Source organism: Chiloscyllium punctatum, chromosome 6, assembly GCF_047496795.1.
Source record: "Chiloscyllium punctatum isolate Juve2018m chromosome 6, sChiPun1.3, whole genome shotgun sequence".
In the NCBI taxonomy this organism is placed as follows: Eukaryota; Metazoa; Chordata; class Chondrichthyes; order Orectolobiformes; family Hemiscylliidae; genus Chiloscyllium; species Chiloscyllium punctatum.
The window spans coordinates 21,042,344-21,114,432 of record NC_092744.1 but is presented as its reverse complement, the minus strand read 5'-3'; the positions used below and the strand labels follow the sequence as shown (position 1 = coordinate 21,114,432).

The following is a 72,089-nucleotide window of genomic DNA, read 5'->3' as shown; positions in this document are numbered from 1 at the left end:
GAGACACCACCCACACCCTCCACGTCCTCCAAGACTTTCGTTTCCCCGGCCCCCAAAGCCTCATCTTGACCATGGACATCCAATCTCTCTACACCTCCATCCACCAAGACCAGGGCCTCCAAGCCCTCCATTTCTTCGTCTCCCAATGTCCCCAACAGTATCTTTCCACTGATACTGTCATTCATTTGGCTGAACTGATCCCCACCTTTAACAATTTCTCCATCGAATCCTCCCACTTCTTCCAGACCAAAGGGGTAGCCATGGGCACCCATATGGGCCCCAGCACTGCCTGTCTCTTTGTCGGCTACATAGAACAGTCCATCTTCCATAGTTACACCTGCACCATTCTCCACTTCGTCCTCCGCAACATTGATGACTGCATTGGCGCCACCTCATGCTCCTGCGAGGAGGTTAAGCAGTTCATCACTTTCACCAACACATTCCACCCCGACCTTCAATTCACATGGACAATCTCTGTCACCTCCCTCCCCTTCCTAGACCTTTCCATCTCCATCAATGACAACCGACTTGACACTGACATTTTTTACAAACCCACCGATTCCCACAGCTATCTGGATTACACATCTTCCCACCCTACCTCCTGCAAAAATGCTATCCCATATTCCCATCTCCTCCACTTCCGATGTACCTGCTCCCAGGAGGACCAGTTCCATCACAGAATACACCAGAAGGCCTCCTTCTTTAAAGACCACAATTTATCTTCCCACATGTTTGAAGGTGCCCTCCAACGCATCTCATCCACATCCCGCATCTCTGCCCTCAAACCCACCCCTTCAACCATAACAAGGGCAGAACCCCCCCTGGTGCTCACCTTCCACCCTACCAACCTTTGCATAAATCGCATCATCCGCCAACATTTCCACTACCTCCAAACAGACCCCACCACCAGGGATATATTTCCCTCCCCACTCCTTTCCACTTTCTGCAAAGACCGTTCCCTCCGTGACTACCTGGTCAGGCCCACACCGCCAACAACCCACCCTCCCCTCCTGGCATCTTCCCCTGCCACGGCCGGAATTGCAAAACCTGCGCCCACACCTCCACCTTCACTTCCATCCAAGACCCAAAAGGAGCCTTCCACATCCCTCAAGGTTTCACCTGCCCCTCAAGGTTTCACCTGCATACCCACCAACGCTATTTATTGTATCCTTTGCTCCCGATGTGGTCTCCTCTATATTGGGGAGACTGGACGCCTTCTCACAGAGTGCTTTAGGGAACATCTCCTGGACACCAGCACCAATCAACCCCACCGTCCTGTGGCCAAACATTTCAACTCCCCTCCCACTCGGCCAAGGACATGCATGTCCCGGGCCTCCTCCACCGCTGTTCCCTCAACACCCGACGCCTGGAGGAAGATTGCCTCATCTTCCGCCTTGGAGCACTTCAACACGGTGGCATCAATCTGGACTTCACCAGTTTCCTCATTTCCGCTCCCCCACCTTACTCCAGTTCCAAACTTCTAGCTCAGCACCATCCTCATGACCTGTCATACCTGCCAAGCTTCCTTCCCACCTATCCGTCCACCCTCCTGTCTGACCTATCACCGTCATCCCCACCCCCATCCACCCATTGTACTCTTTGCTACCTTCCCTCACCCTCCTCTCTGACCTATCACCTTCATCCCCACCCCCATCCACCCATTGTACACTTTGCTACCTTCTCCCCACCCCCAACCCCCTCCCATTTATCTCTCCACCCTGAAGGGTCCCTGCCTTCAGTCTTGATGAAGTGCTTTTGCCCGATTTTCCTACTCATCGGACTCTGCCTGACCTGCTGTGCTTTGCCAGCACCACTCTTATCTATGTTCTGCCTGAAACGTTGAGTCTCCTGCCCCAGTGATATTGCTTGACCCGCTGTGTTTTTTTAGCTCCACTTTTTACAGACTCTTTACAAAAGTAGGCCATTTATCCCAACATATCTGCCTCGCCTTTCCATTAGAGCATTACTAATCTGATAACCCACAACGACAATTTCCTGTTCTCCCCACAAAATAACCTTTGATTCCCTTATTAATTTATAATCTGTTTTTGTCGTTTAGTTGAATATCCTTAAACGACCAACTTTATAACATTCTCACCACCTCCCGTGGTAAAGAATTCCATAGATTCAACAACCTCCTCGTGCACACATTTATGGACCCGTAGAGATCCACGGCACAGAAAATACCCCTCTGCTCATTATATCTTACCGTTCAAAAACAAGGATCTCACTGCTCTAACCCTTTTATCCAACACCCTATTCTAATTCCTTTATTAGGTGTTCTGCCTCTAGCACCTTTGCAGGCAGTGAGTTCAAAATTCCCACCACCTCCCGAGTAAAGACGTTTTTCCTCACATCTCCTCTGAACCTCCTGGCCCTTTACCTTAAATCTTTTCCCTTGTTCATTGATTTCTTAATCAAAAAGAAAAGTGTCTTCCTGCCTACCATATTTATGGTATCCATTAGAGAAGGAGCAAAACCTGACCTGCCCTTAGGAAATATAGCAGGTCAAGTGACTGAAGTGCTAATGGGGGAGAACTTTGGGTCCAGTGATCTTAATTTGAACAGTTTTCAAATAGTTATGGAAATGGACAGACCTTGTATAATATATAAAATTCTTAATTGGCGTAAAGCAAATTTTGATTATGTGAGACAGGAAATTTGAATAGTTAATTGGAACAGACTGTTCACAGACAAAGAGATGACTGGCAAGTGAGAGTCATTCAAAATTGAGATAATGAGAATTCAGAGGCATTATGTTCCTATTAGAGTGAAGAATAATGTTCACAAAAGTGGAGCACAAGGGATGAACATTGAGGCTTGCGTCAAGAATAAGAAGAAGTCATATATTAGGTGTAGACAACTGGGGTCAAGTGAATCGCTTGTAGAGTATAAGGACTTGATCAAGTATATCGCAGGATCTTGTGGGATGTTAGGGAAGAAGGTGCAGGATCTTAACAGAGATATTTGAATCATCTACACGCGTGAGGTGCCAGAGAACTGAAGGATGACTAATGTTGTGTTTTTACTTAAGAAAGACTATCAGAAGAAGCCTGGGAACTCTAATCCTGTGACTTTGACATCAGTGGTGGGTAAGTGGTTGGAGCAGATTCTCAGAGATTCCATTTACATACAGTTGGAGAGGCAAGGACTGATTAGGGACAGTCGGCATGGCTTTGTGCATGAGAATCCGTCTGTCACAAACTTAATTGAGCTTTTTAAGGATGCAACTGAAACGATTGATGAGGGCAGCGGTAGACATTGTCTACATGGACTTTAGTAAAACCTTTGACAAGGTTCTGTATAGTAGATAATTAATAAAGTTAGATTACATGAGATTCTGTGAATTTGATACAAAATTAGCCCGACAATATGAGATGTGCAGGTGGTGGTAGAAGGCTGTTTTTTTTTACTGGACGCCTGTGACCAGCGATCTTCCACAAGGACTGGTGCTGGGTCCACTTTTATTTGTAATTTATGTAAACATTTTGGATAAGAATATAGCAGGCATGTTAGCTGAGTTTGTGGGTGAAATCAAAATTGGTGGTATAATCGACAGTGATAAAGGTTACTAAGATTACGAAGGGATCTTCATGAGCTGGGTCAAAGGCTGAGGATTAGCAAGTGAAATTTAACTTAGATAAATGCAAGGTATCGCATTTTGGGAAAGCAAACGGGGCGGGACGAATATGGTTAATGTCATGACTCTAGGTATTGTTCTTGAGCAAAATGATCTAGGGGCTTGGGTGCAAAGTTTCTTGAAGTTGCATTGAACGTTCACCAATAATTGCACAATGTTTAGCACCATTCGGCACCTCTTCAGATACTAAAGCAGTCCATATTTAAATGCAACAAGATCTGGATAGTGTCCAGGCTTGGCCTGAAAAGTGGCAAGTAACATTTGCCCCACACAAATGCCAAGCGATGAGCATTAACAATAAGGGACAACCTAACCACTTCTCCTTGATATTTAATAGTGTTGCCATCACTGTATCCTCCACTCTTAATACCCTAGGGTTATAACTGACCAGAATCTCAACTGGATTCACCACATAAATGCAGTGGCTACAAGAGCAGATCAAAGGCCAGGAACACTGCGGTGAGTAACTCAAGTCCTGACTCTCAAAAACCTATCAATTATCTCCAAGACACAAGTCAGGAGTATGACACAACTCACTTGCCTGTATGAGTGCAGCACCTAACACTCAAGATGCTTGACACCATCCAGAATCCAACAAGCTACTTAATTAGCATTGCATCCACAAGCATCCACTGACGCTCAGTAGCAGCACTGTGTACAATGTAAAAGATGCACTGTAGAAATTCACTGAAGGTCCTCAGATAACACCTTCCAAACACACGACCACTTCCATGGAGAAGGACCAGGTCAGCAGTTGGATGGAAAGACCACTACTATCAAGTTCCCCTCTAAACTACACCATCCTGACTTGGGAATATATTGTTCCCTCACTGTCAGTGAGTCAAAATCTTGGAATTCCCTCCCTAATGGCATTAGGGATAACTCAGAGCAGCTGAACAGCAGCGGTCTAACAAGGCAGCTCATCACCACCTTCTCAGGGGCAACTAGGGACTGACAATAAATTCTGGTCATCCATCAAACCCACATCACCCAAATGAATAAAAACAAAATCACAGGTCGACAGGGTGGTTACAAAGGCAATGGGCGCCTTGCTTTCATTGCTCATACCACTGGGCATAGGAGTCGGGATCATTTTGAGGTTGTATAGGACAATGGTGAGGCCACTTTTGGAGTATTGTGTATTGTTCTGATCGCCTGGCTGTAGGAATGATATGATAAAATTGGAGACGTTTAGAAAAGATTTACTGGGATGTTGCCAGGATGCGTATGTGAGAAACCTGAGAATGACGAGAACGAGGGTAGGTCCGATCAAGGACAGTGGTGGGAGATTGTGTATTGAGTCGGAAGAGATAGGAGAGGTCTTGAACAAGTACTTCTCTTCAGTATTTACGAACGAGAGGGACCGTATTGTTGAAGAGGAGAGTGTGAAACGGACTGATAAGCTAGAAGAGATACCTGTTAGGAAGGAAGATGTGTTGGACATTTTGAACAACTTGAGGATAGACAAGTCCCCCGGGCCTGACGGGATATATCCTAGGATTATGTGGGAAGCAAGAGAGGAAATTGCAGTACCGTTGGCAATGATCTTCTCGTCTTCACTGGCAACTGGGGTGGTACCAGGGGGCTGGAGAGTAGCGAATGTTGTGCCCCTGTTCAAAAAAGGGAATAGGGATAACCCCGGGAATTACAGGCCAGTTAGTCTTACTTCTGTGGTAGGCAAAGTAATGGAGAGGGTACTGAGGGATAGGATTTACGAGTATCTTGAAAAACACTGCTTGATTAGGGACAGCCAGCACGGATTTGTGAAGGGCAGGTCTTGCCTTACAAGTCTTATTGAATTCTTCGAGGAGGTGACCAAGCATGTGGATGAGGGTAGAGCAGTGGATGTAGTGTACATGGATTTTAGTAAGGCATTTGATAAGGTTCCCCATGGTAGGCTTATGCGGAAAGTCAGGAGGCATGGGATAGAGGGAAATTTGGCCAATTGGATAGAAAACTGGCTAACCGGTCGAAGTCAGAGAGTGGTGGTAGATGGTAAATATTCAGCATGGAGTCCAGTTACAAGTGGAGTTCCGCAGGGATCAGTTCTGGGTCCTCTGCTGTTTGTAATTTTTATTAATGACTTAGATGAGGGAGTCGAAGGGTGGGTCAGTAAATTTGCAGATGATACGAAGATAGGTGGAGTTGTGGACAGTGAGGAGGGCTGTTGTCGGCTGCAGAGGGACTTAGATATGATGCAGAGCTGGGCTGAGGAGTGGCAGATGGAGTTCAACCCTGCCAAGTGTGAGGTTGTCCATTTTGGAAGAACAAATAAGAATGCGGAATACAGGGTTAATGGTAGGGTTCTTGGACAGGTGGAGGAACAGAGGGATCTTGGGGTCTATGTACATAGATCTTTGAAGGTTGCCACTCAGGTGGATAGAGTTTGTAAGAAGGCCTATGGAGTATTATCATTCATTAGCAGAGGGATTGAATTCAAGAGTCGTGAGGTGATGTTGCAGCTGTACAGGACTTTGGTTAGGCCACATTTGGAGTACTGTGTGCAGTTCTGGTCGCCTCACTTTAGGAAAGATGTGGAAGCTTTGGAGAGGGTGCAGAGAAGATTTACCAGGATGTTGCCTGGAATGGAGAGTAGGTCGTACGAGGATAGGTTGAGAGTTCTCGGCCTTTTCTCGTTGGAACGGCGAAGGATGAGGGGTGACTTGATAGAGGTTTATAAGATGATCAGAGGAATAGATAGAGTAGACAGTCAGAAACTTTTTCCCCGGGTACAACAGAGTGTTACAAGGGGACATAAATTTAAGGTGAAGGGTGGAAGGTATAGGGGAGATGTCAGGGGTGGGTTCTTGACCCAGAGAGTGGTGGGGGCATGGAATGCGCTGCCCGAGGGAGTGGTAGAGTCAGATTCATTGGCGACCTTTAAGCGGCATTTGGATTGGTACATGGATGGGTGCTTAATCTAGGATAGAAGTTCGGCACAACATCGTGGGCCGAAGGGCCTGTTCTGTGCTGTATTGTTCTATGTTCTATGTTCTATGTTCTATGTTCTATGTCTCCATTACCTGCCATATATGGCATGTCCATCAAAATTTGACCATGGCTTTATATAATTCTGGCCAATGAAAATGTTTTAGTATTTCGGTTCACATTTACCTAATACTGAAGTGATGTGACAATGGGATGTTCTAAACCATGAAAAAAATATTATTATTGTACTGAGATGAGCTTGCATGTCCCTCATAAGCTCGTATTTGAAGCCATTTCCATTTTTTCATGTACGTTTTGTCTTTCAATTAATAAAAGGAGTGGTTCTGACTGAATTTCTGAGTAGGCTGCTTGATATAACTTTCTCAGTTCAAAGTCCAGTTATTCTATTTCTATTACAGAAGAAGCACTAAGCATGTCAGCCACATTCTCTTTTCTGACACCCTTTTGATTTAAGTCATGGGAACTGGTATCCAAAAATGCACTTGCACATCATCTTTGTTTCCCTAGATGACACATTTTCCTGTCTAATTCTGTGATATCTCATCACAGCGCAGTTGGGAAACAATGAAGGCAGATCCTCATGTAGCATCTCAATTTTGTTTTGGACCACTAGTTATTTCACGCTCTTTAATAATGGCAAACCTTTTGGAACCAGCAAGTCATTTCCCAAGAAAAAAACAAATTATTTGCCTAGATATTTGCCTGACACTTCCATTTACAATTTAGATATATTTGTCATTCTTCATTTAAAATCTACATCATGATCGTTTTTGTAATCGCCATGTATGCATCCAAAGGAATATTTTCTTCTTCATTAATCCCTCTGGTAGGCAAACGGTATCGTCAGCCCTGTAAGTGACAGACTTGCTCCAATATATTCAATGCAAATTGAATTGCCAATTTAGTGTGAAGCATAAAGAAATGTCTCTCCTTCTATTACTAAATATTCAGAACCACGTGTGGTCTGATTCTCTTTACCAATATTGAAATAAGATTTCTTCAACTATCTCAACGATTAAGAAGACTTTAGGAAACATATTACCGATTTTTGCCTCTTCAGTTTTAATACCTATCTCCTTGCCAGATACTCTCCTTTTCTATTGCCTGTCAGCATTTTCATTACTTCAACCAGTCTCTTATTTAGCATCCAACAACTAGTTTCATAGAATTATGACAATGGAAGGTTATTATTTTCTCCTAATCAGCTTTAAGTTCCAAAATTCCTCCATTACTATTTAGGTGTTCTGTCTATTCTGTAAAACTAATTCCTCAAATATCTGTGGATTTTCTATTCCTCCAATTCCTTATAGGTAATCATGTGACCATATTCTAGGCACCTATCAGAACAACTGCTTCTTAGAACTTTTGACACTTGATAATAATGTAAATAAATATCCCACTCTCATTTCGGGAACTCCGACCACAATGCCATGTTTCTTCTCCCGGCTTACAAGCAAAAGCTCAAGCAGGTGACCCCCTCGCGGATACAGGTCCAGTGCTGGTCAGAGAAGGCAGAGGATCAACTCCGGTGCTGTTTGGAATCGGCTGATTGGGCCATGTTCAAATAGTCCGCAGGTATCTTGGACAAGGACGCCACCACCGTCACAGACTTTATCAGCCAGTGCATGGACGACTGCATACCGAGGAAGTCAAGCCGGGTGTTTCGTAACAGGAAACCCTGGATGAATCAGGACATGCAAAACCGGCCAAAAACCAGGCATAAGGCCTTCAGAACAGGAGACCCACTCAAATATAAGGAATCCAAATACTGTATGACCTACGCAGAGCCATTAAGACAGCCAAGGACCAATATCAATCCAAACTAGACACCCAGGTTAGACACCCAGTGAATATGGAAAGGACTGAATGACATCATAGGTTCGAAAAAGCGACAGTGCAAAATAGCAGGTGATGATATATCCCTCCTTCATTGGTCAGAGTATTGAGTACAGGAGTTGGGAGGTCATGTTGCAGCTGTACAGGACATTCGTTAGGCCACTGTTGGAATATTGTGTACAATTCTGGTCTCCTTCCTATCGGAACGATGCTGTGAAACTTGAAAGGGTTCAGAAAAGATTTACAAGAATGTTGCCAGGGTTGGAGGATTTAAGCTATAGGGAGAGGCTGAACAGGTTGGGGCTGTTTTCCCTAGAGTGTTGGAGGCTGAGGGGTGACCTTATAGAGGTTTACAAAATTATGAGGGGTATGGATAAGGTAAATAGGCAAAGTCTTTTCCTTGGGGTTGGGGAGTCCATAACTAGGGGGCATAGATTTAGCGTGAGAGGGGAAAGATATAAAAGAGACCTAAGGGGCAACGTTTTCATACAGAGGGTGGTACATGTATGGAATGAGCTGCCAAAGGAAGTTGTGGAGGCTGGTACAATTGCAACATTTAAGAGGCATTTGGATGGGTATATGAATAGGAAGGGTTTGAATGGATATGGGCCAGGTGCTGGTAGGTGGGACTAGATTGGGTTGGGATATCTGGTCAGCATGGATAAGTTGGACTGAAGGGTCTGTTTCCATGCTGTACATCTCTATGACTCTCTGACTCCCAGATCATCTCAATGCCTTCTATGCTCGCTTTAAGCAGAATTTCAGTGGAGAGGTAACACCTATTCCCACAAGTCCTGACGAACCTGTCCCAACAGTCACTGCATCAAAGGTCAGATCATTTTCCTTCGTGTGAATCCAAGGAAAGCAATGGGCCCAGATGGAGTACCAGTCATGCACTCAGATCATGCACAGATCAACTAGTACCGGTCTTCCCGGGCATCTTCAACCTCTCCCTGCAGCAGGCCACTCTCCCTGCCTCTTTCACGAGGGCCAACATCATCCTTGTGCCTGAAAATCTTCATGCAGCATGTTTCAATTGTTACTGACCAGTGTCCCTAACTTTGGTGGTCATGAAGTGCTTTGAAAGGCTGGTCATTGCATTAATCAACTCCAGCCTCCCCACTACTCTTGACCCACTCCAATTTGCCAATGGACTAACAGATCCATGTCAGATGCCATATCACTTGCCCTCCACTCCTTGCTAGAACATCTTGACACCAAGAACAGCTATGTAAGAATGCTATTCATTGACTACAGTTCAGCCTTCAACACTATTATCCCATCAATACTAATTACTAAACTTAGTGATCGCAGACTAAGCCCCGCTCTCTGCAACTGGATCCTCAGTTTCCTGATCCACAGGCCACAATCAGTGAAAACTGGGGACAATATTTCATCCTCACTAACACTCAACACTGGAGCCCTCCCCCCGCCCCCCCCCCGCCCCCGGGATATTTACTCAGCCCCATACTGTACGCACTGTATACCCATGACTGCATCTTTAGAAATGGTATAACGGCTGCAGAAAGGAAGTTTGAGGGAGATCTGCCTCTGGAGGTAGTATGGGCTGAAGTCAGAAATAGGAAAGGTGCAGTCACCTTGTTGGGTGTTTATTATAGGCCCCCCAATAGCAGCAAAGATGTGGAGAAACAGATTGGGAAACAGATTTTGGAAAGGTGCAGAAGCCACAGGGTCGTAGTCATGGGCGACTTCAACTTCCCAAATATTGATTGGAAGCTCTTTAGATCAAGTAGATTGGATGGGGCGGTGTTTGTGCAGTGTGTCCAGGAAGCTTTTCTAACGCAGTATGTAGATTGTCCAACCAGAGGGGAGGCCATATTGGATTTGGTACTCGGTAACGAACCGGGACAAGTGGTGGGCTTGTTAGTGGGTGAACATTTTGGTGATGGCGACCACAATTCTGTCACTTTCACCTTGGTTATGGAGAGGGATAGGTGCACACAACAAGGAAGTTTTTACAATTGGGGGAAGGGAAATTACGATGCTGTAAGACAGGATTTGAGGAGCATACGTTGGGAGCATAGGCTGCCAGGGAAGGATGTGGTGGAAATGTGGGACTTTTTCAAGGAGCAGATACGACGTGTCCTTGATATGTATGTACCGATCAGGCAGGAAAGAAATGGTCGTGTGAGGGAGCCTTGGTTGACGAGGGAGGTTGAATGTCTAGTAAAGAGGAAGAAGGAGGCTTACATAAGGTTGAGGAAACAAGGTTCAGACAGAGCAGTGGAGGGATACAGGATAGCCAGAAGGGACCTGAAGAAAGGGATTAGGAGAGCTAAGAGAGGGCATGAAAAATCCCTGGCGGATAGGATCAAGGATAACCCCAAGGCATTCTATGCGTATGTGAGAAACCTGAGAATGACGAGAACGAGGGTAGGTCCGATCAAGGACAGTGGTGGGAGACTGTGTATTGAGTCGGAAGAGATAGGAGAGGTCTTGAACAAGTACTTCTCTTCAGTATTTACGAACGAGAGGGACTGTATTGTTGAAGAGGAGAGTGTGAAACGGACTGATAAGCTAGAAGAGATATCTGTTAGGAAGGAAGATGTGTTGGACATTTTGAACAACTTGAGGATAGACAAGTCCCCCGGGCCTGACGGGATATATCCTAGGATTATGTGGGAAGCAAGAGAGGAAATTGCAGTACCGTTGGCAATGATCTTCTCGTCTTCACTGGCAACGGGGGTGGTACCAGGGGACTGGAGAGTAGCGAATGTTGTGCCCCTGTTCAAAAAAGGGAATAGGGATAACCCCGGGAATTACAGGCCAGTTAGTCTTACTTCTGTGGTAGGCAAAGTAATGGAAAGGGTACTGAGGGATAGGATTTACGAGTATCTGGAACGGCACTGCTTGATTAGGGACAGCCAGCACGGATTTGTGAAGGGTAGGTCTTGCCTTACAAGTCTTATTGAATTCTTCGAGGAGGTGACCAAGCATGTGGATGAGGGTAGAGCAGTGGATGTAGTGTACATGGATTTTAGTAAGGCATTTGATAAGGTTCCCCATGGTAGGCTTATGCGGAAAGTCAGGAGGCATGGGATAGAGGGAAATTTGGCCAATTGGATAGAAAACTGGCTAACCGGTCGAAGTCAGAGAGTGGTGGTAGATGGTAAATATTCAGCATGGAGTCCAGTTACAAGTGGAGTTCCGCAGGGATCAGTTCTGGGCCCTCTGCTGTTTGTAATTTTTATTAATGACTTAGATGAGGGAGTCGAAGGGTGGGTCAGTAAATTTGCAGATGATACAAAGATAGGTGGAGTTGTGGACAGTGAGGAGGGCTGTTGTCGGCTGCAGAGGGACTTAGATATGATGCAGAGCTGGGCTGAGGAGTGGCAGATGGAGTTCAACCCTGCCAAGTGTGAAGTTGTCCATTTTGGAAGAACAAATAAGAATGCGGAATACAGGGTTAATGGTAGGGTTCTTGGTCAGGTGGAGGAACAGAGGGATCTTGGGGTCTATGTACATAGATCTTTGAAGGTTGCCACTCAGGTGGATAGAGTTTGTAAGAAGGCCTATGGAGTATTATCGTTCATTAGCAGAGGGATTGAATTCAAGAGTCGTGAGGTGATGTTGCAGCTGTACAGGACTTTGGTTAGGCCACATTTGGAGTACTGTGTGCAGTTCTGGTCGCCTCACTTTAGGAAAGATGTGGAAGCTTTGGAGAGGGTGCAGAGAAGATTTACCAGGATGTTGCCTGGAATGGAGAGTAGGTCATACGAGGATAGGTTGAGAGTTCTCGGCCTTTTCTCGTTGGAACGGCGAAGGATGAGGGGTGACTTGATAGAGGTTTATAAGATGATCAGAGGAATAGATAGAGTAGACAGTCAGAAACTTTTTCCACGGGTACAACAGAGTGTTACAAGGGGACATAAATTTAAGGTGAAGGGTGGAAGGTATAGGGGAGATGTCAGGGGTGGGTTCTTCACCCAGAGAGTGGTGGGGGCATGGAATGCGCTGCCCGTGGGAGTGGTAGAGTCAGATTCATTGGCGACCTTTAAGCGGCATTTGGATAGGTACATGGATGGGTGCTTAATCTAGGATAGAAGTTCGGCACAACATCGTGGGCCGAAGGGCCTGTTCTGTGCTGTATTGTTCTATGTTCTATGTTCTATGTTTAAATACCAGACTAATGCCATTTACAAGTTCGCTGATGACACCACCATAGTTGGTCTAATTTCAGATGATGATGAAATAGATTACAGAAAGGAGGTAGAAGACCTGGAGAAATGATCCACTGAGAACAACCTAGCTCTCAATGCCAGCAAAACCAAGGAACTCAGTATTGACTTTCGGTGGGATGTTACTCATGACCCCCTACACATTAACAGAACAGGGATGGAGAGTGTCAAGCTCCTGGGAGTGGTCATCCACAACAAGCTTTGTTGGACTGATCATGTGGACGTACTGGTTGCAAAGGCCCAACAACATCCCTTCTTCCTCAGGAAGCTGAGAAAATTTGGCATGATGGTGAATACACTTGTCAACTTTTTTCGGTGTGCCATCAAGTGCATTCTGCCTGGATGCATCATTACCTGGTTTAGCAACTGTACCATTCGACATTGGATGCAGTTACAGAGAGTGGTGAACTCAGCCCAGACAATCACAAAGGCCAACCTCCTATCTATAGAAACATCTACCAGGCCCGCTGTCAAGAAAAGGCCGCCAGCATTTTCAAAGATCCATCCCACCCTGGCAATGCTTTACTACAACCTCTGCCATCGGGGAGAAGGCACAGAAGCCTGAACACACACCCCAGCTGGTTTCATAACAGTTTCTACCCTTCTGTTGTTAGAATATTGAATGGACTCACAAACTCTTAACATTCATCTGGTTTTTGCTGCTGCTTACCTATTATTTAATTATCTATGCTACTTAACTCTGTGATCTGCCTGTACTGCTCACAAGACAAAGCTTTTCACTGTGCCTCGGTACACGTGACAATATATTCAATTCAATTCAATTCCATTTTAAGGTTTTCTGGAATATTGCACCAAAATTTGTCCAGAATATTTTTTTATTTACTTTTCTTCAATTTTGTGATTGAAACCACTAATTGTACAGCATTCTTTTCTCTTGTAAATTCCATAAATGCCCTTCTTAAAGTTCAAATTTGACCTGATAAACTTCAGAAGTAAGTATTTTTTTTAAAAAAAGCTTCATAATTTGCAGACTGCTCTGTTCACAAATTGGCAAACACATTCATGTCTGTTCCCATCAAACTTCTAAAACCAAATATTCTCAGCCACTTCATCTGCCCAGCTATCTTCCCAAATGAGGTGAAATATCTTTCAACTCCAACTGCTATACATTTAAGACACTAAATAGAATGTCTAGTTCAATTGAATCCCTCATTGGAATTATAATCATCCTCTGAGCAATGACTTTGTCTTGTTATACTCTCTTATAGTTATTCTCAAGTATTATTCTTAACACAACTTACATTGTGTTAGTTCTTGCTCTCTCCTTGAAATCCAAGCTTTTTATATTAAGTTTTGAGTGCCGCTTCCTTTTTCATTCCTTTATCTGTCTAGGTCCTTTTTTTTCGTTTCTATCTGAATTCCAGGTAATTCTAACTGTGATATTTTGATTTCTGCTTTTATTTAATTCTGAATTATGAGTTATTACTTGAAGCATATCATCCTTACAAGATTATGTTTTTTTGATTTTACCTTCAATGAATTTGTTAACTCTTTCACTTTAACTTTAAGTGACTACTTCTTGTCCCAGAAAAGTATTGGCAGCATTGAAAGCTTCAAGTGCCAATTTCTTGACAAGATACACAAGATACAAAAACCCGATAAAACATAATATCCCACAGAGCCACCACTTGTTTTGATCGCAGGTGAAGGCATTACTAATCAAGGAAGATCTCAAATAAAATCGGATTGATAAATTATATTTGTATCCCTTAGTTAATGTGATAGTTGCTGAAACATATTGTCATGAGGCCAGAGAACATAGGTTTAATGCACAACAGAAAGAAATCAAACAAAACATACAGTTGGAATAATCTTAATACATATATGAAAACTACGTTAGAACTTCTTTCAAAAGCCAAATGTTATATACACTCAAATCCACATAATTCATTCTCCTATCTCAGCCCTTTAAGTAACCATTTAGCTGACTTGGTCCAATTTCTCTTTCTTGAGTTGTCTATGATGTGAGGGTGCCAGTGTTGAACTGGGGTGGACAAAGTTAAAAAGCACACAACACCAGGTTATAGTCCAACAGGTATATTTGGAAGTACAACCTTTAGAGCGCTTTATTCATAAATAACTGGAATTAAGCATTTAATGATGACAATGAAACAATTGTGTGTGGGGGGATTCCAACTGATTTATTAATGTCCTTTTGGAGAAGGAACTGCCATCCTTTCCTGGTCTGGACTACTTATGACTCCAGACCAACAGCAATGTGGATAACTCTTAACTGCCATCTGGGCAATTAAGGATGGGCAAGAAGTTCTGACAGGTCAGCAACACCCTCATCCCGTGAATGAATAAAGGGGGAAAAAAACTATCGAAAACGTTGTGGTTGCAGAGACTTCTCGCATCTGAATTGAATTGTACAAGCTCCTTATAGCAGATAAACTAAAATTGCTTCTGAAATTAACTTTTAATTCCTCTCAGCTGAAAATATGGTATTTTCTGAATTTAACTGAAAACGAAACCAATGTGTTTACACTGATTGTCAATAACCAAAAAGCAAACACATCATATTCCATGAATACTTCAGGGGATGTCCAAGTCCTTTAACTGGGGCATTTATATTAATGTTTAAGAATGACTATCTGGTATTTTTCTTAAATCTTGCCAGGGAGCTAAGTTTCATCCACAACGCACTCTCTTAAAAAACAATAAAAATTCTGAAGATTGCTAATATATTTTAGATACCTTTAACTGCAAATATTAGCTAACATAAAGCTTGATATTTTAATGTATAAAATCTTTATGATTGATGAACAGGGTTGCAGATCGTTTTTGAATCCTGAGCATTAGAGCTTCAAGGGTTCACCTAAACTCCTGTTGTGTTTTATTTAGCATGGTTGACTAATTCAAGATATCTATAAGTTGATCATTATAAGTTGAACTTCATAGGTATACCTAATATTAGTTGTTTTTGTTTGACGTTGCGTTCTATTCTTATCAAGGCATCTACATAACCAAGGCATTTAAGAAATTGTTGTGTTAAATGTCATAGCTGGTTATTTCTCAGTTGAAAATGTGTTGCTGGAAAAGCGCAGCAGGTCGGGCAGCATCCAAGGAGCAGGAGAATCGACGTTTCGGTCTTGAGCCCTTCTTCAGGAATGCTCCTACGCTTTCAGACTCATGCCCGAAACGTCGATTCTCCTGCTCCTTGGATGCTGCCTGACCTGCTGCGCTTTTCCAGCAACACATTTTTCAGCTCTGATGTCCAGCATCTGCAGTCCTCACTTTCTCCTATTTCTAAGTTGCACCATTTAAGTAATCACTTCTTGGTCAAGCAATCGTCTTCACATTTATTAAAGGCTACAGTAGCATTCTTTTACATTGACGTTTTATGCTTTGATTTTAATCTTAAAGGCAGAATTACGGACAGATGCATTCCCCATGTTGTTCCATATTAAAAACTATTGCCCCTTCATACAAACCCACTCTCTCCTTTAATTCTATCATCATAAGTTCACACTTTAAATCTCCCAACTTGCCACAATTGTCCTTGAAAACGTAAGTCCCCCTCTCCAATCTCACTTTTCTTTCTAAAGCCTTTAATATTTTGGGCTCCCCAGTGTCACATCGATCTTGCTTGCATTCCTTCATCTGTTTTTCAACTCCGCCATAGTATTTAATCAACCATGAACAGAGTTTCAAATTACATATTATGTGACGATGGCAATGATAAATTAATTTATCCTTCTCAGCTCGACTACAGCTTTTGACATGTTTGGCCATACCTACCATCCTCTGTGTGAAAAAAGCTGTCCCTAAGGTCCCTTTTGAAATCTTTCCCCTCACCTTAAACATATTACCTCTAGTTTAGGATTCCTCTACCCAGAAGTAAAGATCTTGGCTATTCCCCTTATCTATGTCCCTTTTACAAACCTCTATAAGGTCACCCCTCAACCTCCTACGCTACAGGGGATAAAGTTCCAACGTATCCAGCTTCCCCTTTTAGTTCAAAGCGTCCAGTCTTGGTTGCAATCTTGTAAATCCGTTTTGCATCTTTTCCAGTTTAATAACATCCTTCCCATAGCAGATCAACCTCGGTTTAATATTCTATTAAAGGATGACGGCAGCGTTACGCCACAGCAATGGTTAAATTTTAATCTGAGAATCAATCATTTGGGATCAGAATTGGTTCTCTGCCATCAGAGAACAGCAACAATATCGCTTGGGTTGGCGAATAATTGTTTTTCCTCAGGCAGATAGCGTTTACTTTTCCTTTGGGACTTTAAACGCAAGAGTAAATATCTTTGCTGCTCGTTTGAAATGTATTGAGCCTGATCTTACCCGTCAACCCTCTTGGCGAACCTATATATAATATGCACATATGAAAGAATATTCCAATGTGTGACGCAGGAACAGTTGAACCTCACAGTCACAATGAAGGTTTTGTTTTGGGCTTTAGTGTTTGCCTTTCCTCTTTTGTGTACTCACCAACAAATATGTAAACTTCGAGGAAAATTCAGCCTAAATCACTCAGTTGAGGAGGGTGAAGTCATTATAGGAGGAATGTTTAATGTACACTCCGATAGAATTGAAATACTACATTCCTTTAAAGACGTGCCACAGGAGACACAATGCAGAAGGTTGGTTCAGGTCGTATGAACAAATATCACTTCAAGCACCCATTAGCTAGTCGGTATCCTAAAGATTGCAGGGTACGCGGTAAATGGAAGGCATTCTTCCAACTGAATCAAGGGTAGAGCTATTCAACTTTAAAGCAAGGTTGCTTACTCATTTTTGGTTGAGTATCATCTGTCTCATAGTTGGCACTGCAAAGGTATCTATTTTCTAGAGATATATTATTTGCTTGTATATATAGATGTTGTGGTATTGCAAGTGAATTTTATGAGGACTTTTTTTTTCCAATCTGAAGTGTATTACTTATCGCAGGTTTGATTTCAGAGCGTTTCGCCTCGTGCAAACTATGATTTTTGCCATCGAAGAAATAAATAAGAATCCTGCCCTGCTTCCCAATGTTTCGCTAGGCTACCGAATTTATGATGATTGTTCCTCGCCAATCATTGCAACGAAAGCAGCCTTGGCCCTTATCAATGGGAAGGGCCAAGTCGTGGATGAAAAATGCAATCAACGTCCGCTGGTTTCAGCTCTAATTGGTGGCGGCTCATCTTCAGAGTCAATAGCGATAACAAGATTGATTAGTCCTTTCAGAATCCCATTGGTAAGGATGTTTATTAGGACAACGTAATATTTTAGGTATATTTTCTAAGTACAGCAAGGCGTACGCATGATTCATATCAATACTGAACAAACATCCATGTACAATATCGACATGTTACTGCATGGCATTTACAGAATATAAACTATACGATCTATGGCGGTTTCTAAGTCCATACGAGGCCTGCCTAAATAATTAAACTTACTGCATTATACTAAACTGAAGAAGAGTCATACCAGACTCAAAACATTAACCCTGTTTCTCTTTCTATAAATACTACTAGGCCAGTTGAGCTTCGACAGCATTCGCTCTGTTTCCGATTTCAACCATCCGCAGTATTTTGCTTTGATGCAATCCTATGTTTTCTCATGTACTGATCAAGCCTCTCCGGAAATTGACTTGACATTATCCCCCTTGATTAAGTAACAACGTTTGTCATGTTCCATTCTGTTTACCTTTGATTTCGTGTTCGCCAATGTGTGAAATCAAAGGGACACTAACTTAGTAGGTCGCCGCTAGCCAGGCGTTGAACTCAACCGAAGGAACCTTCAACCAGTTTGTGTCTGATGAGACAAAACTCCAAATTCCTGTGGCAAGCATCCTGAGCATGACAATACTGACGTCAGCTGACCGAACCAGACCTTCAGTCAGGCAAATTTCTACAACAGCCGTGAATTAAACTGAATTGTTCAATTGAGACGTGCCATTCAGTATAATCTGAAATTGTATTTTCTGTTCTTTTTAATGCACATTTGATTAAGCGTAGAAAAACAAACCGTGAGGTGATAATAATCTAATTCGTAGAACCAGTTCTAACAAGGAGCAAATAAATGTTGACAGTGCGTGATATTAACTCGCCACTTGACAGAGTAAGATGTGGTATATACTTTGGTCCTGGCTGTTAGCATGAACACCTATGGAATTACTCTCCTCTTCTGTTAACTATTGCCGAAACATTTACTGGAGCACAGCGCTTGCAGAAGATGGTGAAGGTCTGAACAGCATTTAGACTTCTAATATTTGGCTAGATAGTAATTAAAAGGGCATGAGTGATGCAGCTGTGTACCTTTAAACAATTTTTGAACCGATCCAAAAGGTGTGAAAACATTTTCGTTGTCCCAGATATTCTATATTCCGTTTTCAAAACAGCTTCCAGCTGGGAAGTGTGAAGCTCTGAAGCCAAGGCAGTTCTAACCCCTATAATGTGGTTTGGTGCACAGTCAACAGAGTTGGATGTTTGACAAGGGGCGTTCGTGAACACATTGATGAGTTGCCAAATGTATAAGATCAGATGAGACATTTGGTAAGGAGTGCTCATAAGCATCGATTTATAAAATAAAAGCAAAAGTGCTGATGCTGGAGATCTGATATAAAAACAGAAAATGCCAGACAAATCCATCAGGTCTGTCAGCATTAATAGAGGGAGAAAGAGGCAGTTCTGAAGAAGTCATGCCTGACTCGAAATGTTAATTCTGTTTCTCTCTCCGTAGATGCTGCCAGATCTTGTTGAGTCTCCAGCATTTCCTGCTCTTGAGGGAGAAATAGAGTTAACGTTTCGAATCTATTGTGATTCTTAATAACTACAGAGGCTTCAGTTCTGTTTTCGCAAATCTATATTTCTATCCGTAAAATATTGCCTAGAATCATTATAGTTCTGTAATGCAATTTTTCTTTCACTGTTCCTCAGGTTAGCTACTTTTCTACCTGCGCATGCCTTAGCAACAAAGACAACTTCCCAACGTTTTATAGAACGATACCAAGTGACTATCATCAATCCAAATTTTTAGCCCACATTGTCAAGAATTTTGGATGGACTTGGATTGGAACAATTAGAGTCAACAACGATTACGGAAATTTTGGAATGCAAGCGTTCATAGAAACAGTCGAGAAGTTGGGAGTCTGCATTGCCTTCTCTGAATCCTTTTACAGGACTGACCCCAGGGAGAGGATGATGGAAATAGTAGAGGTTATTAAGAAAGCCAGCACAAAAGTTGTAGTTGCATTTTCTTCCACGCAAGAAATGCGTATTTTGTTGAAAGAACTTTTACGTCAGAATGTCACTGATATTCAGTGGATAGGAAGCGAAGCCTGGGTTACCGCAGATCTCCTTGCTCCGGAAGAGAATGTTAAAATCCTGGTTGGAACTATAGGGTCAGCAATCCGTCGCTCAGAAATCCCGGGACTGCGGGAGTTTCTACTTCAAGTGAAGCCCTTTATGGTTTCTGGGGACGTTTTGGTGAAAGAGTTCTGGGAAACGGCGTTCCAATGCAGTTTGAATCCAGCGGACGCTATAAATCCAGCAAATAGTTCGGTGGAAATGCGCCGATGTACAGGAAACGAACGCTTAGAAGAGCTACAAAACGCATATTCTGACCTTGAGATGGACGGCTCAACCTACAATGTGTACAAAGCAGTGTATGCCTTAGCTCACGCGTTTCACAATATGTTTGCTTGCAAAAATGGTGAAGGGCCATTTGTAAATAGTACCTGTATAATCGTTTCTAATTTCGAACCGTGGCAGGTAAGAGCAATGAAATACTCCGAAATGATGCTTTTACATGAGTGTAAAGGCGGTGTTAGCGAAAATAAAATTATTCACAGTTCATGCGCAATTACGTTTGATTTCTTAATTTACGAAATTGCTTACACTATCCGTGTGATATATTGTTCGGATCCCATACACCAATGTTGCCCGCAGTCAAATTGTCTTTAATTTTTCCAATTGTTTCACATCTCCAAAGGTACTACGTTATATGCAAACAGTAAACTTCAGAACAAAGAACGGTGACAACGTTTATTTTGATGAAAAGGGAGACCCAGTCGCTGCATACGATTTAGTCAACTGGCAAACTAATTCCAAAGGAGTTGCACACGTTCAGACCATTGGCTATTATGACGGATCCGCGCCTCCCGGGCAGCAAGTTGTGTTAAATGAAAGATCAATCGTATGGCGCGGAGGCCAAAGGACGGTATGCTTACCAAGACAATGACAAAGTTTTGAAATTCTGCACCGCTGGCGGTGTATATCAGATATATCGCATTACTCCCTCCAAAATTATTAACATTCAATGCATTCTTGTATTCCAACTTCCTAAACAAGGCCGTTTGCAATATACGTGCATAACACCAAACGGAACATCTAAGCGCTTAATTAAGATTAGTTTGCGGATCATTATATTTAAATAATACGTACGAAATTATATTTCCCAGACTCTTCCTGTCCTGTTATCATTCTCCTTTCGAACCCCAGCGTCATAGCTGTTTAAATGTTGCCATACTCTGAGTTGAATAGCTATATGAAGCAGTGTCTCTATTATAACAACTACTCATGTAAAAATTAAAGGCTTCAACATTTTCCCTGTCCAGGGCCAAAATTAATCTCCAACAATTCTCCTGTGTTATCTATTCGTGACTGATGCCTCTCGTTCTTAGTTCTTTTTACAAGCAGAAAGAACTTCGCCCGATTTGCTCAATCCAACTTGCTCATGCTTCTGAAAACTTCATTCAGATCTCCTCTCAGCCTGCTTATCTCCAGGGAGAATATTTCAAACTTGTTCAGTCTATCGTCATGGCTGAAGTAGTATTTCGCTTTGGCCCTCTGTCCAATGTATTTGCATCTTTACTATGATGTAGCACGTATAACTGTACACAATCTGTCAGACAGCAAGCTCCTAAAAATAACAACAGGATAACAACCATGTGACTTTTTTGTTGATGTAGTTTAATATATATATATATTGCCCAGGACATAGTTTTACTTATTGACTTTACTCAGTGGAGTGCACTGGAACTGTGACTTTGATTTGGTATCTCATCTTGAAATCATCTGGGCGGCACGGTGGCACGGTGGCACTGCTGCCTCATAGTGCCAGAGACCCGGGTTCCATTCCCGACTCAGGCGACTGACTGTGTGGAGTTTGCACATTCTCCCCGTGTGTCTGCATTTCCTCCCACAGTCCAAAGATGTGCAGGTCAGGTGAATTGGCCAAGCTAAATTGCCCGTAGTGTTAGGTAAAAAGGGGTACATGTAGGGGTATGGGTGGGTTGTGCTTCAGGGGGTTGGACTTGTTGGGCCAAAGGGCCTGTTTCCACACTGTAAGTAATCTAAATATTTCCAAGCACATTACATTCCTCAGGAGTGGATGTTTCTTTCCAATTCTTGGAGTAAGGCTTGAACCCATTTACTATCATTTTATCAATGACTGATAATCTTCATAGTGGTTACGGTTTCACGAAGCAGTGATGTCTCAAATTTTAAGTATGATTTATCAATAAGTTATAACATTACATCGATTTCAGGAAGTTTAATTTCCATCTTCCATGTCCATCAGTCACAGGGCGACGGATGGTGTGTGGTGTTGGTAAATGTTGTGCATGAGATGAGCATAAATACTTTCATAGCAATCTTGTCTGGTAGTTACTTTGATATTGTAAATTCCCTTGGCATGAATTTTTGATGGGAAGACAGGATTCACACTTTTTGGAGCTATTGTCTCCAATCATAAATTGTAATTTATCTACTAAAATGCTTGCATCTTCCAGTCACATACTACATAATCAATGTGAAAAAAATGTACACTTTACTAACCAGTACAATGAAAACACATTAGTTGCTGCTGATTTGGAATTCAATTTGAGAACAATTAGTCCGTTTCCACAGAATGGAATCATTGCTGATAATATTCACCGTTATTGCCAATTGTTATTTACCCCTGAGAAGGTGATATGTATTGCCATCTTGAATCAATACAGACCATTTTGTGAATGCAACAGTTCATTCGTGTATGGAAGGAGTTTCAAAATTGTGATGTAGTAATCAAGAAGAAACAGCAATATTTCCAAGTCTGGGTTGCTTTTTACTTGGAATGGTGAATGGTGTTTCCATTCATCTGCCAGCCTTGTGTTTGAAGGTTTGGAAGTCATGGTTCAGGAGATGTTGTTGAATGGGCTTTGGGGAATTGTTACTGCACATCTTGCAAATAGTAACATTGCTTCTCCACACTGGTGCAGGAGGCAGAGAACATGTAAGCTTAGGGGTGGGATGCCAATCAAGCAGGTTGATTTGACCCAGGTAACATTGAGCTTCAATTGTATTGATGGAGCTGCACTTGTAAGGTGGATTTTTTTTAACAATCCTGACTTGTGCCTTGCAGATGGTGGAAATGCTTTGTGATTCAAGAGGTGAGTCATTGACACCAAAATTCTGATGTTGTTTTGTAAGCATAACGCTTATAGGATCATTGAAAGGAAGCTTTCAGGAATTTTTTTGAGGACAGAAGTGAGACTTCATGACAGGGGAAGGTGAAAGATTTGCATTAGAGATGGTGATTTCATGGAACTTGCATGCTGTAAATGTTACTAGTCACTTATCAGCTCAAGCCCAAATGCTGTTCTGTTCTCACTCCATGTGGACATGGACTGTTTCATTCTTTCAAGGGCTGCAAATGGTGCTGATCTCTGTGCAAATAGCAGAGAACACGCCTTCTTCTGGCCTTTTGATAGGAGGAAAGGTATTGATGGTACAGCTGAAGTGAAGTGGCATGATGGCTTAGTGGTTAGCTCATCTACCTCACAACCTCTGGAGCCTGGGTTTGATTCCACCTTCAGGTGACTGTGTGGAGTTTGTATATTGTCTGCGTGGCTTTCCTTTTGGGTGCTCTGGTTTCCTATGATATTCCAATGGTGTGCATGTAAGGTAGCCATGCTAAGTTACCCAAGGCATCCAGGAGTGTTCAGACTCGGGGAATTAGCCATGGGGTATGCACAGTTACAGAGATAGGGTGGGAAGCTCTTCAAAGGGCCAGTGTGGACTTGATGAGCTGAATGGGTTGATTCCATCCTCTATGGATTCTATTTTTGGATGATCCAAGTGCCCTGATGATCAACTGTAGGAAGCTATCAGCCCAGTTTTGATCGTCTAATTTACAAGTGAATCTAATGGGTGATTGATTTTTATTTTTGTTTTGCCTGTTTCATTCTATTGAAATGGAGGAACGTGTATTAAAGAGAATTTAAACTAATCACAATTTCATAGTTTTCCATCATGTTGGATAACAAATGGAAATATTGGCTTTTGTCAGCTTCCTATTTCATGTAAAGAATATCTGCCCAGACATGAGTTACAGAGTTCATAAAAGTCTATTTTCAAGCAAAATATTCAGACCATTGAGGAAGATTTTGTGTCGAACTTGTGTAAGAGACTACTTACACCCCAACTGGGGGTTGTTTATATTTTTTGGGCGCCACACTTCAGGAAGGATGTGACTGTATTGGAGATAGTACAAAGGCTGTTTGCAAGAATTACTGCAGAAATGAGAAACTTCGATTATCACGATTGATTGCAGATATTGAGGCCGTTTCCGTCGAGAGGAGATTTGTTGGAAGTTTTCAAAATCATGAGGATCTGGGCAGAGAACATAGAGAGAAACTGTTTTCTCTTATACAAGGATCAGGGGGACACAGGTTGAAGTCATGTTTGAGATCATATTTGTTTGGGATATTTGGTCGGCTTGGACGGGTTGGACCGAAGGGTCTGTTTCCATGCTGTACATCTCTATGACTCTATGCTTCCAAAACAACATATGTCCAGATCTATTTGATTATGCCCCAACTGCTAAAATGCTGTTTCTTCCATTAATATCTGTTGATTATTCCGGTGCTGACATGGCTGACTCCTAATTTTCTGTACTTCAAAACTTACGTCATCCAGATATGTGCTGCCAACACCAGAGCTTGTACTTAGTCCTGTTCTGTTTGAAACAGTCCCGCTTAGCTCCTCTGCATGCCTCTTCCATGAACTTTGCACCCTTCCTCCCTTCCCTATTTTAAGGTGCTTGTTGAATTTTACCACTAACCGAGCTTCTTGTCATCTGTCCTAATAATCTCTTATGTGACTTGCTTTCAATTTCTGAATAATAATAACAGTGGAGGACGGACTTGAGGTAATTAACTCTGTTAAAGGCCCTATATAAAAATATATTGCTGTAGTTTTTTGTGGTTTACTCCCCGATCTCCTCCTTCCACCTTGCTGAGAGGTAGCTTGTCAAAAGTCGACCAGACCTTCAGTCATAGTGTAAAACTAAGATCACGGGTCAACGATTGCACACACATTGGCCTGTTTTCCCTTTTATTTGATCAATATAAAATTTGTGGTAAGTCTGCTATCACTCATTTTTTGGTCCAGCTCTGTAGCTTCAACATACCCACATTCATATGTAACAATATGTTCAGTTTATATACACTTTCCATCTGTACAATTAGTTGCAATAACAGATTGCGTTTCATTTTTATATTTCAACACAATACCTTGTTGTTTTTACTCTTTTTAATCTCCAGGTTCCTCGTGCAGTTTGTGCCGAAAATTGTCCACTTGGTACAAGAAAGCTTATTAGGAAAGGACGACCCATTTGTTGCTTTGATTGTACGCCATGTTCTGAAGGGGAAGTTAGTAACACCACAGGTTTGTTAAAGAGCATACTTCACTGTACATATTGCAAAGAGATTAATAAATTTAGTTTCAAACTTACATATAAATTGCTTTCTTTTAGATTCAACTGACTGTGTCAAGTGCCCAACAGAGTACTGGCCCAATATATCGAGAGATAAATGCGTACCAAAAGAAATTGAGTTTCTGTCTTATACTGAAATCTTGGGAATTGTATTAGCAACGCTTGCACTGGTTGGAGTCTGCCTAGCTATAGCAACATTAATAGTTTTCATAAAGTATAAAGACACTCCTATTGTCAAAGCAAACAACTCTGAGTTAAGCTTCCTTCTGCTTTTTGCAATAGCGCATTGTTTTTTGTGTTCCCTTACATTCATAGGGAAACCTTCACCGTGGTCATGTATTTTACGCTGCACTGCAATTGGAGTTTCCTTCGTTCTATCTATCTCTTGTATTTTGGTTAAAACAATGATTGTACTGTTTGTGTTTAAGGCAAGAGTTCCAAATAATACCATGTTAAAATACTTTGGTGTCACACAGCAACGTTTAAGCATTTTTGTTCTCACGTTCATTCAAGGTATAATAAGTGCATTGTGGTTGGCTATGGCACCCCCATTTCCCATGAAAAATACCAGATACTATAACGACATTATCATTTTAGAATGCAATGTGGGCTCTGTAACTGCCTTTTATTTAGTTTCAGTTTACATTGGCACTCTTTCTTGTGTCTGCTTTGTCCTTGCATTTTTAGCACGAAAACTGCCTGATAATTTTAATGAAGCTAAATTTATAACTTTTAGCATGCTTACATTTTGTGCGGTTTGGATAGCTTTCATCCCAGCTTATGTAAGCTCTCCTGGAAAATACACCACTGCTTCAGAGGTTTTTGCTATTTTGACTTCTAACTTTGGACTTCTGCTTTGTATCTTTGTTCCAAAATGTTATGTCGTATTGCTGAAACCAGAAAATAACACCAAGAAGTTTTTGATGGGGAAAGAGCTTTCAAAGGGATCGTAGCCAAAACAAAAAGAGATTGTAACAATAGTCACTGTTCACAGTGATGTAGTTTTAATTATGATCAAATTATAAATGTTTAATTGTTTAAGTAAAGTAATGAATATATAACTAGATATTATTAGCGAAGAAGGTGAGGACATATTTTAAATCAATTGCATTTTGGCGTATTACATGAAGTGTCGTTTGTTAAGTATCATCAACATTGCACTGACGATGTAACATCAATAACTGCACACCACATAGTTTGACAATGTTTTATAGTACTGTTGTGACTGACTCTGGAGGAGCACATGGCCTCTTTCCCTCGTCTCACCATTCCATTGACCACAGCATCAACTTAAATGCTTTAATGCATTATTAATACGGGCACTTGTATAACATAATTATATTAGGTTTAGAGTAAAAAGATCCATCGACCAGACGTGTATAATAAACAATGAATCTATCATTTTATTGTGAAAAAATTTCAGCAAACTAATAAAGTTGATTAACATACAGTTGGAATTATACTTCTAAATAAGCACCCACTACATGCACAACAATTCAGGGAAGAATAAGAAACATTTTGTGCAGAAATTAATTTGAAAGTGAAGCACTTGTTGGTTGTTGAAGGATCATTTATGAAATGTTCAAAATGATTTTTGGTCAATATCCAAGCTAAATAAACACAGACAATTGTCACTGAGACTTTTACAGGTGCAGTTCGTTCAGGAATTAGAGAGAATTTAGAGACTTTTCTGAAAAAAAAGGTGGATCAGTACGTCAGATCTCATAGTGGACCCTCAAAAAGGGTATCCCGCAGACAGGGAGAAGATGAACTTGATAGCTTCTTTTTCTCAGATGGCTGTACCCACATAAATTCTAAATGATATCCAAAGACAGTATCATCAACATGGACATGTCAACATATGCAAAATTAAGCTTTTTAATTTCCTGGAAGTATCTTGAAGTAAAAATCCAATAGCCTTTTAGTGACATTTCTTTGGAAGAAACAGTCCAGGTATCTCTTCAGTACTCCAAACGAACTACTGTCCACAGTTCTTCAAGCATGAATCCTCAAAACAAAATACTGTATTCTTAACGGTATTTACTCAGTTTCCTTCAATGACAGAAATAAATGGTGAAAGGAATAATCAAAACATAATGATCAACGAATAACATTCGATGACATGTTCACTTCAGAAGCAGTAGTGTTAATTATAACAAATTGGTCAAAACAACTCACATTCTGATTCTTTTGTAAATTTAATCAACTTATTTATATAGTAACGGTGATAGATCATGTGGGACTGGTAGTGCACACTCTTTTCAGATCTGTATTTTTCAATTCCACTATGTCCAACAGATACTTTCTTTAGTAGCAACTATCTGAAGAATAACTAGCACCCTTATAAATTAGTATCATAATTCATCTAATTCTTCACTATGCCGACTCTTCTGATCACAGATGAAGTCAGGCAAGTGATATTTCGATTTACAACTTTTTCTGAACATTGTGTTATTTATGCGTGGGCTGATGCATTTAGCTTGTTATTGACAGAGTCTAGACTTGGAAGCAAAATAAGAGTGGGCAGTAAAACTTAGAAATTACAAATAACACTCTGTGGCATGAAATTATTTTAAATAAAAGTTACCGGTGCCATTTAAAATCATGCCAAACAATCACTTTCAGTTATTCTACTTAAATGTAATTGCTTTTTTTTCTAAGAATAGTTGTTTACAGGAAACTCCACTAATATTGCAAAGGTTTTAATAATTTAGACGGGACTTTTTTATATGTGTGCCAAACTGCTCTTAATAAATTATGCACAATGATAGGATTAAAGAAGGCAATATATTGAATTGAAGGTGTATCTTCAATTAAAAATTGCTTTTGTTTTATCACACACACCTTCGCACTGGCTCTATTTTTAAAACAACTTCCACTATTTTTTCTGCCAATTCCTGAGCCAAGTCCCAACTCCTGCACATACCATAGTGTCAGCCCACATATTCTCTGGAACTGCCCAAAGCGCAACAAAGCCAAGTGGTATTGTTACACTCTTCTCTTCTGCTGACGAAGCAATACTTCCCCATGCAGCACTTGGAGGAAGCAAGGAGACTGGCAAGGGCACAAAATATATTCTGCACAATGGAATTCCATGTCTACCACCATAATTGGTTCAGCAACATTACTGCTGGCCAAACTGATCAAGTGCTAAAGGCTACATCTCCTACATTCAGTTCACAGCAGATGGTGAGAGAACAAACAAGAACGAAAAATGCACTTGACCCCATTTTCATCCATCCACCAGCCCACAGATGAATCTGCCCTAGATATTATCAGTAAGAATGACCACTGCACAGTCGATGTAGAGACAGAGTAGTTACATTGAGATTATCCTACATCATGTGTGTGACATCATCGCTGTATTAACTTGGATAGTCTTCAAACAAATCTAGCATCTCTAGACTGCCTTTGCATGAGGCATTGTGAGTCATCAACTGCAACTGAATTGTGCTTGTACTTGAAGGTTAGAATCCAACATTCACCTCTTGAACTCCAATAGCATCAGCTTCATTGAATTCCTGGTTATCAATATCCTGGGGATTGCCATTGACTAGAAACTGAACAGGACTAGTCATTTCAATAATGTGGCTACAAGATCAGGTCACAGGCTAAGCATACTACAATGAGTAACTTACCTCCTGACTCCAGAAATCCTGTCTACCAGCCACTCCCTATTTGCGTGATGGGAACAATTCCAATAGAACTCGAGAAGCTTGATGCCATCCAAGACAAAGCAACCAGCTTGATGGGCATAACACACACAAATATTCACTCCATCCACCACTGATACTCAGTGTCAACAGTGTATATTATCTACAAGATGCACTGCAGAAAGTCACTCAGGGTCCATAGACAGCACCTTCCAAACCCACAGCCTCCACCGTCGTCAAGGAGAAGGGAAACAGATACATGGAAACGCCACTACCTGCAAGATCCCTTCCAAGCCACTCAACATCCACAATTGGAAATCAGTAACCATTTATTCAGTGTCACTGGTCAAAACCTGGATATTCCTCCACCTCAGCTAAGAGAGTGTATCTACGAAATGGACTGCAATAGTTCACGAAGATAGCCACTATCACCTTCTCAATGTCAAAACGGGATGGACAAATAATGCTAGCCGAACCACTGACGTCCACATCCACTGAGTGAATAAAAAAATACATTGCACAAACACACACGCATTCACATACACTCACAGATATACGTAGCTCTCTGAAATGACCTCGGAAACTATTCAGTTCAAAGGCAGTTAGGGATGGGCAACAAATATTGGCCTCGTCAGTGATACGCACACTCTAAGAAAAAAAGGATGGTAGATAGCATTCAAAATGGTGGAACCATCACTTCTCAGATTACAACATATTATGAAATATTTACCACTCATAAATAGATTAACAGTCCTTCAGTGTCCACAGGAATTCAATTCATTTCATCATCATATTTTCATTTCCTTAAACCTCACGGGTATTTCTCTTTGAATGTAGCAAGAGTGCACGGAGGTATTGGAATTGAAATATTAGCAGTGTTATTTCTCCACAGATGTTGTTAATCCTGCTGAGTCTCTGCAGAGCTTGTTTTTGTTTCAGATTTCCAACGTCTGCAGTTCTTTATTTTACAATTTAGGTAAGGATTGATAGTTCAGTGGCATGAATGAATGAGTCTCTGGTTTGTTGCAGAAGATCTGCAAGAAAGATCAAAACAATGATGGCCAAATAGCAACAGGGCCATTCCACCACATTGTAAAACAAAAGATCAAAGAAACCGTTAACCATGATGCAACAGTGCCAGGGAGGATGATATAGATTGCAGTTAATAAAGCAGTTGGCAAAACAGTATAGGTCTTCCAGCAGTTCCATACTGTGAAAGCATCCAATCATCAACATGAACTAGCTGTGAAGCTGTGACTCCATCCATACAAAGTAGTACAAAGTCCCATCAATATCGAGGAGGCATGGAAGAGAGCACCATGCGCATCATGTAGGTTGGGCATCTTTCACCGACATTGCTTACTTGGCTTCATTTGAAGAGACAAAATCACAAATGAAGAACTGCTATATAGGAATGGTCCGAGGTACCTTCAGGAAAATATGATGGAGATTTGGATGTGACTGGTACGACACATATTTCTCTTCCTGGATGCAGATCTCATTAGTTAGGGGTTGGTTAGTTCAGTTGGCTAAATGGCTGATTTGCAATGTGGACTAATACCGTACAGTGTGGGATCAATATTCTACACCAGCTGAGGTTACCAGGAAGGAATCACATCTTGACTTCTGCCCTTGTCTGAGGTGCGGTGATGCTCAAGTTCAAACTGTCATCAGTCATTTTGTTCTGACAAGAGAGTAGCCTTATGGCCCGGTAAGACTATGCCAGCTTTACCTTTATTTCCCACCACAATAGCAGTAGAAAAGACACCACCAAATGGAATTTTAAAAAAGGACACAGCAATCCAAAGAAGACCTGCTGAAGTACATGTACGAGGAGAACCTTTATAAGCAGGACTCTACCCGAGCTGAAGTGAAAAGATTGCAATAGATTGTGGCCAGTGGTGGAGTCCTGCTGCCGATTGTCGCACAGGGAGACAGAGTAACTAAGTCTAGGCTTAAATAAAAACCAAAACGAACTGCGGATGGTGTAAATCAGAGATAAAAAGATAGAATTTGCTGGAAAAGCTCAGCAAGTCTGGCAACATCTGTGCAGAAAAGTCAGAGTAACCAATTCTGAGGAAGGGTCATTTGACCTGAATGTTAACTCTGATTTCTCTCCACAGATGCTGCCAGACCTGCTGAAGCTTTTCAAACAATATGTGTGGTCATAATGCAATGCATAATTAATGCATATTTCAATTCAGTTCAGTTCAGTTCAGTTCAAAGCTATTTCAGTTCAGAATCTCAGTCTTAATTAGAGTGAAGCTGACACGTCAAATTTCGCTTCAGCATGTGACTGAGACCACAACGAAGGCTCAGCTGTTGCAACTTCGCTGTCGTCCTGAATGTGGTGACCCTCAGGTTAACCTCAACGCCAGTCGTTTCTCTCTCCAATGAGAAAGCAGCCACTTTTGGGGACCGTGACGATATTCCCTTCACAAACACGTCAACAAGAACTGCATAAATCCCGTACAATGGTAACTTGTCGAGGTCTACATACACTATCACTGGAGCGAGATTAACTTAAAATGAACATAAAAAAGACTTGGCAATGGTTACATTGTTTGGCAGGGCAAAGGGAAGGAACATGATTTTAATTGAGAAAGTGACGCAACTATCAGCGTAAATATTTGATAAATTTGGAACATTTAATTTGAGTTTAACTTTAAAAATTGTATTTGCTTCTCAATGTTCGACCAACCTGAGAAGTTATTGTTATTTGGTTTGGTCTAAAACATCTAAGTTAAAACAAACTAGAGATTCAAACTAACTTACTTTCGGCCTTCTGACTCAGGCGGAGCGATGGTGAACGAAGGAAGGTTCTGAATCTCTTCTAAGTGCAACTAAGTATTCCCCCCAGAATGATATCTCCATCCTCCGAAAGTGGGGGTACACTGTGCTTTCCTCGACGTTTACACAATGTTCCCTGGGTTCTCCGCAGCAAGTAGCAACAGGAAAATCAGAAACAGAGCCATTGATTTCGTTCAAAGGACCTGCTGCCGGGTTATTTCTAATTATGACCCGAGGCTCTATATGGCAATAAATATATTGGTGACAATGTGTAGTAATCATTGGTTAGGCAATTAGACTGCGAATAAACTCATGGCGAATCATTCATCATTCCCAACAGACAAAACATTTTTCTGATGAAACTTGCGCAGTTCCCATGACAACGCAAAGAACCTGATGTTGCAAGTGTTATCACCAGGTAAGACCACAACAGCACATCCCGCGCGATCTCTTGAGGAACAGAAGTTAATTCGAAGGTAAGCTGTGAATCAAAAACAATACAGTCATATATTTCAGAGAATGAGAGTTTAAAGATTTCCGCTCATCATAGTCGCGTTTCTTTTCAGACGTGGTAGAAAACTGTCATGCCCCTAAATGTGCTTGGCTGCAAGAAATGCCCAAAGATCCAGAAGATTTTATTTTTCTAATCTCTTCTATATTCTTGTTCAGAATCCAGTTGAACGCAGATCGTATTCATTCGATCCTGTTATTCGGCATTTTCTGTTGGGGGATGTCACATCATTATTGTTACCATGTGTTTGGTCCGTCGAGTCCACACCGGTTCTTTTCTACTTTTGGTTTGTTTCTGTTTCTGGAACTAAAGCAGTTGGTCATTGCCCATAGCTTGGCCTTGAGGGGAACTCTGTGACTGCTTTATGAAGAAATGATGTGGAGGTGCCCGCTTTGTCTGGGGTGGACCAAGACAGAAATCTGAACACGCCACCTTACGAAGGAGCAGCGCTCCGAAAGCTTGTGATTTTAAATAAACCTCTTGCATTATAACCTGGTGTCGTGCGACTTCTGGCTTTATAAAGATATTGCGACAGTAATTGCTTAGGGGCCAAGCGATTTCACAGCTATAGATGAAAAAGAAAGGTAAGCAGTTCTATGCAGCGTGAGCAAAACTAGCTTAAGTTCTTTTTTTGAGACGGGGACGTCACAGGATAGGCAGCATTTATTGCCCATTCCTAATCGTCCAAGGTCAGTTAAGAGTCAACCCCGTTGCTGTGAGTTTGAAGTCATATGTGGGCCAGATTAGGTAAGGATGGCAGGTTTTTCTGACATTCGGTAATGGATACATGGTCATCAAAAGGTTCCTAACTCCATAATTTCATTAGGTTCTAATTCCAGCATTTGTAGTGGGATTTAAAATGCAGATGTGGATTCCCAGAACATTACCTGGGTCTCTGGATTAACAGTCTAACGATAATACCATTAAGTAGAGGGAAGTGACTTGAAAGTGGAGTCGCAGGTAGATAGGATAGTGAAGAAGGCGTTTGGTATGCATGTCTTTATTGGCCAGAGCATTGAGTACAAGAGTTGGCAGGTCATGCTGCGGCTGTACAGGACATTGGTTAGGCCACTTTTGTAATATTGCGTGCGATTCTGGTCTCCTTCCTTTCGGAAGGATGTTGTGAAACTTGAAAGGGTTCAGAAAAGATTTATAAGGGTGTTGCCAGGGTTGGAGGATTTGAGCCACAGGGAGAGGTTAAATAGGCTGGGGCTATCTCCACTTCTCAAGCGAAGAACGTGTCTGAATTAACTGGTGAAAATGAACTGCTCTATGGAGATGAACAGGGAGTAAGTGAACTGAAATTACAAATACAGCGGATACCGCAAACCTCAAAAACAGCAGATAATGCTGTTCATATTCAACAGGTTGGGCAGCATCTGTGGAAAGACAAAGTTACAATTCAGATCATTAGTTTTTTCACGACAAAACTAATAGCAGTTCTGATGCAAAGTCACGGCCTGAAACTCTGTTGTTTCATCTGAGTACTTTTTATTCCATCCCTAGCCCAATCCAAAACTAAGAGGGTAAGATGTAATAGGATCTGATGAGGTGTCTCACCGGACTCGAAACGTTAACTTTCGTTTCTCTCTTCAGAGAAACTATCCGATTCACCGAGTTTCTCTTACGTTCTCTGTGTTTGTTCCAGATTTCCAGCATCCGCAGTATGTGGCTTTCTAACGTAGAAACAATAATATAACAACGTAATCAAAAACTTTCAGGTCATATTATGAATACAGCTTGGATTTTGTTCCTCACCATCTCCATTCCCCTGTCTGGAAGATGCTGTGATTCCCGGTGAAACTGTACATCGATGGTTCCGGCCAATTGCTTTTGTCCAGCCTGTTCAGTTCGAGTGAAGTTAAAAATCACACAACCACAGGTTATAGTCCAACAGGTGTAATTGGAAGCGTCGCTCCGAAAGCTAGTGTGCTTCCAGTTAAACCTGTTGGACTATAACCTGGTGTTGTGTGATTTTTAACTTTGTAGACCCCAGTCCAACACCGGCATCTCCGAATCATGACAGTTAGAGCGAGAAAGCGATGCTGGTGCGTTGGCGGGTTTTAAGGAGTACAGTGTACGGACTGACTCATTTCCCTCTCTGACTGGAGACGCTCAAACCAACGGTCAAGACCTCACCCTCGATATTAGAGAAGGTATAGGAGATTTTTTGTGACTATGATACAGATAACCGTGTGGATTTCGACCTTGTGTGACGGTATAAGATGTGAATTGGAAGATAATAAAAATAAAACCGGGCTGAGATATAAAGAGGACTGCCGACTCGCTAGGGCTTGCTTTATATTGTTGAATAACATTAAAATAATATCCAGTAGCAGGTTGGAAGTTCGGAGGCAATCTTCTCCTCACGTATGTCTGGCCGATTGCTACTCAGAACCGAAAAAATTCCCACCAGGTTTCATCATTAACAATCCAACAATTCTTTTTATGGTAACAAATTCATTCGTAAGTAAGTGGCAAAAAGAAAATTACAGTTTACTATTATGCAGGTCGATAAATTGACTCAGAAAGCATATGGAATTCCTTCTTTTATTTTCTCAGGCATTGTATACAAGAGCAGGGAGGTTATGCTAGAAAGGTATACATAATTAGTCAGGCCACAACTTGAGTATTGTGAACAATTCTCCTCTGCTCTTTGAAGGAGTGATGTGTTTGCACGAGAGATTATGCAAAAGACGTTTGCGAGGAAATTGCTCGACAAGAAAATAATGTTTTGAGGAAAGATTGGATCGACTGAAGTTGTTCTCTTTGGAACAGAGGAGGTCGAGGAAAAAAATCGTGTAAGATGCACAGTTAGGTGAGGGGCCTTGATAGAATGGATAGGAAGAGCCTATACACCATAAAAGAGAGGTCAGTAGTTAGTGACCACAGATATAAAATGATTGAAGAAAGATTGGAGAGGATATGAAGATGACGTGTTTTGTCCAGAGTGCGGTAGGGGTCTAAAAGTCACTGCCTGGAGGTTCGGACAGGCAAAAAACTCAACCTCATTTTAAATGTGTCTGGTTATGTACCTCCAGTGTCGTGAAAGACTATGGATCAACTGTAGGCAAATGGGATGAGGCTGGGTTGTTCGTTTCTCTTTTGTCTGGTACAGCTATCATGGGCCAAGTGACATCTTTCTTCCTGTATCATTTCTATGATTTGATCAACATGGAAAATTGATTTAGCACGTTCAGTCAAAATAAAACAATCTAATCTCTCCAATTAGCACCCTGTCTGTCTACTCTCAGTCATCAGGGAAGAGGTGAAATTCGTCATTGTAGGTCCTGTGAAGCGACACTTTCTCAGAAATAATCCTTTCACTTATTCTCAGGTAGTTTTCTACCAAAGGTACCATACGTCATTACATCCTTAGTCTAAACAGAACACTGGAGCTGAATTCCAATGGTGTTCCAATGGAGGTCAGTCCGAGCAACAACATGGCGAAGGAGAGCAAACCTGGGGGTGACCAGCGGCAACGGGATTAATGCTTGAACAGGAGGTCAGTCAGGCTGAACCTTCGGGTGAACAACGGCATCAGGATAAACATCTGAGGAGCGCAATTCCGGAGGTGAAATCATGACTCATTAAGTGAACTAGTCATGATTTGGAGATGCCGGTGTTGAACTGGGGTGTACAAGGTTAAAAATCACACAACACCAGGTTATAGTCCAACAGGTTTAATTGGAAGCACTAGCTTTCGTAGCACCACTCCTTCATCCACAACCACCTGATGAAGGAGCGGCGCTCCGAAAGCTAGTGCTTCCAATTAAACCTGTTGGAATATAACCTGGTGCTGTGTGATTTTTAACTAAGTGAACTAGGTTTGGCTGCTCAAGAACCAGATTTGTCGACTGAGTAATATCTGGAGAAAGAGAGATAAAGTCCTTTTTGTACTTGTAGTCTGCTCGGAATAGAGAGCGGGAGTGAGAGATCTGAGTTTGATGATGAGTGGGTAAGGTTGTGTAATCAGTTCTTGGATTATTGTATGTAGTTGATAAAGTTAACTTAGTCAATAAGGTTCACAAAGGCAGGAGAATTCAGCCCCCGTGGAATGCTGGTCCTGCAACATATGGAATATCAGGAAGTTGAAAATCAGGGCATCCATGGTTGTAATCTCAGAACTACTTCCTGTGCCACTTGGCAGTGAAGCTAGGGATAGAAAGATAGTGCAGTTAAATATGTGAATCATTGGGATGTCTTCCAGAGCTGATGGGACCTGTACAAGAAGGACAGGTTCCACCTAAACTGGAGGGGCACTAATATCCTGACAGGAAGGTTTACTGGTGCCACTTGCAACGGATTAATCTAGTGTGGCCAAGCACAGGAACCAGTGCAAAAAGTCAGCAAGTGAAATGACCGAGATGTCTGAGACTAAGGGCAGGGAGACTACGAGGAAGGACAGAAGGGGAAGGTTACTGAATATGGTAGGACTAGTGGTCCGAGGTGTATTTATTTTAATGTGAGGACAATGACAGGTAAGGGAGATGAACTTAGAGCTTGGAATGAAACATATAAATATAATGTTTTAGCCAATACAAGACTTGGTTGAGATAGGAACAAGACAGGCATTCTGGAACTTAGATGTTTCAAGTGTGATAGCGAGGCATGTAGAGGAGATGGAGGAATTGTGTTACAGCTGACAGAGTAATAGAGTCATAGACATGCACAGCAGAGAAACAGATCCTTCAATCTTGTCCATGATGATCAAATATGTGAAAGTAATTTAGTCCCATTTGCCAACATTTGACTCATATCCCTTGAAACCCTTCCTTTTCATATAACCATCCAGATGTCTTTTAAACGTTGTAATTATACTAGCCTTCACACTTACTTTGGCAACTTATTGCATACATGCACCATCTGCGTGAAAATGTTGCCCCTTAAGACATTGTTAAATTTCCCCCTTCTCACCTTGAACCCATGCCCTCTAGTTTTTGACTCTGCTACTCTGGGGAAAAGATCTTGACTTTTCACCCTATGTATGCACCTTATGATTTATAAACTTCTACAAAACCATAAGACATAGGAGCCATTCAGGCCATCAAGGTTACTCCACCATTCAATCGTGGCTAGGTTTCTCTACTCTATTCTCCCACTTTCTCCCCGTACCTTTGATCCCCTTGAAAATCATGAGCCTATCTATCTCCATCTTAAATATACTCAATGATGTAGCCTCCACACCCTTCTGTGGCAGTGAATTCCATAGATTCACAACTCTCTAGCTGAAGACATTTCTCATTATCTCCATTCTAAAAGGTCTTCATTTTACTCTAAAGCTGTGCCCTCAGGTCCCCATATCCACTCTGTCCAGGTCATTCAGTATTCTGCAAGTTTCAATTAGATCCTTCCCTCATCCTTCTAAACTTCAATGAGTGCAGACCCAGAGTCTCCAAATGTTCCTCATATGTTAAGCTTTTCATTCCTGGGACCATTGTCATGAATCTCCTCTGAACATGCTGCAGAGCCAATACATTCTTCTTAAGATATGGGGCCCAAAAACTGCACACAATACTTCAAATGTGGTTTGACCAGAGTTTTATAGAGCCTCAGAAGTATATCCTTCCTTCTATATTTAAGACTTCTCAAAACAAATGCTAGCATTACATTTGCCTTTCTCATGACTGATTCAACCTGCAAGTTAAGTTTGAGAGAATCTTGGACTAGAACTCCCAAATCTCTTTGCACTTCAGATTTCTGAATATTCTTCCCATTTAGAAAATAGTCCATGCTTCTATTCTTCTTACTAAAATATATGACCCCTCAGATGCCAATGCTCAAGAGAAAATAGCCCCAGACTATTCAGCCTCTCCTCATACCTCAAACCCTATTACTCTGGCAACATCTTTGTAAATCTATTTTGAACCATTTCAAGTTTAACAGCATCTTTCCTTTAGCAGGGAGATCAGAATTGAATATAACATTCCAAAAGTAGCCAGCTAATGTTCTGTACAGTGGTAAATCTACCTCCCAACGTCTCTCCTCGGTGCATTTACCTATGAAGGTAAGTGCACCAAATATTTTCTTCACTATCCTCTCTACCTGCAACTCCACTTTCAAGGAAGTATAAATCTGCATTCCAAGGTCTTTTTGTTCATGAACACTCTCCAGGACCTTGCTTTTAAGTGTATACATCCTGGCCTGATTTTCCCTAACAAAATGTGGCATCTCACATTTATCGAGATTAAACTATCTGCAACTGCCCATTGGACAACTGATTGAGGTCCTGTTGTACTCTGAGGTAACCTTCTTCACCATCCATTGCACCACTAATTTTTGTGTCATCTGCAAACATACTAATCATACCACCTATTTTCACATCCAAATCATTTATATAAATGACAAAAAGCAGTGCATCTAGGACCAATCCTTGTGACATATCACTATTCACAGGCCTCCAGTCTGAAAAGCAATCTTTCACCACCACCCTCTGTTTTCTACTTTTGAGCCAGTTCTGCATCCAAATGGCTAGTTCTCCCTGTATTCCATGTGATCTAACCTTATAAATCAGTCTACCATGTGAAGTATTGTTGAAATCTTTACTAAAGTCCATATAAACAATGTCCACCATTCTGCCCTCAACAAACATCTTGGTCACTTTTTGAAAAAACAGAATCAAGTTAGGGTGAATATCACAGCTGTACTGAGACAGGACACCTAGTTTATCCAGCAAGGCCATATGGGTAGAGCTGAGGAATAGGAAAGTGTCATCACTTTGATGGGATTGTACCACAGGCCTCTGAACAGCCAGTAGATGATAGAGGAACAAATATATGGACATATTATGGAAAAATGTGAAACCATTGTTGTGGTGCATGATTTTAACTTCCCCTGTATTGTCTGGGACTTGATTAGTTACGATGCTTGGGTGGGGGAGAATTTGTTAGGTGTGTCCAGGATTTTCTTTGAAACTATATGTAAATGTTCCAACAAGGCAAGGGGCCACAAAAGGGAATTGAGGAATGAGTAATCAAAGTTTCAGTGGGGAAACATTTCAGGAACAGTGACCGTAATCCTGTAAGTTTTAAGTTACTTATGGAGGGAGTAACTATGACATTTTGATCTATTTTTGGCACATAATTTGTGTTGTGCCTCCCCGTTGGCCCTGCTGGTAAAGTCAGTAGCCCTGGCTACTGTGCGACAAAACGCCAGAGAAAAAGTACGAGACGGCCGTGGCCCACGCAGACCTGTTCTCAAGATAAATTATGAGTCTTCCATATTCAATGGAGCAGTCCAGCTGGGAAGCATCCCGGATAAACAACCTCCCCGCAGCCTCGTCTACAACTACGAGCTGTGATAAGTCATTAAGATGCAAATGTTCTTGCTTACTAAAACACGCAACAAGGTCCATCTCGGTTCAAACCAAGACAGTGATCTTGAGATGATATCTCCTGCCTTACGTGGAGCTGAGCCTGGCCACCCCTCTAAGGGAGCCAGCATGCCCAGTAATGGATGACATAGATAACATTGCAGTAGGGACTGTGAGGGCAGCCCACCCTACAGAAGGGATAAGCATAACTTCCCAAACCTTCTACAACAAGTTATCTGAATTCGACTCAGGGCACAGACTTTAAAGACTTCATAACCAAAACTGGTGATGTGACAACTGAGACAACTGCCTTCATGGAAGGAGTTGTAATCGAGTCTATATACAACAGAACATCTGTTCCAGAGGTAATTATCCACTATCCCATCGACGGGTTGTTCTGCAAGGACTGCAACACCCTCTTCCCCATGGTGAGCCTGTTTAAGACTCATATGACTAAGGTGCATGGAATAAAGAACATCCGAACAAAATGTTCACGCTGCGACAAAGCAGGAGAACATCATGCAATCACCTGCCACTATCTGAAATGCAAAGGCAAGAAAGAACCCTCAACAGTGGACTTTGCATGCAGCACATGTGACCAATGATTTACCACTCAGTCGGGTCTGAAAAAGTGTCGAACAGTCTTGAATCCTAAGTGCGAGGATAAAGACTATCTGAAAAGCATTGATAACTGGCAGCCAATAACTATCGGTCCAAATCTGCTACGACTGTTCACGAAAATACTGGCAAAACGCCTTAGTAAAACAGTCAAAATTAACCCCAGGCAAAAGGGGTTCCTAGCAGCCACTCCCGGATGCAATGAAAACATTGTCATCCTTGAAAACATTATTAAGAGAGCAAAACACAACCACAAGGACCTCGCAGTTGTCTTTGTCGATCTGGCGAGAGCATTCAACTTGGTTGGGTACAACCTATTAATCAAAATCTTGCAAAGAGTACAACTCCCCAAAGCCTTTGCAGGTCTGATCAAAGACCTCTACTCTGGCAACATAACAGTGGTGGAAGGGAACAGGAACTTTACCACCTCAGTGAACATTGAGAGGAGCGTAAAACAGGGCGACCCACTCTCACCAATCTTATTTAACATTGCTTTGGATCCGCTGGTATGCTCTCTGGAGAAGGCCAACTCAAGGGTCGCCATGCCCCTGGCGGCAGAAGAGTCAACTGCTCGACTTTGGCCTTCGTGGATGACATTGCCCTTCTAAGCGGCTCCCACACCGGAATGGCAAGGAATCTGAAACTGTGCCAGGCATACTGTGACCATACAGGCCTCAGTATTAACATAGGGAAGACAAAGGGATTCCACTTTACGTTTAAAAGGAAGACCTTCTTATACAACCACTTCACAAACTGGAAGCTGTGAAATGAATCCATAGCCTACGTACCCCCAGGTGACCTAGAGAGGTACCTGGGTGCCCGTATCGATCTGTGGGCAGATGTGACAGAAGGGGACTGGGAGAAGAAGCCTAAGTCCTGGGTTAAAGGAATACAGGCAGCACCACTCCGACCACAACAGCGGTTAGAAATCCTGAAAACACATGTCATCCCTAGATTGTATTTCCACTTGATCCTAACTGAAGCATCTCAAACTACCCTCAAAACCTGGACCAAATAATCTGTAACTCCACCAAAGAATTCCTACACCTCCCACCTCATACCGCTGATGGAGTCCAGTATACCAGCAATAGGAATGGTGGTCTAGGCATCCCAAAACAGGAGGTGTAGATTCCAAACGCGAGGCCCTTGAGTTGTCCAGTGATGTGGTAATTCAGGCCTCCTTTCAGTATAAAGGAGAGTGTAACACAGATACCGTTGTGGAACTGTGAGAGCTCAAGGTCCTCAAAGAAATTGAAAATTTCCTACCGAGCAGCTGTAACGGCGGCGAGGAGGAAATGGACCCAATGACTGACATCCAAGACATCATGCCAGTACTCCAGCGACAGAAACCGCCCAACAGGTATGCAGGTTGGAAGGAATGGGAATTCGAAAAGTGGCAAAAACTGGAATGTCGAGGGGCAGGCATCCAGCACTTTAGAGACGACAAGATCTCTAACTTGTGGTTAAAAGCAGCAAACTAACATAAATCCTCTAGGTCTATAAACAGCTTGCTCCTGTGGTGTAATCTATACCTGACAAGAGCTACACTATCTAGAGGAAGACCAAATTGACACAAACTGTGCCGAAGGTGTGAGACGGCAATCGAGACAATCTCACACATCTCAGGATGCTGTCCATTTGTAAAAAGCGCTCACATAAAATGCCATAACAAGATCGCTGACCAGTTGCAAATTCATGTCAGTAAGTATGGTTGGACATCGTACGTGGAGCCCAGATTGCTCGCAAAAGATGGCTCCCTATGGAAACTCAATCTTATATTTAGGAAAGATCGAAAGATCGCAGTAGTCGATGTCACAATGCGGTACGAGAATGACAGTAAAGCACTGAAAATGGCATGGCATGAAAAAAGCAACAAGTACAAACACCTGAATGCCGAGATAAAAGAACAGACGGAGGTTCAGAACCCAACACTTTGGCTTCGTGATGGGTGCATGAGGCAAGTGGCTGGGCATGAATAACTGACTCATGAAATTCCTCAGCATCGAGAGATTCGATACCTTCACCCAAATGACATCAAGCCTCACATTGTCACTGACACTCGAACTATTACAGCTCTTCAGTGACAAGTGAGCAAACAACCGCAAGATGGTGACAGCACTGAGACAAGGATCGGTTAACCCCCACCAAAAAAAAAGATATAAAAATAAAAATAAAAATACAAAAGGAGGAGGCGCCGATCCACCACACCATGGCAGTTCAGAAAGTTGAGGAAGGCTACTATATAGATGGAGGATGGAGGAAGGAAGACCCCCAACTGACGAAAAACCACCCGAGTCTCATATAACACCAGTACCACCTCAGTCTGTGGTAGAGATGCTCAAGATGCTAGAGAGTCCAAAACATCGACAAGCAATGTAAAGACTCGAAAAAGGCACTCATGTGAGTCTTCCAAAATATTCCAGAGTCTCTCCTTTCAGATATATGGGAGTTAGAATATTTGAACAACCAGGTCACATATGAGTTTATATCAATTTTGCTTTGGGATTCAAATTCAGGCTGAGCCTCCAAAATGCAGAACTGAAGAGATTTGGTGCAATGACACTGCAGTCATTGTTGCAGCAGCCATGATTAAAGTTGATAAGATGGCTGCCTGGGGCTTTTTAACTGACACAAGATGGCTGAAATAGGTTGGCAGCCACATTTAGCACATATGCACAGCCAGAATTGTGGTCTCCGTACAGAGTTACTGGATAAGATAACAATAAGACCTGTGGAGGTCATGAAAAGGGTCTTAGTGAGAAGAAACATTAGGGAATTTACTCTGTGACAGGCAGTTCTAAATGTATAAGGCACACTTTTGAAAGGCCTAGTTTAGGCACAGTGCCAAGTTTGTGTAAAAATTTAGATAGTCACAAATTTAGTAAGAAGTAGAAGAAAAAGTCTGCTCTGACAATAATCTAGGAGAAAGTGAGGGCTGCAGATGCTGGAGCTTCAACCTGAAGCTTGAAGAAGGCCTTATGCCTGAAACGTCGATTCTCCTGCTCCTCGGATGCTGCCTGGCATTCTGTTTTTCCAGCAACACATTTTTCAATGACAATAACCTAGACACAGGGTAATTGGTGAAGAAGTGGTAAATGGGAACACTGTCATCACTGGATAGGGCCATGTTTTTTAGTAAGATTGGAACTTGTCAATGTTTTATTTTCAATAGATGTGTACTCTCAGGCAGACCAAAATGAGACACAGTGCATGCTATCCTGCTGGATATGTCGCTCCGACGTGAAACAAGCCTGGATCAGATGTACTCTGATATTCATGCTAACTTAGGAAAGGTTGGATTCTGCATCTTCCTTCCTATCATCTGCTCCATCTCCTCTGCCTTCAATGAGCTGTGTGAAACAAGCATTGCAACACTTTTCTGGAAGGTTCTGTTATAGAGAGTGTGGCAAGCCTCCCAATGTACAGGACCAATGTAAGAGTGTACTGCAGGGCAGTACTGGACTTGTTGAGGCACCACAGCCTCACCTTTAGAAGGCCAATGGCCTGCTCTATAGTGATTTTTGTGAGCAGATATCATTAATTGCATTTCCTCCGTAGCTCCACTTCAGGGTCATGGGTAGCCATCTCTTCAGATAGAGTCATAGAGCCATAGCGACTGCATCTGCAGTCCTTGTTTTTACCTAGTTGATTTTAACCCGACTGCGAATGCTCTTGCAAGGATGCCTGCCTTGAAGAAGTTTTCCTCCTCTTTCTACAAGAATCTCAGTGAGTCTCTTTCTCTCACTGCAACCCCCAGGTCATCTTCCCTGCCCTGAAGCTGTTACTCTTTGCTACCCTTCCCCACCCTTCTCTCTGACCTATCACCTCCATCCCCATCCCCATCCCCATTCACCTATTGTACTCTATGCTACTTTCTCCCCACCCCCACCCCCCTCTCATTTATCTCTTCACTCTGCAGGCACCTTGCCTCTATTCCTGATGAAGGGCTTTTGCCTGAAACACTGATTTTCCTGCTCCTCGGATGCTGCCTGACCTGCTGTGCTTTTCCAGCACCACTCTAATCTCAACTCTGGTTTCCAGCATCTGCAGTCCTTGTTTTTACCATAGAAATATATGGCATGGAAACAGACCCTGAGGTCCAACTCATCCATGCTGACCAGATATCCTAAACTATCCCATTTACCAGCACTTAGTGTATATCTACTTAAACCTTTCCTATTCATATACTCATCCAGATGCCTTTGAAATGTTATAAATGTACCAGCCTCCACCACTTCTTCTTGCAGCTCATTCCATACATGCACCACCCTCTCTACATGATAACTTTGCCCTTTAGGTCCCTTATAAATTTTTCCCTTCTCACCCAAAAGCTCTGCCCTGTAGTTCTAGACTCCCCTACCTCACAGAAAATACTTTGTCTTTTTACCCTATCCATGCCCATCATTATTTTATAAATTTCCATAAGGTCACCTCTCAGCCTCCAATTTTCCAGGGAAAAAAGCCCCAGCCTCTCTCTTTGGCTCAAACCCTCCAACACTGGCAACATCCTTGTAAATCTTTTCTGAACTCTTTCGAGTTTCACAACATCCTTCTGAGACCAGAGTACAATATTCCAAAAGTGGCCTAACTAATGTCCTGTACAGCTGCAATTTGACCTCCCAACTCCTGTACTCAATGCTCTGACCAATAAAGGAAAGCATACCAAACACCTCCTTCACTATCCTATCTACCTGCAACTCCACTTCCAAAGAACTATGAACCTGCACTCCAAGGTCTCTTTGTTCTGCAACACTCCCCAGCACCTTACCATTAAGTGTATAAGTCCTTCCTTGATTTGCCTTTCTATAATGCAGCACCTCACACTTGCCTAAATTAAACCCCATCTGCCACTTCTTGGCCCATTGGCTCACCTGCTCAAGATCCCATTGTACTCTGAGGTAACCTTCTTCACTGTCCACTACACTTCCAATGTTGGTGTCATCTGTGAACTTAGTAACTATACCTCCTATGTTCACATCCAAATCATTTATATAAGTGATGAAAAGCTGTGGACCCATTACCAATCCTTGTGGCACAAGCCTCCAGTCTGAAAGGCAACCCTCCGTGTGTCTTCTACCTTTGAGCCAGTTCTGTATCCAAATGGCTAGTTCTCCCTGTATTCCATATGCTCTAGCCTTGCTAACCAGGCTGCCATAAGGAACTTTGCTGAACACCACGCTGAACTCCTTAAAGATCACATCCATCAGTCTGTCCTCATCAATCTACTTTGTTACTTTTTCAAAAAACTCAATCAAGTTTGTGAGAAATGATTTCCTACACACAAAGCATGCTGACTATCCCTAATCAGTTCTTGCCTTTCCAAATACATGTGCACCCTGCCCCTTAGCATGCCCTCCAACAGTTGCACATCAACGATGTCAGGCTCACCAGTCTATAGTTCCCTGGCTTTTCTCTCCCAACTTTCTTAAATAGTGGCAGCACGCTAGCCAACCTTCAGTCTTCTGGCACCTCACCTGTGACTATCAATGATACAAATATATCAGCAAATAGTCCAGCAATCACTTCTCTAGTTTCCCACAGAGTTCTAGAGTCACCTGATCAGGTCCTGTGGATTTATCCACCTTTATGCATTATAAGACATCCAGTACCTCCTCCTCTGTAATATGGACATTTTTCAAGATGTTACCATCTATTTCCCACACTCTATGTATTCCATGTCCTTCTCCACAGTAATCACTGAGGCAAAATATTTGTTTAGTATCTCCCACATCTCCTGCACTTCCACACATAGACTGCCTTGCTGATCCTTGATGGTCCCTAATCTCTCCTAGTTACCCTTTTCTCCTTAATGTATTTATAAAATCTCTTTGGATTCTCCTTAATCCTAATTTCCAAAGCTATCTCATGTCTCTTTTTTGCTCTTCTGATGTCCCTCTTAAGTTTACTCCTGCAGTCTTTATTCTCTTCTAAGGATTCACTTGCTCTCTGCTGTCTATATCTGACATATGCTTCCTTCTTTTTCATCACCAATGCTTCAATTTCTCTAGTCATCCAGCATTCCCTACACCTACCAGCCTTGTGTTAAACCCTAACAGGAACATACGGTATCTGGACTCTCATTATCCTTTTTCTTTTAGCATTCATTAATTTTCTTGCAGTGATATAAAAAGCTGCAGCATTGGACCACCAGAAAATGAAGATGTTATTGAAGGAAAGTGAGCAAACACATGCATGAAGCTCCTGTTGTGGATGTAGATCAGCTGAACATTTGGAAATAGAAGCCTTTCCAGTCTCACTGGTTGCTCACTTTGCATCATGTTGGCCATATTGATGCAAAAGATGATGCTCTGTACCAAGAGACCAGCAATTGAGGTAAATCCCGTTGCTTCAATTGTCTTTGAGATGTCAAATGCTAAAAATTGAATGTATTGTGCCCTCCTACAAAAAAAATACAAACAGACCCTTGATAGTTTTGACAATAATCTCATCAAAAAGGTTAATTTTCCATGAATATATCTTAGGACCACTGACCCATATTAAACTGCGGCTCATATGGAACCCTCCTCCACTTTGGCCTTCAAAGTTCTCATTTGAAAATTTACTACTATTCCCAAGCTCTCCACCTGTAGTGGCCAAGTTTCAAGCAAGTTGATAGGTCCTGCCACCCACTATTGTTAGGGTTCCAGTTGATGGCAGGACTCAACAAATCAGAACCAAGAGGGAAACCTGGCTTGACTGACAATAAGTGTTATTTTCCTTTCTGTTCACCGCGAAGATCAGTCACTGAACATATAGATAGTTCAGGAATAAGACACATTTCAGCAGCGCAATTTGACTATAACTTCATTGAAGAATTAGGGAACAATATTTTTGAGAATGATTAACTCTGTTGGCAATAGTGCGATTCTAACGGGGATCGGTTCGTGCACTTCGTTCTGCGCATGCACTGAAGTGAGTGCCAAAATCTCCATGCCATTTTGCACATGCCAATGTCCACGCTGAAATCTCCATGCCATTCTGCGCATGCATCAATGTCTACGCTGAAATCTCCACCCCTTTCTGCACATGCACAACATCAGTGCCAGTCTTTGTGCTGTTCTATGCATGCACTGATGTCAGCTGCCAACAGAGCAACTTTCAGTGATGGGTACTGTACAGAAAGCAGCTCGCTTACATTTTGTAAATGTATTGTGCTAAATTTATCTTTGTTTTCTTAATTAATATGATTTCAATCTTTGTTCAGGCTGTGCTATATTTTGTGTTAGACTTTTGGGTGATTTTTGAATGATCATGAGTAATATGTTTTGCTGGTCTGCCCCTAACCCCACTTTTCCCACTGGACCCATTATTTCTATTAAGCAATTTTCTTTTAAGCAAGCTTTTGCTGGAATGCAACTATGGCTTTAGAGGAGAATTACTTGTATTCTCAAGAGGCTGCTCAATATATTTCTTAACAAAATAACCCAAAGGTTTGCTATACATACTAAAAGCCCAAACTACATCATACATATTGGGACAGTCTAATCACAAATGTCAGGCAGAAAGAATCATACCTTTTATCTCGGCTATGTCCTTACAGATGCTCAAAACAATAAATGCTGGACCAGACAGCAATGTCCAAGTTCCACAAATGAATATAAATAAAACCTCAGTGAGTGGTCACAGCTAAAGTTTTTATCTCTGCTGGCATAGCTTTAATCCTTATCTATCTGGTAAATTTCTATGCTTTCCCTTGAAGCTATTTTCTACAGCTGATGTGTCTTCCTAAGACCCTTAAAGCAACCCGTGAACTCAGCTCACTGTTACTGCATGTGGTTCCCCTAAATTAATTATTTTCAACAACCTTGTAGGATGTCTGACTTTTTGACGCATCCACAGCATTCTGGTTCTGAGTTTTTCTCTAACTAACTTGTAAGGAACACAGTACTTCTCCCCAATCATGACTGCTTGGAGATTGCTATTAAAGTACCTCTGCTATTATGGACCTCTTCTCTCTGCATGAACATGCTTCTGGTCCTCTCTTGCTCTCTCCAGACGCTATAAAACTCAAGTCAACACAGACCTTCGTAATTATTTCACCAGGTGGCTTGCTGGTCATTGCCCTGAAAGCATGTGATTTCTTGTATTTGCTGTTTTGAACTAAATGAATTTCTGACCTATTAAAAAAAATGCATCAGATCTTCACAGAACTGAAAAACTAAATCCTCTTTCTTTGCTTTAGAACCCAAGTTCTCAAATGATAACAATATATTATGAACCTGCATAATACTGCCTTCAGCCAACTTTCAAAATCCAGAGTACAATGGTAAACTGGTAGAATGGCTGGTGGTGCAAATATTTGCACTTGTCCACCTTTGCAATTACCTTATACTCAGGTAACATTGCGCATTCACATTTCTTGTTTGCGACAATCATTACAGGTATACGTCACTCAAAACGATTTTGTGCACAAAATATCTTTAGTAATTTACAAATGTATGAATTAGACTGAGGAGTATACCACTTTCAAATATGTTAGCATGGTTGTTGACTGCCAAAAATTTATCTTTCATCTTATTATAATGCTGGCAGAGTTCATAAAAAAAAACTTGAAATGGCACAAAGTAGATTTGCTGTTAGCACATTTTAATAACATCACTAAACATAAAAATTTGCATTTGAACCAAAGTATATTTTCTAGACAAAGGTTGTTAACAGGGAGGCAATAAAAACAGAAACCCAGTTTATAAAGAATTACATTGGTGATTTAAATGTATCTTACAAGCTATTTACTTCAAGCCATAGTTAGTTGCTACAAGTTCATAAATAAGTACCAAATATAAAACTGTATTTTTCTCTGCTCTAGATCCACTTATAGTAAATAAGTAGTTAACTAACTTTTATTGGAAAATTGAAGATGAACATAATGAAAGTAACTCTGGAACTTATTTCCATCAAAATGAATTGAAATTAAAGAAGTGCACCTGACTGACCTCAGGGCAAAGCTCAAGTCTTGTGCCTTAATTAAAGTATGGGTCCTCATTCAATAAATGCCTAATTTATTATATTTGCTTGACAGGACATTATGATGAAAATTGATTCCTGCTCTTCAGGTTTCGCACTTTGAAATTTGATTAATTAAGGGTTTGATATCAAGAGACAATCCTTGCTTCCAGTCAAACAGAGCATAGTTCAGTTTAATAAACCTATTGGATTTATGAGCAATTAGTTGGAAACAAATGTAATTTGTGTACTTCATAATGAGGCACATTTTATTTTGTCCAAACAAACTGCTTTACTTTTGTCAAATAAATAATGAACTACTTTTTTTTAACTGATGGATAGGCAATTCTAATGGGCTTACTGTAATTTCATAAATAATTACCATGATGTGGAGATACTGGTGTAGACTGGGCTGGATAAAGTCAGAAGTCACACAACAACAGGTTATAATCTACCAGGTTTATTTAAAACCACAAGCTTTCAGAGCACTGTTCCTTCATTTGGTGAAGTGTCTTCACTGATGAAGGAGTAGGCTCTGAAAACTTGTGATTTCAAATAAACTTGTTGGACAATAATCTGGTGATAATATCAACAGCTCCCCTTTTTAAAATTTTACTTTCATTATGTTTGATGTAATTGTGGCTTTCACAAGCCTACCAAGGCTTACATTAAACACTTCTAACCCATCACCACTCTTTTCTAATGTTGACACTTCATTAGTAGCCACATTCCATCTAGAGAAACTCTCTGTGTGGGCATTAGATAACGCATCTGAAATAACTGCACACAGGCCAGGTCCCATTACCAAGTCACCCTTTATTCATTAGTGTACAGTACACTAACTGTACAGTACACTAACTGTGGACAGCCACCTCAGAGTCAATCCTCAACTGAGGAGATTCTAATCTCCTGATTATATTGGTCAGCCAAGGCTTTCCTAATTGGCCCAGGTTAACAACCCCAATCAAGAATCTTAAAGTTAACAAGGTCAACCTAGTCCCAATCACTACAGCACCTCAATTTTACTCCCTATCGTTCTACGTCTACTGATCTATACCTATGATTCAGCTTTGGATCAATGCCAATCCAATTTCACCAACTTTTAAAATGCTGATAATTCCCACATCAAGCAGGCATAATTTATATTCAAAGATTGCAGCCAAATCTGCTTAACTAGGGTGGGAATCTCTGACAGGCCAGAGGTGGCTGACATAAGATTTTGAAAGTTTAGTTTTCTTCCAAAGTCTTTGTGAATCAGAAGAACCACACCTGCCCCAGCCTCAACCATTCAGACCCACTAGGAATGCTTCAGTCACTATGTCCACATGGTCACAATAGACAATATCTTCTCCATGAATAATTCTTTTATTTATGATAATATGTTAATATCATTATGATGCCCACGAGGAAATCATAAACCAAAGTAACTAATGTACCAAATGACAGCCAAAGAAGAAATTACCAATAAAAATTTCACATTTTGTAACTTCTCATTTAACATAACTCTCATTCTTTATAAATTAAACATCATTTACCAGGCAAGTGATGTAAGTTAGTAGATGACAAATCAGCTGCGATGTCATTGAATGAGAGAATAAACTCCCAAAAATTAATGGCCTTTTCCTGTCTGTATATTTGTATGTTTACATAATCAGATGCTGTACAAGATAGGGAAACATTAGGAGGAAGTGGCTAAATTTTTGCATCAAGGGATGGATGTTTATTAACTAAGGTGACAGCTTGTAGAATTGAAGGCAAAATATTGATTCGGTTAGGAGATTGGTTCAGGTGTAAAACAGTGATAGGAAGCACTAAAACTGGATGAAGGTGACGCACCAGGTTTTGCTGGTATCACAGCTATTTCACTGCATTTATTAATGACATTTATTATGCAATGGGGAGTCATTTACAAAGATTGGTAGCATAATATGCAGGGTTCATAATTACAAAAACACATGGATAGATGCATAGATTGAACAAAATCTTAACAGATGGGTCTACTTTTGTTTGCCATTTAAATAAATGATTTGGATGAGAATTTAGGAGGCATGGTTAGTAAGTTTGCGGATGGCACAAAAATTAGTGGCATAGTGGACAGTGAAGAAGCTTATCTAAGATTGCAAAGAAACCTTGATCAATTGGATCAATGGGCTGAGGAGTGGCAGTTGAGTTTCAATTGGATAAACGTGAGGTATTGCATTTTGGTATAACAAGCAGAGAAAGATTTATACAGTTAATGGTAGGGCCTTGGGTAGTGTTGTAGAACAGAGAGACCTAGAGTTCAGGTAAATAATCTTTGAAATTTGCTTGTTTCATTGCTCAGTGTAGGAGTCGGGATGTTGTCGATAGTTGAGGATGTACAGGCCTTTTCTGGAGTACTACATGCAGTTCTGGTCTACCTGTTATAGGAAGGATATCATTTAAATGGAGAGGGTTCAGAAAGCATTTATCAAGCTGCTGCTGTAAACGGAGGGCTTGAGTTATAAAAATAGACTAGATAGGCTGAGACTTCACTGGAGCATAGGAGGTTAAGGGGTGACCTTCTTGAGGTTTATAAAATCTTGCAGGGCATAGCTAAAGTGAATAGCAAAGGTCTTTTCCCTGGGGTGAGGGAGTTCAAAACTAGGGGGCGTATTTTAAGGTGAGAGGAGAAAGACTTAAAAAGGAAATGAGGGCCAACGTTTTTACAGAGGGTGGTCAGTGTGTGGAATGAACTGCCAGGGGAAGTGGTGGATGCAGATACAGTTACAATGTTTAAAAAAATTTGGGTAAGTACATGAATAGGCAAGGCTTGGAGGGATAAGGGCCAAATGCAGGCAAGTGGAATTAGTTTAGCTTGGGAATAGGGTCGGCATGGAATATTTCCATGCTGTGTGACTCTATGACTTATAACACAGTGTGAGGTCATTCAATTCAACAGGAATGATAGCTCCATGAGGTAAAGCTAGGAAATCTCATGAAGATCCAAAGAGATTTAAGGGTCCATATATATACACACACATATCACTAAAATGTAGCAGTCAGGCTCAGGGAATAACCAGAATGGCTAATTATATTTTAGTCATTTTAAACAACTGGCATGGAATGTATGGAGAGTTGTTGATGCAGCTGTACAAAATCTTAATTAGGACACATTTCCAATATTCTATACAGTTGAGCATGGCCCACTATATTGTTGTTGAAAGGTGTATAGTCTGGATTCACAAGAATGCTATCAGAGTTCCAAATCTTAGATTATGAGGAGAGGTTACATGTTAAAAGTGTCTTAACTTCATTGGAATATACAAGACCATGTGATGACTTGTCAGGAATTTCGTTTGATTTCCATTGATGGGAATCACTGAAGACAGGGGAATGTGACTTTAAAATCACAGCAAGACCATTAAGGAGAAAAGTGGTGGAAGTGACACTATATCCCACAAAGGCAACTGAAGCTATTATAATTACTAAGTTTAAATCTGGGGTTGGTAGATGTTTGCTACCTGAGGAACAGGGAGCCAAGATGCATGAAGGTAGTTAAAGCACCTGTGATCTTAACTATATGAGACAATAGATTCTCCTATGCTTTTTGGGGGGGGGAAGGAGAGGCAATTGAACAAAACAGGATGAGGATCATGGACATAAACATGCAGGTCAGGAATTGCCCCTCAAACTACTGTGGAGACACCACAGTCCTTGCAGACTATAGCTAATTATATACAGAATTTGAAGGTCACTGTAAGCTTTGCCACCAAATGAAAAATGAAAAGTGGAATATTAGCCATGTGAGAGTTTGAAGTGTGATGTATGGAAAGAGAGATAAATCTGCAGAGGAGTTGGTGCAACACCAGATTATGAGGTTTTGGAAAAGGAAGATAAGCATAGTACTTTGGTGACAGGTTGCAAACATATTTGAGCAAATGGACCAGTACATGGGAAAAACTTGGATAGCTGCAGGGTAGACAGGTTGAAAGACAATGAATGAGAACCAACAAGAAAGACATTAAAGAAATTGTATCTGAATGGAATGAAAGTATATCAAATGGCCTCTTTGGCTTAAAAGAAAAGATAGTAAGAAACATAGACAATTAAAACAGTTAACCCTGTGATGGAAAGAACAATGTAGATTGGTAGGGAGTATTTGATATTTTATGAAATTTAAAATGAAAGGACAGGCATTTATATGAAATTAACAGAACTTCAGAATTATCCAACATGCTTTCAAACCAAGTTCTTATGAATTGTTGTAATTGAGTAAGTACAGTAGCCATGTTGCTTTCACTCATGAGCTAATCTGCTGTAGTGATTTTGATTAAGTGATAATTATTGATCAGGACACCCAGTAGGACACCACTGCTTTATTCAAATTAATGTTTTTTGGCCACCTAAGAAAACAGAATGGTAACTCAGATAATATTTCATTTGGAATATGGTTCTGGCATTGTAACGTTATCCAAGTAATGCACGTAAGTGTCAGTTCAGATTTTGTATTCTTATTTCTAGATTAGTTTTGTAACTCAAGATCTTCCAAACTTCAGAGGTGAGAATGAACCTTTAATCAGGAAACTGCATGAGTTAGTAGATGTTGAAGACTGAATTTTCAGAAGTTGGATTTTGAGGAGTAGGTGATGGAAGGTGGTTTGAAGGTGATAGGTACAGAGACTGAGAAAAGGAAAACTTCAACAATTTCAACTAACATGGGACTAAACAAAGGGCTTGTAGTCAAATGAATCGAAAAACAGACTTTTAGATTGAGAACAAAATAGGAATGTTAGAACATAGGAGCAGGTGTAGACCATTTAACCATGAAGCTTGCTCTGCCAGTTAGACCATAGCTGGTCATCCACCTCAACACCACTTTCCCTTGTGATTCTCATATCCCTTGATGTCATTGTTAACCAGAAATCTATCAATTTCTGCTTGGAACAGGTTTAATGATTGAGCTTCCCAGTTATCTGTGGCAGAGACTTCCAAATATTCACTACCCTCGGAGTAAAGAAAGTCTTGTTTATCTCAGTTTTAAGTGAAACACTTATTATGAGACAATGTTCCTGTTTTCAGATTCACCAGGGGAAATACCTTTTCTCTATCCACCTTGTCACATGTTGTAAAAATTTTGTAGGTTTCCATGAGAACATCTCTCATTCTTTGAAACACTAGACAACATAGGCTCAGCTTCCTCAGTCTTTCCTCATAAATCAATAAATGCGGCAGAGGCTAAGATGAATTAACAATTGCTGAGGGTATATAAAATGGGGGGCTAGCCTAAAGCAACAGTGATGTAAAATACTGGCAGAATAAAGATAAGGCCTTTTTGTGGCCAACCATTGATTGGTTATTTAAGGGCCTCCACAGACCTTAGATTTAGATTTAGAGTTATTTAATATTGCCACTTATACCTTGGTACAATGAAAAGTGTCACATTCCAGCGCCATCTTGGATTACAGAATAAATTGCTGGATAATTTTTTTAAATGGTAAAATACTGAATAAATTAATATTAACTTGATATTACTAAATTGAAACAGCTTCAAAAATTCATCTTGCTCTCTCCATTGACTTCATCCTCTCTGGTCCTCCAGTCATCGCCATCTGACCCGAAGATCGGCAGGCCACACATCCCACTCTCATATCATTTCAGACAGGTCATGGTCATTTGGGTAGGTGGCAGGATGGTAACCTGCTAGATTTTATATTCCCACCCTACTTTCAAACCCCCTGGCAGGGGAATACAAAATCCAATTCAATGTTAGTGCAGCTTGATTAGATTATGAGTCCAGTAACATCACCACAGTTATCCTGTTCCCCAGCCTGCTTCACATAAAATATTATTCTTCTGTCCTGAAGGTAGCTTCTATGAGTCTTTTGCTGGTAACATTTTGGTATTTTATGTACGCTCGCTTTTCTTTATTTATTCTCCATCTGTAAGTCTAACGGGGGTATTGGCTTTCTATTTCCAATCCTTTTCATTCACCCATGTCTCAGCTCATCCACTACTGAAAGCCCTGATACTTTTGCTGAAACACTTTGTTGTCTTTAGACTTCACAATTCCAATGTATTCCAGGCTGGCCTGCCCTTGGCTATCTTGAGGTAATCAAAGCCTCTGAAGCACTATTCCTAACTGTCACCAAGTCCTTTCATCTATCATCCTTATGATTACTGACTTGCAATGGTTCCTAATTTGCAATCTTTTAATTTTAATGTCCTTGTCCTTGCTTTCAAATTCCTCTGTGACCACCCTCCCCCCCTCATAGCATTCTCCAGTCTCACAAACTTGAGAGATATTTACACTCCTCCAATCCTGGTCTCAAAAGCACCCTGAATTATAATTGCTCCACCATTAGTGTGGCACTTTAGACACGGTCGGCCCTAAACTTTGGAATTCCTTCTCTGAACCTCTCTGCCGCTCTTTTTTTCTTTTCAGATACTCAGTAAAATCCACATCCTTGAACTAGTTTTTGGTCACCTGCTCTAATATCCACTGGACTGGGATGGCTGCATTAATTAATGAGCATTGATTCAGGAAACAGGAGATCTACAGTGATCTAGGCAGAAATCCTGGCAGTGTTTGGAGTGTGAACTGATGTTAAATGTGGCAGGGGACCTTCTTTGCCAGCCCCCTAAACCTAATGGACACAGTGGGGGAGGAAATAGCCTACTGGTATTATAGCTAGACTATTAAGCTAAAAAAATCAGACAATGTTCTGGGGACCTGAGTTCAAATCCCGCCATAGTAGATGGTGGAATTTGATTTCATTTTTAAAAAATCTGGAATTAGGAATCTACTGATGACCATGAAACCATTGCTGATTGTTGAAAAATCCATATGGTTCACTAGTGTCCTATAGGGAAGGAAACTGCCCTCCTTATCTGATTGGCCTGCATGTGACTCCACATCCACAATGTGTTTGACTTACAACTGGCATTGAATGCTGGCCCAGCCAGTGATACCCTTATCTTGTGAATGAATAAAAAAGACCCTTCCCGTAGGCTTTTTCTCCAGTTTAATCCTCCCACCACTCTCTTGAAACATGTCCCTAATCCCCCCACCCCAAGCCCTCAACTCCCCTCACCTTAACTTTGCCAGGGCAGGTTGCAGGCCCTAGCAAGATTCCTGACTGCAGACTTACCTGGCTCCTCAAAGTGATGAAACCACCTGTGGTCCCAGCAGTTCCCATCACTCCTGGTGGCACTAATGTATTGCATTGTTGACTGCCCAATTGGATGACCGCACCTCTCTAGCTTCCTCCAGAACTTCCTCCAGAAATAGGGGAGGAAACCTCATTTTGAAGTGATGAACAGCAGTAAGTAGCCATGGGACAATCATTGGGATCATGTGATTTAGTTCCTCCAATGTTTTACCCATGAGTGGTCAGGAATTACGGCACCCTGTAAAATACAAATCAAGGTTATGTTTGTTCACATGCTACCATGAAAAGCAAAACAAAAACTAAATTAATAAAATAAAAATAAGAGATTAAAATACCTAGCATCAGGAATGTTTGAGGTCTTGTGATACGTTTGATAGCATCCCTCTCTCAAAGGCAAAAGCTCTAGGTTTCAATCCAGACTTGATGGTTGATCAAGGGCATTCATTAAGCAGCTAAACTGAATATTAACTTTCAAAATCCTTTCAATGGTAAGGAGCAAGAAGGGGAAAGATTTCTGGTCAGCCAGGTGATGGAAAGAAAATTGGACCCTCTACCATCTGAGATCATAGATCCAAACTATGAGGTGCATGTACAAGTGCACTTTGCCACAGCAACTCCAACTTCTTTGGAATGGCACTGTTTGGTTTGGTTGGCAAATTGGCAGATATGGATTGGATTCCTGCCATTTGCAAGGGTTATTTCCTGTTCATCTGGGGACAATTCAGAACCAACCCGTGCACTATGGGTCAACCCCTCCTTCTAGCAAAAGTGAAGAAGAAGATCAGCAATGATGACCATGACAATTTCAATAAAACCTTGGCTGGTTCATTGATATCCTTTAAAAAAAGAAATCTATCACCCATATCTGACACAATTTATATGTGATCCCAGACTCACAGCAATGTGTCTCAATCTTAGGTTATCTCTGGAACGGCTGTGCAGGCATTTCAGTTATTAAGAAGATAGTTTGTCATCATCGTCTAAAGAACAATTAGAGATGGTTGTTAAATGTTGACCATATCAAGAATGTTCATATATTGATTTGAAAGCAATCAATATTTTGTTTCAGTATTTTGTTTTTATTCAAATTTGGATCCTGGGCCACTGGAGTCATTTTTATTTATTATTCATTCATGGGATAGGGACATCACTGCCTAAGCCAGTATTTATTGTCTATCCTTAATTGTCCTTGAGAAGGTGGTGCTGAGCTGCCTTTTTGAGCTGTTGCAGTCTTTTATATGTAGATGCACCCACAATGCTGTTAGGGAGGCAGTTCCAAGATCTTGACATAGCAACAGTGAAGGAACAGCAATATAGTTCTAAGTCAGTTTGTGTAACATGGAGGGAACTTGCAGACAGTGAAGTTCTTGCACATCTTCGGAATTTGTCATACAGTCACGTAGAGTCTCCAGTGCAGAAAAAAGGCCCTTCAGCCCAACAATTCTGCACTGGTCAAAAATGATCACCTAACAATTCTAATCCCATTTTCCAATACTTGGCCCATAGCCTTATAAACTTGGCATCACAGGTGCACATCATTGTCTTTCTATGTGGTAGAGATTGCAGGCTTAGAAGTTTGCTATGGCAGGATCCTTGGTGCTTTAGCACAGCGCATAGATAGAATAGTATAGATAGAACGTACAGCTGCATCTATATGTCACAGCTGAAGGAAGTAAATATTGAAGGAGATGGATATGGTGCCATCCAAGTAAGTCGTTTCATTGTCGAGGAAGTTTTGTTGGAGCAGCACTTATCCAGGCTAGTGGAAGATATTCTATCACACTCCTAACTTGTACCTTGCAGGTGGCAAACAAGTACTGGGGTGTCATGAGGTGAGTTACTCAAAATTCCTACTTACTAGCCTATTCTTGCAGCCACAGCATTTAGGAAGCTTGTCCGGTTCAGTTTCTGGTCAATAAGAACTTGAAGAATGTTGATAATGGGTGGTAGCGGCTTCAGCAATGGTAATGCCATTGAGCATGAAGGGACATTGGCTAGATTCTCTTTTGTCCGAGATGGTCATTGGCTGGCACTTGTATGGTGCAAATATTACTTTCCAATTATCAGACCAAGTCTGGACATTATCCAGAACATGCTGCATATGAACCTAACAAGTATGACCTGTCCTCTTAAGTTATATAATAATACAACTGCAACTGATGCTGAGCAAAATTAAAAGTTCCAGAGTCGTATTGGACAATTTATTCATTTCATTAAATGTATTAATTTATCCTTCGAGCATTAGTACAATACTGGTTTCAAGGTAGATTATAAAATCCATTTCTTTTTCAAACTTCTGCTTTTATATTTGTGAAGCAAAATTTCAGAACAGTTGCACGGAAGTGCGCATAAGATTAGCAGTTTCAAATTTTTTTCAGTTCTGCTGAATGATTTGCAATACTGGAAACATCAAAATTTGACCATATATTGAGGTTTTACATCATTTCCTACAATGAATGAGATGCCCTGTTCTTCCATCTGTACAGAAATAAACAGCAGCTAATTATAAAGTGAATTAACACATTTGTTTATAACTTTTTCCTAGTACACTCAGTGGATTTGTGCCTCTGCACTGAGTTGATTTTAACCTAGGGCTAGGACACTCTCTTGGTACATCAACTCTAATGAATTAAATTTCCAAACAACAAAAAATAGACCAAGATAATTAATTTTTAATTCTGTGTCCATTCAAGCAAATGCATTAAATAGTGCAGATTTGGAATTAGATCGCATGCTGTAATTATGGATCAAGATGTGATGTTCACCATGGGACCATTCCGATGCTACCTTGTAATTTCATTGCATTCACTCACTAAGGCAATTAACTTTATTTGTTTCACCTGAGTCTCTATTCCAAAAGTTTAAAAAAAACTTCTTCAACTTTTCAGTAACATTATGGTAAACATCATATGTAGCTGAACATGCATATTTTAGCCTGATATATTTGGTTTTCTTCTTGACTTGAAGTAAATCCCTTGGATAATAAGATTATTTTTATTATCACATTTCTATCACATCTTCCATGACCTCAGGATGTCCCAAACGTCTTTTATACAATTAGGTACTGGTGAAGTGTAGTCACTGCTACAATGGACAACAGTATTGATAAAAATGCCAAGAAATTGACATAGAATCAGTAAGTATTTGGAATGCAGATTGAGACTATTAGGGTGTTGTAAGAGACATGAACCCAGCTTTCCTGTCTTAAACTGCATAATTTTCTATCTTTTTATTTCATATGAACACAGCTGCATTGACTCTGTTAGCAGCTACACCTCAATATGAGTTACCCTCTTTGCTACAAGTATTTCAGCCATCCTATTTTTGTTCGATACCTTTGCCTGATCTTGTGCCCTCTCCTCAGTTGAGCATCTCATCTAGCTTGCTCCTGTCCTTGAATGAAAAATCCTCATTCTCTATTGCCCACTTAATTACTACTCCAAAAACTCTTGAGTAATCTGTTTGCTTTCCATACTCAAAACTTTGTTCTAACCAAGTTTTTGTATTCAGTGATTTAAATCCCAACTCATCGTCTTCTCATTCTTTTGAGCTTCGCCACTTAATCTCTTCCTCCAAATAAATACTACAACCTAAAATCATGACCATCCCTCAATGTTACCATCACAAATGCTCTGAATACTCTGTTCAGTGATATGGAAAAGGTGGATAAGGTTACCATGTTGAAGTCTCTCTGTGTAGGTTGCCCTGGTCTGTGCTTTATTTCATTTTACTGGAAAGAGTAAATGGGTTATTCTGCATAAAACATGTTTACAATTCTGTTTCATCTTCAGACTCTATGTTAAGTTGGTGGATAGGGAACTTGAGCTTGGCAAAATTTTGATAGAAAGGAAAGCATCACTGGTTGAGAGGTTTCTCAATAACAACCAAGAAAGTATAAACAACATTTTTGAAAAAACCCTGGAAGGCTGCTTCAATCATTTATTTTAAGCCTTCAATTGATAATTATCAAAAGTAATTTCTTACTTGTAATCTGTCACTTCTTGATAGCTACACTTGCCATTTACAAAACATGGAGTTGGTTTAACCATTCCTATTGTACAGGAGGAGAGGCAGTACAGCAGCTGTTTATTTTAACATCATTGCCAAATTCCTTTGATTTTCTTTTGTCACTGGATGTTGTAGCACTCAATGAAGTAGCTTGCTAGGCTACATTGAAAGGCACATAGGAGACAATGTTTGAGAACCAGACATTGTAATAACTGTAGTTTTCATTCCCTGGGCTCAGATCTCCATGGACTTTAGTGAACCTGTGGTATTTCACAATAAAGCTGTGGTCACCTTTAAAGAAGCTAGATTTTTAATTTCAAAATCTTTTTAAATGAATTTCAATTCTCAAACAACAATATGGAATTTGAAATTGTGTTCCTTCTTTGTATTAACAGTAGTAGACTCTTGGTTACTAATCCACAAAGATAATGTTGAATGAACAGCCTGAAATGCTGCATAAAAACTGGAGATTTTCATATTACTGAAAGCAAACAGTTATCAATGAATCACTACAAATAAATGTACAGTCTATCTTCTGGAGTGCATATCTAAAAGCTACAAAGGCTTTTTTGGATAGAGAAAAATGTATTTTATATTGATGACTGCGAATGTTCATTTTGATTAGTCAACAAATTAAAGTATGAACGTATCTTCAGATGCATTTAGAATATTTACCAGTTCTTCGAAGGCACTTTACCAATCATGTGCTTCTTCATATACTCTTCCAGTTTTAACAAAATTATGTAAGACTTTGGAGAAAATTCACAAAACAGAACCTAAAGCTTAAAGTCAAAGTAGCAACATTTCCAAAAAAAGCAGAAAGAAACTTAGCTCTAACTTGTTGGCCTGAACTATTTGGAGTCTCTTGGTATTTAAAGGAAATAGCCCCAATGGTAAATAACACAACAATCAATAATATCAACCTGGGGTCTCTTAAAAGGTTTGGATGCATTCATCTCTGGTTGAACCTAACATTCCAAGAGATTTTTGACACATTCTATGAAATATAGGAGAAATGAAAGAAAACAGAACCTACTCAGTAAAAAAAAACTATTGGCTAAGATAAGTACAAACAGATAGAAGCACTTGTGTGGTAATGCAGACCTCACTGTCAGCACATTCTATATAATCAAAGCAGCAGTTCAGGGTGCACTCTTCTGCTTATTTTCCTTGCTCCCAAGGGGCAGCCTTCAAAATTAACTGGAAACCTTGGAAAGTAATCATAAATATTTAATATCAATTCACCAAGCAAGGTAAGATAGCACAACAGATATCAACGATGCACCAGACATGTGCCCAGTATCGGACGGATGCATTTCTCAACCAAGAATTAGGATTTGAACACTGAATATTTGATAAAAAGCATCATGGAAGCATTGGGCTCTGTCTTCAGTAGCTCTTTCTTCTGCTAAGCAATTTTGAATCCAAAAAGAACAACAAAAAATTTAGACATCTTTAAATGCTTCAAAGCAGTTTATTGAAGTGTTAGCAAACAACATGCTAACACCTAACATACCGCGTTATTCAGAGAGATGACTAAAACTTTGGCCAAAGAGATAAATTAAAGAGCAATCTTAAAGGAGAGTGATGGAGAGGATGTGAGGATTAGGAAGAGAATTGCTGAAATTAGACACTGGGGAAACGAAAGGCAAAACCACAAGTGGTGAATGGAAATCAGACAGAGGCTACAACTGGACTAAGGCAGTGATCTCAGTGGATAATCGGCTGGAGGAGGCAACAAAGATAGGAGATTGAGCTGTGCATAATTCCAAGATATCTTGATAATATAAGGCAAAGTCGCCACAGTCCCAAGAGACTATAAGGCTATTCTTTCATTAGAGAGGACTAGTGATGGTCGAACCCACACCTCAGGAGAGGTTGAGAAGAGGAGTCCTTCATGGTAATGTTAGCTGGTGCAGGAACTGAACCTACACTGTTGGCACCCCTCTGCATCACAAACCAGCTGTTCAACTGCCTTGTACTATATTGGAATGGTAACAAGGAAGCAGAACTTCAGTGACACAGAGAGATGACAGAAGTTGGGATTGTTTTCCTGAGGAAGAAGCTAAACAGAGGTTTAATCAAAGTATTCAAAGTTATGCTGGTATTAAAAGATGAAATCAAAAGGCTCACTTTGTAATGACAGTATTAGGTTACATCCCCTATAGTGTGGAAACCAGCCCTTCAGCCCAACCAGTTCACACCGACCCCCCAAAGAGTAACCCACCCAGACCCATTTCCCTTTGACTAATGCACCAAACACTGTGGACAATTAAGCATGGCCAATCCACCTAACCTGTACATCTTTGGATTGTGGGAGGAAACCAGAGCAAACCCACACAGACCGAACATGTAAGCTCCATACAGACAGTCACCCGAGGCTGGAATTGAACCCAGGATCCTGGTACAATGAGGCAGCAGTGCTAACCACTGAGCCATTGTGCCATCACCATATCATAGGTGACCAGGGGAATGCTGATTTAAGTTAATGTGTAATCCAATGAGTGATGCAAATTAATGTAATGCAGCACGTTATGACAGTTTAGCATACAAGACCTGAAAGCAAGCTGGAAGCAGATTTAATAATAACTATTCAAAGGGAATTGGACACATTTTCTTTATTCTTTGATGGGGTGTTTGTGTCATAGACAAAGTCAGCATTTTGTTACAACCCCGAATTGCACTGAGAATAAACATTTGCAGGATTAATGCGACAGAGCAGGCCGGCAGAACTAATTGAACAGCTCTTTCAGGGTATAAATGTAAGTTGGGGGACATTTCCAACTCATAATCCCACTCTGGATATCAGAACACAAATGTGGGAGATCTACCCAGAAGTAGCCTATCAATAAGTTAAAACAGAAATTACTGGATAAACAGGTCTGGTAGTATCTGTGAAGAGAGAAAAAGAGTTAATATTTTGAGTCCAGTGACTCATCTTCAGGTCAGAGCTCTGAAGATATGTCATACCAGACTCGAACCATTCATTCTGTTTCTTTCTCCTCAGATGCTGTCAGATCTGCTGAGTTTTTACAGCACCTTCTGTTTAAAACTTCAAACTTCCCACATCTGAAATGCTCTGATTTTATTTGAGCAGGCAATTTACAGTCTTCCTTAGCATCCAATTAAGGATGGTAGTTGGGCCCCCGAAGTTGCAGGTCCAATGAGAAACTTTCAGCCTCATTGCCAGATGTGGGCACTGCCACTTTAAGAAATTAGATCATGAGGCACCCTCTTAATGTGCTAAAATTTATAAAACAAAATGGTGCTCACAGTTATGAGGCAGCATCTTTGGAAACCCCACCACAGGCTGGCTAGTGCCAGCATCTAAAACACACAGTATTGGCCATGGTTTCAGTGGAATATATAATTGTCTGAGGCCTTACAGGACTCCAGTCTAGTAACCATTAAGTAACCCCAAAAACGCATGCTAGACCTGGCCTTCAGTGATAGTGGTGGTGGGGATCACCTACCATCAAGAAGATCTAGGCACTGGTACCAGTCAGACTACAAATTGGCAGTTAATCACACAAATTGGAAGAAGAGAATGAGTCAAGATTCTGCCCTCAAAAAACCAACAGTGGTTTGGCAGTCAAACTAACCTTGATCTGTGTTCTAAGAGTCTATGATTTTTAGTGCGCACCTTACTCTCGCTTGATTTGCTGGAAATTTCAACTTTTGTTTTAATAAAAATCCCTCTGTGTTGAAGTGGAGGTTAAACAAGATACATTTTTATTCAATTTCCAGACATCACATCATGCGGTTGTGGTAGCGGAGGCTGTGCTTTTACTAGTGGAAGGTGTGAAGCCAATACTTTATAAGCTGGAAACCATTCAATGTCAAAACATCTTCTGCAACAGGATTCCCAAATTTTCAGTAACAATGAGAAGAAGCATGTTATCCCAAAGATCAGAGCTGAAAATGTGTTGCTGGAAAAGCGCAGCAGGTCAGGCAGCATCCAAGGAAAAGGAGAATCGACGTTTTGGGCATCAGCCCTTCTTCGGGAATGAGGAAAGTGTGTCCAGCAGGCTAAGATAAAAGGTAGGGAGGAGGGACTTGGGGAAGGGGCGTTGGGAATGCGATAGGTGGAGGGAGGTCAAGGTGAGGGTGATAGGCCGGAGTGGGGTGGGGGCGGAGAGGTCAGGAAGAAGATTGCAGGACTCTACCGCATCTCTTCCACTTCCCGCTCCTCCACCCTTGAGCCCCGCCCCTCCAACCGCCACCAGGACAGAACCCCACTGGTCCTCAACTACCACCCCACCAACCTCCATGTCCAGCATATCATCCGCCGTCATTTCTGCCACCTCCAAACGGACCCCATCACCAGGGACATATTTCCCTCCCCTCCCCTATCAGCATTCCGAAAAGACCACTCCCTCCCTGACTCCCTCGTCAGGTCCACACACCCCACCAATCCAAATTCCACTCCCGGCACCTTCCCCTGCATCCGCAAGAAATGTAAAACTTGCACCCACACCTCCCCCCTTACCTCCCTCCAAGGCCCCAAGGGGCACTTCCATATCCACCACAAATTCACCTACACCTCCACACACATCATCTATTGCATCCGCTGCACCCGATGTGGCCTCCTCTATATTGGGGAGACAGGCCGCCTACTTGCGGAACGTTTCAGAGAACACCTCTGGGACACCCGGACCAACCAACCCAACCACCCCGTAGCCCAACACTTCAACTCCCCCTCCCACTCCACCAAGGACATGCAGGTCCTTGGACTCTTCCATCGCCAGACCATGGCAACACGACGGTTGGAGGAAGAGCGCCTCACCATCCGCCTGGGAACCCTCCAACCACAAGGGATGAACTCAGATTTCTCCAGTTTCCTCATTTCCCCTCCCCCCACCTTGTCTCAGTCAAATCCCTCAAACTCAGCACCGCCTTCCTAACCTGCAATCTTCTTCCTAACCACTCCGCCCCCACCCCACTCCGGCCTATCACCCTCACCTTGACCTCCCTCCACCTATCGCATTCCCAACGCCCCTTCCCCAAGTCCCTCCTCCCTACCTTTTATCTTAGCCTGCTGGACACACTTTCCTCATTCCCGAAGAAGGGCTGATGCCCGAAACGTCGATTCTCCTGTTCCTTGGATGCTGCCTGACCTGCTGCGCGTTTCCAGCAACACATTTTCAGCTCTAATCTACAGCATCTACAGTTCTCACTTTCTCCTATCCCAAAGATCAGCCAGTCATTATATACTGCCATCGATTTTAGTTTTGACTTACCCAATTCAGTCAGTTTTTTACAGGAAGATTAAGTTAAAATTCCCTCACCGTATGGGGCAAGGCATCCTTAGATAAGTACAAAAGAGAGCTAAGAAGAAAGCAGTGTATTAATACAATGTGCTGAACTAAAACAGGAGAAGAATCATGTGGAACCATAAACACCAGCATAGATGTTTTGGACTAAAACTTCTAAATTTTATCCATTGGGTGTGGCTTGTTTATTTGCATGTACAAATTTAGACTTTTTCTTCTGCGACTGAACATATTACAAGAAAACTTTTGAGTGGCTTGTACTTCAGCCCCTTTGTTGCTGATTAACTGTATGCATGTGTAGCTTCCCGTTGGATTCTGAAGTTTATTTTAATTTTTCAGATACACTTCCCAGATCACTGCAAAACCATCAATCATTCCAATAAATTATTAAGTCTTTCATTTCTGCCAATTTTGATGACAGATCATTGGCCTGAAACATTCGCTTGCATTTTCTGCATAGGTGGATGTTCTTTGGTCCCAGCAACATCACTAGATGCAGTGGCCATTATTGGGACTATGTCTATTCCTAGTGAAGGGCTTTTGCCCGAAACATCGATTTTCCTGCTCCTCGGATGCTACCTGACCTGCTGTGCCTTTCCAGCACCACTCTAATCTTGACTCTGGTTTCCAGCATCTGCAGTCCTTGTTTTTACCCATTATTGGGACTATACCTAATCCCTATATTCCAATTGCCAGAATCCCAGAAGTTGGTATTTGCAGGGATCTCGCAATGAGGACAAGAGGAGAGGCCCCAGTGGGGGTGGCAAATCGGCAGCTGGGGGGAGAAGGCAGGCATCACAGGGGAGTGGTAGCATAGTGACAGGATGGTGAGAGGTCATTAACTTGGAAAAACCATGGAGAGGGAAGTTTCTGTGGATTGTCATTCTGCAGTGAGAGATCTAGACCAGTGAGAGAGGCTCCACCTCTTCTCTGCCTAAGATTCCAGCAGACTAACTTGCCAAGCTTCACCCACCCACCATCCCTAACTTCTTCCCACAGCCTCAAAATTAGGAAGCAACCTTTAAACCACTATTAATTGGCCGCTTAAAGGCATGAGCAGGGCTGTAAGCAACTTGCCCTATGCCTCACCTATACAATTTTAGAAAGGGTGGATAGATAGTTGGAAGACTACCCATGAAACATTATGATTCCCCTTCATTTCGTCTGGCAGGGGTCTTTACAATTCTGCCTCTTTACTTTGTTTCTTCTCCACAGGTGCTGCCCAGCCCCCTGAGTATTTCCAATGTCTTCTCTTTTTTATATTTCTGAGCTCTTCCTTATCATGTTATCAGACTTCTTTTTCACCATTTTCACCAATCACAAAGTCCGGCTGTACATTCCAATGCCCCAGAGCCCTTTGGGTTCTAAAATAATAAAGATTTTAAAAATACAATTTAATAAAAGAAAGCTCAAGAAGAAGAAGATTGTTTAATGGAGAGGAAGCAGTGAGTAGGAATTAACAGGGTATTTTCACATTGGCGCTGCCGTACAAGACAATGGTTCTGAAAGGGTTAATGCTGTAGATTGCATCAAGCCTTATCCATTCTGATGATGTCATAAGGACTTTGGTGGGGAAAGGCAAAGTAGCTTCGATTCTAAAAGTGGACAGACCTATTGCCTAGATATCTCCATATCTTAGTAATAATATCTATCTACCCAATGTAACTTGCACCTGACTGCTAACACACAATGAAATAAAACTTGTTTAAGACCTAGCCAGAGATATGGTGAAGGACCTGCATGCTGTCCTTTTCATTTTAAAGCTTTTGACAGAATACAGGTCTATCAGTAATAGTTATTTAATGAGGTGATAATCAGGTGCCATATTTTAGCATGTTAAGAAGATGCTGAGGGAAGAGGTACATGAACAAGTGTACTTGAAATTTGAAATGTTAGAAGAATGGGTTTGTGTAGCCCATGTACCTCAGGAAGTACCAAATGTATCACAAGTTCAATTCCCGTCTCAGGCGACTCCCTGTGTGGAGTTTGCACATTCTCCCCGTGTCTGCGTGGGTTTCCTCTGGGTGCTCCGGTTTCCTCCCACATTCCAAAAATGTTCAGATTAGGTGAATTGGCCATGCTAAATTGCCCGTAGTGTTAGGTGAAGGGGTAAATGTAGGGGAATGGGTTTGGGTGGGTTGTGCTTCAACGGGTCAGTGTGGACTTGTTGGGCCGAAGGGCCTGTTTCCACACTGTAAGTACTCCAAAAGAAAGTGAGAAAGATATATGACATTTGGAATCATGTTATCGGTGACAATTACCTGATATTTTTATCACCCACAAGACCTTGCCAATGTTCTATTCCTATCTCAGGATTTTAAGAAAAACCTGCCCCATAATTCTTTCATTTTCCAATTTTATTTCATGTTCATTGTTTTACTGACCTATATGTGTTACCTTTAATGTGAAAAAGTTTACTTTGAATTGCCCATTTACTTCAAATGGCCCACTTCCTCATTTTACTGTTCTGGTTTTGGAAACCTCTGACTCTGTGAAACAGTTAACCACTCTATAGTTTGCAAATATTTTGCTATCTTTCTTCAAAAGCTCCTCCCTTCCAATCCCTCCACTTTTGCCAAAACTTGCTCACACATCTGCTAAAATTTAATTGGTTCCTTTTACCTTTTTTTGTAACTTATGGTGGTATGGTGCCACCTGCTGGTGGATTCCAATTTTAAGAAACAAGTTCTCTCTCCAACCAATTGTTTCAATCTTCATCTATTTATTTCTCAGTCTACTCCTGCTCTCCTTGGAGATGAAATATATCTTACTATCCCTCAAGATATCCCGAAGGGACTTACAACCAATTGTACACACAGTGTAGTCACTGTGATGTAGAAAACAAGTCAATTTGTACACAGCAAGCTCCCACAAATAGCAATGCAATAATGACCAAAAAATTGCTTTAATGAACGTTCGTCAAGAGATTAATATGAACTGAATTACTATCATATCTTTGCATATCTTTGATATGGCACCATAGAAACTTGCATGCTCACCTCAGTTTAAGATTTCATTAGCAACATGGTAAGTGCACAGTGACTGAGATCGTGGGCACTTTAAAAGATGTGGAGTAAACTGGTTCAGATCCATTATGTTATGATTAAATCACCCTAATCTCCTACATGCCCCTTAAATATTAATACTTACCTTTTCCATTATATATTATCTAATGACAGCTGGCCTTCTGCTAAATCCTTCATGCGACTTGAAGTCTGAAGATGCCTAGACTGAGGAGAAGAATCTTCCAAATTTATAAATAGTTCTTGTTATGGAAATTATCTATCAGCAACTGTTAGGGACGTGTTCCATGGTTTGGGGTTGAGTTGGGCTTCACATTATCACACTTCAGTCAGGACAACTGCTGTCCTCCCAAATCCATTCTAACCATTGCTCACACAGGAATTTGAGGTGTAAAGACACAGGTCATGGCAAAGCAAATATTGTTGGTTTGAGTAACAGTGTGCTAGTGGAAGGGGCAGATGCAAGCAATCTTACTGTGTTGAATTTCAAAAGAGGAAAAACATACATTAATAAAATGTTTTTCACAACGTCCCAAAGTTCTTCACGGAAAGTACAACAGTGATGACATTTCAAAAGGAATGTAGGAAACATTGCAGACAATTTGAACAGGCCAAGCTCTCAAAAACCATGCTTTAGTGACATTCGGCAGGCCACGACTGGTCTTCATTGGATGTTATGCAATATGTTATGGCGAGGAGACACACTTCAGTTTCAAACTCATCTAATAGATGAGACTTACAACAATGCAGCAGATTGTCAGTGCTGTACCAGAAAGATCAGCCTAGGTTTTGTGCTAAAGTCACCGGAATGGGACTTGATCCCATGTATCTCATACTGGGTTCCTGAGTGCTACCAGTTAAGCAACAGCTAGCCGGACTTAAGCAAGAAAGGACATACTTTCAGAAGTGCTGTTCATGGAGGAACAGGGTGTTGAACCTCCAGATAATCTCACTCAACTTGAGACAGCGGATAAGATTGGAGTTAGGGATGAAGGTATGTAATTTCGTACCTCGGGAAACGTAATCACTTTACTGCAGAAATAAAAAAAATCTGCCTGAAAGTTAACAGGTTAACATTGATTTCAATCAATTTGAGACACTGGCTCATCAAATCAGGAACAAAAAAATATTGTTAGTAGACATCATCAACAAAATAAAACTAAAATTATCAGCAAATATTAACAAAACATACATTAATCATTCCAATATGTTGTGAACTACATAAAACATTCACCAACAAACACAGAAAATGCTGGAGAAACTCAGCAGGTCTGACAACATTTATGGAGAGAGAAATAGAGTTAACACTTCAAATCAGGTACGACTCTTCTTCAGAATTGAAAGTGATGGGATGATTGTGGTTTTATTATTTTGTCGAAAGTATAGGAGGAGTGAGGAAATGCATGGTGTAGAGGCTGAGTGCAAAACACAAAGTGGTTGCTAATAGTGGGGAAAGAGAAACAGTGATGTAAAAAGAGTGTAAATACCAAGGAGAAAATGGGTCCTCTCTGCTGAGAGACTCAAGACACAAACAATATAAGGCCATGGTGAGAGAATGTATGAAAGGTGGGGGACAGACAGGCTCTGAAGTTGTAGAATTCAATATTAAGTACTCTTAAGTTATAAATTGCCTCAGCAGGAAATGAAGTGTTATTCCTCAAGCTGGAGTTGTGCTTCATTGGAACATTACAGCGGCCCAGGAAAGAAATATTAGCATGAGACCAAGGTAGTTTATTAAAATGGCAAGCAATTAGAAGATGGAGGTCATTTCAACATATGGCCTGGTATTTGCATTAAGAAAAAACAATGAGGCCACCAGTTTTAACAGCAAGAAGGATCCAGACCCTGAGCAAAATTTTTGTTTTCCATTGGGCACAGGATTGGAGGTTGGAGATCTTGAAAATTCAGCAGAGAGAGGCATTTTCATACTGACATGTTTTCTATGTCAAGCCTTTTCAAATTGAGTGCTTGGGGATACAGATGATGGCTATGTACCAGCAAACAGTGGGTGACCAATTAAGACCTTTTGTGATCACTGGTGAAAAGCCATCGCCAATCAGCAGCTGGGCTTCTCTGTATGTCCAAATCATAGCCGAGAAATGAAAGCAAACTCCCAACAGCAAGCCAGAAGTCAAGGTTACCCTATACAGGAGGTCCACCGACAAAGGGTGGCACGGTTGCTCAGTGGTTAGCACTGCTGCCTCACAGCACCATGATCCCAGGTTTGATTCCAGCCTCGGGTGACTGTCTGTGTGGAGTTTGCACATTCTCCCTGTGTCTGCATGGGTTTCCTCCAGGTGCTCTGGTTTCCTCCCGCAGTCCAAATTTGTGCAAGTCAGGTGAATTGGCCATGCTAAATTGCCTGTAGATTAGGTGTGTTAGTCAGAGGGAAATGGGTCTGGGTGGGTTACTCTTCGGAGGGTCGGTGTGGACTTGTTGGGCCGAAGGGCCTGTTTCCACACTATAAGGGATCTAAATAAATAAAGTAGCAATCTGGCAGTGTTGACCCTTGCATGTCTTAAAATATCTTAAGAGCACACCGCAAATCTGAGATGACCATCTCCCTTACGGACTACGGCAGTTCACATGCTGCACAAAGTGCCAACTAATTGCTCAGAGTCAGCAGGCTCCTCATAGCCCGTCTTCCTCAGGAGCCACTTAGCCATCATCAATGGAGTGGTGAGCACATGTCCTGGCCACAAATTAACCATCCACTCAAAAATCAAAGCGATGTGGAGGCAGGGGCCTGTAATAGTCCCATTGTCAGCATCCAGACACCGAGACAAAAGTCCTGCACACAAAAGGATCTGAATGCCTTGCAGAGAGAACCTAATTGTACTACTTTTCTCATCATTGCAAGTTGCTGTGAGCAAGTGAAATTAAAATGACTAGCAAGCACTGCTTGTGTTTTGATGACCACAAATTCTAGGCCAATTAGTTCTTCTCAAGAAACCATTCCCAGTTTCCTCACGGCTTTGTCTCTTAGTTGGACTCATGTGCACAGCTTTAAGATTTTAAAATGTTTGTGCACAAATTTTCTTGAAGTGTGAGCTGCTAAATAAGCAGTGATGGCAACAGGCTATCTGGAATCTGGTAAACAATGGGACAATTTCCTTAATGCTATGGTAGTTTGCAGTTCACAAGGTATCTCTTCTTCACTTCAAATTGCTGGCTAGTTTGCGATTTAATAAGGACTTGTGCCATTCAGGCATGTTTTTGCAATAAAATCTCACCTAAGATAATTATGTTAATAATATTTATCATCACAAGCCACAAGATAGTTTGGATCAACTGTGTGTCTAAATGTCAGGCTTTAATTTCAGCATAGAATGGGCTAGCAGTGTGTATTTCCAATGTAAGACCACACAAGCTTATTTGTTTTCATTAACCTGTCTTACAGTATCCGAAGGACCTAAAACCACAAGCATTTGGGATTTAAAAACAACAAGATATTAATTTAGACAAAGGCCTCTCTTGTGCTTTGCATGGG

General features: G+C 41.2%; 1 protein-coding gene across 1 annotated transcript; it reads left to right on the top strand.

Annotated features, from left to right (window-relative positions):
* Positions 1 to 17,139: 17,139 nt before the first annotated feature.
* Positions 17,140 to 26,291, top strand: LOC140478612 (extracellular calcium-sensing receptor-like). Its single transcript, XM_072571830.1, has 6 exons — positions 17,140 to 17,237; positions 17,545 to 17,833; positions 19,518 to 20,351; positions 20,572 to 20,799; positions 25,166 to 25,289; positions 25,378 to 26,291. The coding sequence occupies exons 1-6, from the start codon at positions 17,161 to 17,163 to the stop codon at positions 26,289 to 26,291; spliced, it is 2,466 nt and encodes an 821-aa protein (XP_072427931.1). The 5' UTR covers positions 17,140 to 17,160.
* The last annotated feature ends 45,798 nt before the right edge of the window (positions 26,292 to 72,089 follow it).

Coding starts and splice junctions, on each gene's coding strand:
- LOC140478612 (XM_072571830.1), top strand. CDS start 17,161: ATGTTTAATGTACACTCCGATAGAATTGAAATACTACATTCCTTTAAA. Junction 17,834..19,517: donor GTCCTTTCAGAATCCCATTG/GTAAGGATGTTT, acceptor ACTGTTCCTCAG/GTTAGCTACTTTTCTACCTG. Junction 20,352..20,571: donor CTAATTTCGAACCGTGGCAG/GTAAGAGCAATG, acceptor ACATCTCCAAAG/GTACTACGTTATATGCAAAC.